The sequence below is a fragment of the Mesoplodon densirostris genome, chromosome 11 (assembly GCF_025265405.1).
Source record: "Mesoplodon densirostris isolate mMesDen1 chromosome 11, mMesDen1 primary haplotype, whole genome shotgun sequence".
Lineage (NCBI taxonomy): Eukaryota > Metazoa > Chordata > Mammalia > Artiodactyla > Ziphiidae > Mesoplodon > Mesoplodon densirostris.
In genome coordinates, this window is record NC_082671.1 from 17,147,322 (window position 1) to 17,219,410 (window position 72,089).

The 72,089-nt window shown below is 37.3% G+C and overlaps 1 protein-coding gene across 2 annotated transcripts; it reads left to right on the forward strand.

Annotated features, from left to right (window-relative positions):
• The first annotated feature begins 367 nt into the window (after positions 1-367).
• AEBP2 (AE binding protein 2) lies at positions 368-56,407 on the forward strand. Of its 2 annotated transcripts, XM_060113545.1 has the most exons (9): positions 369-1,202; positions 20,326-20,533; positions 26,034-26,141; positions 41,695-41,881; positions 43,377-43,501; positions 48,543-48,610; positions 50,693-50,806; positions 53,138-53,164; positions 53,729-56,407. In XM_060113545.1, exons 1-9 carry the CDS (start codon positions 535-537, stop codon positions 53,772-53,774), a joined length of 1,551 nt encoding a protein of 516 aa, XP_059969528.1. In that variant the 5' UTR covers positions 369-534; the 3' UTR covers positions 53,775-56,407. The 2 variants fall into 2 exon arrangements, with proteins under 2 accessions (XP_059969529.1, XP_059969528.1); XM_060113546.1 differs by lacking the exons at positions 53,138-53,164; positions 53,729-56,407 and adding an exon at positions 51,304-51,369 and having other exon boundaries at positions 368-1,202.
• The last annotated feature ends 15,682 nt before the right edge of the window (positions 56,408-72,089 follow it).

A 72,089-nucleotide genomic window follows, 5' to 3' on the forward strand; every position in this document is an offset into this window, starting at 1 on the left:
TCAGAAGCGCAGGGACTTGTTCGATTCTTGGCTCAGCGCCTGTGCGAGGTACTTTGGGGACGCTCCCCAAACACCCCCCGGAATGAATGACTTTATCTTGAGACCTCGGAGGGCTGTTAGAATCGCCGGCTAGCGCTCAGGTTTTCGTTCCGCGTGTCCCGCCCGCAGCGCGAGCAGGGAAGGCGTGGGAAGGCCCCGCGGAAACTCTGAGTCCTCGGCGGGTCGGGGCGGAGGCCAGGCGGGGACCAGCGGGGGCGCGGAATCCGCGGCCGGTGGGGGGAGGCGCCACCGCGTGCCGCCGCGCAGGCGCGCAGCTGTCTCCGCGTGAGTGCGCGCAGTCGCGCGCCTGTCCCCGCGCGGGCTCCGTAGCGCGTGTGCAGGCTGACGCAGCTCGCGGGCCCTCCTCCTGCTCTGCAGCGGCGTCGGAGGAGTTTTGGGCGTTCGGGAGGGGGCACGGGAGCGAGAGTCCAGAGAGGGAGGCGGCGGCGGCGGCGGGGAGGAGGAGGAGGAGGAGGAGGAGGAGCAGGCGCCGCCATGGCCGCCGCTATCACCGACATGGCCGACCTGGAGGAGCTCTCCCGCCTGAGCCCTCTGCCCCCCGGCAGCCCCGGCCCGGCGGCGCGGGGTCGGGCTGAGCCGCCAGAGGAGGAGGAGGAGGAAGAGGAGGAGGAAGAAGAGGCGGAGGCCGAGGCGGTGGCGGCGCTGCTGCTGAACGGCGGCGGCGGCGGTGGGGGCGGTGGAGGCGGCGGCGGAGTGGGGGGCGGCGAGGCGGAGACGATGTCGGAGCCGAGCCCCGAGAGCGCCAGCCAGGCCGGGGAGGATGAGGACGAGGAGGAGGACGAGGAGGAGGAGGACGAGAGCAGCAGCAGCGGCGGGGGCGAGGAGGAGAGCAGCGCCGAGAGCCTGGTGGGCAGCAGCGGCGGGAGCAGCAGCGACGAGACGCGCTCGCTGAGCCCCGGTGCCGCCAGCAGCAGCAGCGGGGATGGGGACGGCAAGGAGGGCCTGGAGGAGCCCAAGGGACCGCGGGGCAGCCAGGGCGGCGGCGGGGGCGGCAGCAGCAGCAGCAGCGTCGTTTCCAGCGGCGGCGATGAGGGCTACGGGACCGGGGGAGGCGGAAGCAGCGCGACCTCCGCGGGCCGGCGAGGCAGCTTGGAGATGTCGTCGGATGGGGAACCCCTGAGCCGCATGGACTCCGAGGACAGGTCAGTGCACTGAAGCGTTTCCCCTTCCCTTCCTCCTCTTGCGCTCCTAGGCCACTCCGAGGGGCCCGAGGGGACTTTTTGCTGAGATCCCCCTGCTCCCCGAATCCTCGGCCCCTCCCCCCGGCTCTCAACTAGGAAACCTCTGCCGGCCGCCGCGCCCCTCTCGCTGCGGATAGCGGCTTCCAACTCTCAAACCCTTTTTCCCCCAACTCTCCTTTCCCCGCCCTCTTTCCCCTCGGCTCTGCACTCCGTACGGACCGAAGGACGGCTCCAACTCGGAAACAATCCCCAAAGTAGGCCCAGATCCTGTGGCGGAGCCGAAGAGGGCCTTGATGTACGCACCTCGGTACACAAGGTTAGCTTCATCCAGCCGTGTTCGCGAATACTTGTCAGAACCGTAATTGACAAGTGTTTTCCAACATGGCTGGTCTCGCCTGGATGTAACAGAACTTCCTTGTTCAGGGAGGAGACCCCCAACCATCACTTTCCTTTACTTAGGAAAGTGAAGACTATTCTTTTATATTTAATCAGCGCTTCCAGAATTCCTCATGTGTGGTCATTAACGTGGTCTCCAAAGTGATTTTAGTAACTATTTCGTTGGTGATCAAATTGGGGAGAAAGTTTTAAAAACGTATAAATCGTAGTGTAAAAGAATAATGAATTGGTGTCCTTTAAAATAACTTTGCGGAATCGAAGAGAGTTGGAATTGTAACAAAATGCAGTCTTAAGGTACAGCATGTTAGTATGCGTTTTAAAATCTTTATACAGTAATGCTTCAACGTGAGAGTCATGATTTTAGATGATAATATTTAAAGTCATGTTTTGGCGAGATCTCTGAAGGGATTAGTAGCATTTTTCTAAAGCTTCTTAGAAAGAATGTGGAGACTGACAAAAATGCGCTTCATTTTTTCGGGACATTAAGAAGTTCATTGTTATGGTATGTTTCAGTTGTTACTATCATTACTTTTGATCTCTGGAAAACTTCGTATTTTAACTAATTGGTCTTTAATGTACTTTTTTAAACAGAGAGAAGCATGTCATGCATATTATAATGCATCTAAAGTATATTAGTTATTTTGACCATCTGCTAATGTTTTGATGAGCAGTAGAATTTTTAACAATCTTTATTGACTTGGATTTAAAAGTTAAAGTATTCTAAAGTTCTAGGAATTCTATTGTTAACATAAAAATGAACACAGTGGCTTATATTTAGTGTTATAAGGAATTCACAGTTCTAAATATTTTGAAAATATAGCATCAAATTCTGTTTGACATTTACTCTAATGTCTAGTTAAGGAAACATCTTGAGTGGGGTAAAGTAGAGAGTGCAAACCTTGGAAAAATTGTCCTGAACTATACAGGCATGGCAGGAATGAGAATGTCTTAAAGAAAATTAAAAATTGATGTGAACTGCACAATGAAGCGTGTGCCATTTATCATTTTACTGTATACTCCTTCTTTGGTACCAGTAGATATTTGAAAGTTGACATTAATTTATACAGTCAGCATCTACCACAGTTGTTCCATGTACCTAGTATACACATACACCCATAAAACACACTTGCCTAGCACTGCACGATTTAAATGCCTTAATCATTTCATTTCCACAACTCTGGCACAAGGTAGGTATTATTTTGACTTCCATTTAACAGATGAAGAAGCAAGTTGAGTGTCTTACTCAAAACAGTAAGTATAGAATGGAAGTGGTGGAGCTGGATCTGAACAAAGGTTCTCTGCTATTTCCACTTCACAAGAGTTAGAATAATTCACTTTAAATAGCCACAAGCAGGATGTGCCAGGTATTTGTTTTTTTTTTTTTTTTTTTTTAGTTAATATCTGTTTACTAGTCCTTTTAGGAGATAGTAATTGGCCAAGCAGTATTTCAGGAAGTGGAGTTTTGACTTCATTTTTATTAGATATTCACTTGAATATGTAATTTTTACATCATATTTCAGAGTAAGGAGTAAGATATTGGTGCCAAATAAGGTTAAAACCTGATAACCAAATGTACTTGCTTTTCTTGATGCTTAAACATTAGAGACTACAAAACACTGTAATCATTTTACCATTACAGGGTAATAAATTTATCATTTGTATGAAAAAACCTTATGTGACTAGTGAAACTGGTTGTGGTCTTGATAATCTTAATTTTGAAACTCCCCCTTTTTTGCCTTTGAGTTTTTTTTTTAAGAGTTATTTTAAATTTGCAGAGGATTCATAATTCTTATAAACTGTCCTGCAGATTACATCAATTTACGGATTTTATAGATTGATTTCACGGTCAGAAGTCTTTATATTTGTAACTGATGGGAGGATATCGTGGTTTTAAAGTGCTTTTTAGAAACATGAGGCATCCTATTGCACGGATTTTAGTATCATTAGAATTTACTCTTTCTGTTAGAATGCCAATTGAGTTTTTCTTTCACTTTGAAATTAGTTTATACTTTCGAGTTTATTTAACATACTTTATAAGTTGTTGAAATTATCTTAAATATTTTTAACTGTAAGTGCTCCATTTTAAGAAAGAACTAACTTTAAAGATTTGGATATTAAAGCTTGTGATCCAAGGAGTCAGTCCACGAAACGTATTTGAAGTGTTGTGAAAGTGATTAATTTATAAAATGATTAAATCACACTTGGTACCAAAAACATTGTTTTTCCCAGGAGAAAGTTATTCAGAACCAGCCTAAGTGTATTGGTGTGTTTATTGTGGTAAAGTTAGAAAACCTTAAAGTTAATATGTAGTTTACTTTTAGTTTGGTTATAAAGATAATGGGATTTTCTTTGAGGGGAATATTTAGCTGCGTGAGGCCACTAAAAACTAGCTTTTATTTTATTCTACTTTGAATCTAAGCTTAAGTACCTTTTAAAAAGTTACCACCTTTTAAGTTAATTTCAGAGGCTAAGTTGACTTTTAAATAGAATTTTAGAATGCCTCTGAAATATTTTTAGTGTAGAAATTAGTTCTACCTGTTGAATCAGATTATATATGAAAATACTCTTCAGTTGCTTATCTGTATAAGCGAATTGATAACAACAGCCTCTGTTTTGTGGTTATTTGTCTCTATTACGGTTCCCCCCTCCCATCTAGAATATAACATACGACTTATTTTGAAAAAGCCACCTTTATCAGACTTTCTGGATAAATCCAGGTGTCAGGTGAAGAGTGCATGCATAAGGTTGGGGTGATAGGGAAGGGCATTTAGTATGAAACTTAATGATCAGCAAAGACTACAGGCCCTTACTGTTTTGTGGATTAAAATTTGGATTACCAACCTAATGGGTTGCAAACTTTGAGGTATAATTAAGATTGTTTTGACACTGGGAAAACAGGGTTATGTTGCGCACTTTCCCAGTGATATGATTAGGAAAATCTTTTTTCTAGTATGGAGGCTAAACTTTTAAATCAGATTAATATTAGAAGGCTGCATGTTGAGGTTATCATCAAGACCTATTAAGGCTCTGTATGGTTGAGGCAATAAAATACTTTTATAAGAGGTAAGATTTTGCTCATACTTCATGATGGAACTGCTTTTCACCATTCACTTTTCAACTCTGAAGCAGCTGTTCATAGTCTCTCCAGAATCCCTGTTTTAATCTACCTTTTAATTTTGACTAAATTTAGGGAAGAGCTTCTAACAGGTCTCAGTTGTCATTGATTACGGATTGTAATTCTCAGTTAAGGAAGATATGGCTCTGTGCTAAAAAGTGAACGACCATAAAACTACAGCTTTCAGGATTGAACTTATATGGAGAGATTCTAAGGGGCCATTTTACTTTTAAGAAACGTTGAGACTATTGCATTGGGTCAGTTAGGAAATCTTGTGTGCAAGCTCGTTTGTTACCAAGCATAGGTATTTACTGTGTCCAGGAAGGACTCTACTGGATATTGTGGGATACAAGCATAGGTATTTACTGTGTGCAGGAAGGACTCTACTGGATATTGTGGGATACAGGAAGACAAAATGCTTCCCAGTTCATCCATCTTGCATATGGCTCTGAAACTTTTAATTCCAGAGTGTGGTTTTGCCATAATTCCTAGCACAAAACTTTATTGACTCTAAACAAAGTTAGAGATGTCACACCTTGCCTGTTGTATTAGCTATTTATTGCTGTGTAACAGATACCCCCCAAATTTAGCAACTTAAAACAAACATTTGGTATCACATGTGGTTTCTGAAAGTCAAGAATGGAGAGGCTTAGCTCGGTGGTTCTGGCTGAGTCTGCTGTTGCAGCGAAAGTGTTGGCCAGCACTGCAGTCATCTGAAGGCTAGACTGGGGCTGGAAATCGGCTCACTTAATGTAGCTTTTTGGCAGGAGGCCTCAGTTACTCACCAGGTCAGTATCTCCATGAGGCTGTTTTTGTGCTCTTAGGACATAGCAAATAGTTTCCCCCGGAGCAAGTCATCTGAGAGAAAGAGAGCCAAGGGTTTTATGACCTAAATATACCTGCTCACATATTCTTCATATATCTTCACTTAGCAGGTACATTTTTCCTATTTTTCTTTTTATTCATACTGTGATACATAATAATTGCTTCAGATTTTTGTTGACTGAGACAACCTTTCAAAACCCATCAAAGGGCTTCCCTGGTGGCTCAGTGGTTGAGAATCCGCCTGCCGATGCAGGGGACACGGGTTCGTGCCCCGGTCTGGGAAGATCCCACATGCCGCAGAGCGGCTAGGCCCGTGAGCCGTGGCCGCTGAGCCTGTGCGTCCGGAGCCTGTGCTCCGCAACGGGAGAGGCCACAACAGTGAGAGGCCCGCGTACCGCAAAAAAAAAAACAAACCCATCAAAATGCCACAACAAATTCTTTCCTGGTCTTACTAAACTTGATTTTAATTTTTTTCTTTTTAATTACTGTGTTTGTATTTCTTCTTTATTTTTTCATCTCAATTTCTGGCTTTGTTATGTAGGGATGTAGAATATTGCAGTATAAAGAGCCTGTAATCAAAGAGTCAAAGGACACAATTCAGATTTTAGCATTGCTACTTATATTAGATTTTAAGTAATATCTTTGACCCTTAGTTCCTCAACTGCAAGACGACAGGGTTAGGTTTAACCATGAAGGTGTTCTAAGGTCCATGTGAACTTCTGTTAAGGAGCCCTATGGACCGTTTGGAAGAATCCATGTTGTTCAAAGCACTTGAATGCTTGCTTCATCCTTTTTGTTGTAGCATGGTAGTTTTGAGAGCAGGGACAGTTTAGCTCATTTAGATCTTTGTAGTATATAGCACAGTACCTGCATATGGTGAGTACTCTATTAGAATTAAATTGAAATACCTACAGTAGAATTTGTATAAAGAAGACTGTAAAGTGAGGGCCAGGAATTGGTGCCTTTGGCTGGATCATTGTATTTAGTATAGTGAGTTTAAGGCCAGCTTTTCTCTGGGGGTGTACTCTAGTAAGGCCTTTGGGGTCGTATGCAAAATTTTATGTGGGCGTTTCTCTGAGAAGATGTCAGCAGTTTTTCTCAGAGTCTTAAAAGGGTTTGGTCTAAGTTAAGAACTACCAATTTAGAGGCGATCCAGAGGTGCATAATAAATACTTTTTAAATGATCGGACAACTTTGAAATTGTAAATTTCTGTAAAAAGCTTATTTTAAAAGAAGTATAAGGATGGAAAATCTGAAGTGGATAGTCACCTGAGGGTTCTTTTTTTTAAAACCATTGTTTAGAAGCATTTATTGTAGAAAAATGCCCAACATTTTATCAAAGGTACATGGAAAATTTGAAGTTAAGGAGAGAAGTATAGGGAGAGAAGTTGTTAACAGTACAAGGTGAGTCAGAATGTTTGGATTTGAATTGTGGCTCTCACTGAAGCTGGGTGACCATGGGACAGTCATTTAAGTTATTTAATGTCTTTCTACTACTTCAGGTTTCTTACCTGCAGAAGGGGGACAGTAATAGTTCCTATCCTATAAGATAGCTATGGGGATTACACGTACAGTATTTGGCATACAATTTACTAAGCATGTATTATGTGATAGGTATTTATTCTACAGATGTACATAGAACCCCCATTATGTGCCAGGTACTTTTTTAGGTGTTGGGTACACAGCAGTGACTAAAACAAAGCACCTGACCTCACGGGTGGGGGAGACAGACTGTGCACAAGAGCTGATAATAGTAAAGCTAGCATTGGTCTTTGGTTGAAGCAGTTTAAGATCTGAAATGCCAAAAGTACTCTACCAGCTGTTAAATGTGTGGCAAGTATCTGTAAATGAGTGCTGCAGAAACTTGCAAAAGGATACGCTATACCAAAATATTTCATTACAAAATCTACATTTTAATCCTTTTCTTTAATATATATGGTTGACCTAAAAGGCCTCTTAATACCTTTTATTTTTAATAGTTTTTAATATGTAAGTAATGCTGCTGATCTATTACTAAAAGGTTTTGGGATATGTTTTCAAGTAATGGAAATGGATCTGCAGTTATCTAACCGCATATTGAGTTCATTTTTATGACTGGTAGTATACATTTGTGAAAGTAACAGTGATATTGACCTTAGAACTAAATGGACAATTTGGGGCATGGATAGGAGATCAGGTAGATGTTTAGATGTTTAAAAAATCATTTTTGGTCTTCCCTGGTTGCGCATTGGTTAAGAATCCGCCTGCCAATGCAGGGGACACGGGTTCGATTCCTGGTCTGGGAAGATCCCACATGCCGCGGGGCAGCTAAGCCCGTGCGCCACAACTACTGAGCCTGCGCTCTAGAGCCTGCGAGCCACAACTACTGAGCCTGCGTGCCACAGCCTTGAATCCCGCGCGCCTAGAGCCCACGCTCCACGACAAGAGAGGCCACCGTGATGAAAAGCTCGCACACCGCAACGAAGAGTAGCCCCTGCTCGCCACAACTAGAGAAAACCCGTGCGCAGCACTGAAGACCCAATGCAGCCAAAAATAAATAAATTTATTTTTTTTTAAAGTCATTTTTGAGCATTTACTGATGGTTAGCATTTAACCCTGTTTAGTGATAAGAAAAATGTGCATCCCCAGATAGTTTTTAAAGAGAAGACTAAAAAGATGATTCCATTGTTTTCTAGTTTTCCTGTAAATTGTTTGTGACACAGTACGTTAAAATTAAAACTGTGGAGTGTTATAGTCGATGACTAAAGATTTGATGGGAGAGGGACTGGATTTTAGGGTTAGTTGAGTGATGAAAAGAAATTTCCAGGAAGCCTAAATGAAACATAGGAAGGAAAGAGCCTAGCATATTCAGAAAACTTTCTGCCTAGATTAGAGGATCCACATTGGAACTGGGAAATAAGAATTAATGACTAAAGTGTGACCTTCCATGCCAACACAACTGTGCCCATCTTTCTCTCTAAGCTTGTGAATTAGATTCTTTGCCTCTCCCCAACTTCTGTCTTTGTAACTCCTAGTCATGATCAGGTCTTTCCTTGAACATTTTCTCAGGCAAACTATCCCTGATTCTTTGTTGGACACGTTGCTAGCCCTTCAAGTTCTGCATTGCCTTTATCACAGTTTGAGTAATTATTTACTGTTCATCTCTCTTCCTAGAATATGAGCTCCTTGAGAATAGGAACTACGTCTGTTTTGAACATTGCACTATCTGCAGTACCTGGCACAGTGCTTGACTCATTTTAGTTACTTTAAAATATATTTTGAATGAATGATGAAACTTGTGTTACCGGAAAGTTAATCACACGTGGCAAACGTAGAGAAGGAAAGCTTGGGAGCTGGGAGACCGTTTAGGAGGTGGTAGGAGTAGTACAGGTGCGAAATAGAGACTCGAGCTGGGGTAGGAGTTGGGGAAGAAGTCATGCTTGAGAAACTGAATTAAAGGAAAGAACAGCTAATTTCCTGAGTGATCAATAAGAGAAATAGTGTTACTACTTCTGAGTAAAAAGTTTTTTTCTTGAAGATTTAACTGGAACAATACTTTACCATATTTTTCTAGACACATCTGTCACTAAAAGAGCTAAAGGAACATTGGGTAGTGAAAAGGTGTGAACCTCTAAGTCAGAAAGACTTGGCGTTATAATTTAACTTATCAGTTGTTTCCTTACCTTTAAAATAGAAGTATCTGTCTGTCTGTCTATTTATGGCTGCATTGGGTCTTTGTTGCTGCACGGGGGCTTTCTTGAATTGCGTTGAGCGGGGGCTGCTCTTTGTTGCGACGTGCAGGTTTCTCATTGTGGTGGTTTCTCTTGTGGAGCACGGGCTCTAGGCGCACGGGCTTCAATAGTTGTGGCACGTGGGCTCTAGAGCGCAGGCTCAGTAGTTGTGGCACACAGGCTTAGTTGCTCCATGGCATGTGGGATCTTCCTGGACCAGGACTCGAACCATTGTCCCCTGCATTGGCAGGCAGATTCTTACCCACTGTGCCACCAGGGAAGCCCTAGAAGAAGTATCTTAGTGTTATGGTTAAATGAGACGGAATATGTAATGGGCCTAGGGCTGTAATTAATTCAGTGTCATTTATTTTCCCCTTTCTCATGTGTAAAATGTGGAAAGAATACTTTATTGAGAATAATCAGTATTGTAGTACTGGCATTACTAGAGACTGCCTGCAGGATATTTGGCAAATCGTTTCATTTCTCTGAACTGTAGATTGACTCTTTTTCTTGAAAGTGAAGGTTTTGGACTAAACAGTATAAAGAAATTTGGAGCTCAGATGTCATAAATCTGGTGTAGATTTGGCAAGTGCTCTAATGGGAGTCAGAAGATAAATATATGTATCATATTGTGAATCACATTCTTTTCCGTTAGTCAGCTTCTGTTTTTGTAACTCCTAGTCACGATCAGGTCTTACCTTGAACATTTTCTCAGGCAGACTGTCCCCAATTCTTTGTTAGGCTCATTGCCTCACTCAGGTTCTGCATTGGCCCTATCACAATTTGCGTAAGTGTTTACTGTTCATCTCTCTTGCTGGAATGTATGCTCCCTGAGAATAGAAACCTGTTCTGTATATATGCTGTGTGTGTGTGTGTGTGTATGTGTGTGTGTTTCCTATCCTTTAGACAAACCAAGAATATTGCAGGTGTGTCTTCGTTCCATCCAGGATCTCAAAGATACTTTAGGTTCTTCTGAGTTCAAAAATCACCATAATTCTAATTCATATTTATGGCGTTGCATTGAAATATCCATTTGTGTTTGTGTTTGTCTTCTCCAGGCTTTAACATTTTTAAGATTAAACTCAGGTCCTATTTATCTTTATACTTCCAGCACTTACCTGCAGTGCATTCACCTGTTACACTCCGTATATTCAGGAACTCTGTAATTGGTTGAATTCAGCTGAATGTGGATGTACCTGATACCTATTTCTTCTGGATATACCTGATACCTATTTCTTCTTTCTCACTGTTATTAGTGTGGCTGCATGAAACAAGGAGTTGAACCATTCTATGCCTTATTTCTTCCCCCAGTTCTTTTAAGCAGCGTATGTGAAAGCAGTATTCGAAAAAAGTTGTGATTATTTGAATACTTTAATAAAAGCAGGATTCCCCAACTTATATTTTGTTTCTCAAGAAAAAAATATATTTACACACTGTTTTAGAAGAAACCCCACTATTGATTGTCTAGTTTGCTTAAGAATCTGAGACTTGAGCTTATTGAAAGGATTGGGTGAAGTTCATCCACAGAACCAGCGAGGCGAGGAAGCACGCACAGACTATCTCGTCTACAGTCACGCAGCTCCTGGAGAATGTTGGCAGTCCTGGCTCTAGACGTGGTCTTAGCTACTATACTTACACTGCCTATAGGACTGTTGTAACAGCCTTGACCAGGGAAGTTTAATGAAAATATCAGTAGTCTACATTAGCGGCTGTTTTACTTTTCATCCTGTCTCTTTAGCAAAGAATAACTTACACGTGCTTGAGTTCATTGACATTTCTGGGCTTTATTCTCATTTGTAATTATATAGTTAGACTTTGTAACCTGGATTCCTCTTAAGACTATGAAATACAGAAGTTAATTTTTTAAAGTATTATAGTTATTCAGTCTTTAGGGGAATAGAGAGAGTCTTTATTGACATTTTATTTCTTTAATTTTAACACTTTTCAAAGCCCTTGACTTGTTTTCTGGTTTTCATTTATATTTTGAGTTTCTAGAAAGATAAAGTGTTATCAATTAGAGAAAACACAGATTTCAGAAGGGTATTAGTATTTCTTAGTAAATACACTTACTAGTTCATTTCTAAACTATAAAATTTTTGTCTTTACAAAATTATGAATATATAAATACTTGTTAAAGTACTGAGGATGGGATTAATGAGCAATAGCCTTTCTAGTGATTTACATTCCTGTTGGCAGTCATTTGAACATGTCTTCTGAGGTGTTGAACTCTACTGTAGTTACTCTTGTTAGATATGGGTACACTGAAATGATCTGATAAAATCATTTTTATGATTTAACACTAACTTAAAAAAACACGAAATGAATATGTGATTGCTTCTGTATAAAATATGGGTATTTTTCATAGCAGGTTTTTTAATATACCATCGTTGTGTATAGACATTTTTCTGGAAACCTTTTTAAGACGGTAAAAGATGACTCCTTATAGTGTAGTTTTATTGAAGTAGAATGTTTCTAGTATTACAATCATTTTGAAGATAATTGCTTGCTGATCTCTTAAGCTGGATGAAAAATGTGGGTGGAGTAATCTTAAAGGGCATAGACTAGAGATGAGAAACAAATTGAAAATGATGTGCGCAGTGCATGGTGGTGATAGAAGAATGCAACGTACTTGTTTTCCATGAACTGTATTTCATCATTGTTGCATAAAGTCCCTTTTGGCCAATTTGGTGAATACTGCTGGGTCTTGGGGAAAAATCTTTTGTCTTTATTCAGAGAAGTAATTGTAGGGATAGAGAGTAGTCTTTTTCTTGATTAGAAAAATCCATTTAGCTTTTTAAATTACAGTGATAATAGCTTATAATTACAGTAACAATAGTAATAATAATATCTTGGTGTTGGCTAATGATTTTTAGTGGCCTCCAATTAATTTTAATGATTATCTCAGTGTGACAAAGCCATATATTTTACTTGCCTTAAAAAAGCCTACTTAAATTTGTCACTGAAAACTATGAGCATTTACTGTGTGCAAGGCACTAGCTAGGTTTAGGAGTTTACTCTGAGTAAGAGGTTTATAGGTGACTCATAGTACAGATCAACCAGATCATAAAGAAGCAGAATTGCTTCCACCTTAGGTGGGTAGGAAAGACCTTAGGGAAGTTTGACCTGAGCGTATATATAGCACATACAATAAACTCGGCACTTATCTTTCCTTTTTCTCCCCTAATTGTTTCTGAGTTTAAAGCTCTGAAAGCCTATAGCACCACAGCAGTTTGAAAGACCAAACCAGGCAGCCTTACAGAAATCGGATGTGGTCTAAATTCCTTAATCCCAGTTAAGACCAATCTCATAACTTACTTTTTGTTTTTGATAAATAAAAACGAAAGTGTCCCCTCGTTGTTCCTGGAGTATTTTGGAGTTGGATTTTACGCTGACATTGTTTGGCTCATAATCTGGTTCAGTAGCCTAAGTTCTAAATTTGGAACAAGTTCTACCTGAGAATAGTGTTGCTTTGTATGACTGACCTTGAATTAATTTTTTTCATGGAGCTAATTGACTTGTAGAAATCAAACTTAATAGTTTATCTTGTAAAACCATGTGACTCATCTGTTGTTCAAATGAGTCAAATTACATGTAATGCTAAATATCTTTTGTGTGTGTGTGTGTGTGTGTGTGCTGTAGATGTACAAAAGCAAGGAACAGCTTCTTGTGTGTGCACACCAGATGAAACTGTCACGTTATCTTGGTATGTAATATAGGCGGCATTTCAGTATTTCTTAAATCAGTAATTTACTCATTTTTCTTTTGTATAAATGTGGCAAATAGATTGTTTGGCATTAATGTTTTGTACTTGTGTGACGGGGCAAGTCACATAATTTTTGTGTTTTTGTCCCTTTTATCTGCTCAGTCTCTTTTATCCGTAAGATGAGGCTACTAATACTTGAGTATTAGTAAATAATGAGTAATTACTTCATTTGGTTGCTGTAAGCGTTACATGAGTTAATTCACATCAGGCATTGTTCCGGTTACTATGACTGCATGGCAATCAACTCCCAACATTTAGTAGTTTAAAACATTATTTTGCTTACAAATCTACAGTCCGAGCAGGGCTTGGCAGCTTGGAGCAGTATAAAGTCTGGGGACTGCAGTCACCAGGAAGCTCGCTTGCTCACGAAGCTGTCACGTGTGTGGTGCCTGGGCTGAGAAGACTCAAACAGCTGGGAGCTAGAACAGCTGGGGCTCCTGGCATCTCTCTCTAGTTCTGTGTACTTTCTTCACAGGATCTTTTTAGCATAGTGGCTTCAGGGGAGCCAGATTTCTTTATAGGGTGAGTAAGTAGTTCAGGGCTCCCAAGCTGTGTGTCCCAAGAGAGCCAGGTCGAGCTGTATTGCCTTTGATGACCCAGCTGTGGAAGTTCTGGCAGTGTCACTTCTGCAAGAGTTTTAGGACTGCTCACATTCAAGGGGAGGTAGTATAGATCCCTCACTTCTTGATGCCAAGCTGTAAGACGAGGATGTGGGAAGGTGTGTGTATGGGGGTGGCTGTCTTTGGAAAATACAGTCTGACACAAGCGCAAAGAACAATGCAGGGCATATAGCAAACAGTACTGGTTAGCTGTTGTGATAAAGAATGGGAAGTCAGATTTAAAAACAGCACCTTACTTTTGTGATACAAATTTTGATATCGTAAGTTACATAATCCCTTTTTTCCTTAGGATAAAGTCATAAGATGTAACAGGCAGGCAGTTCATAGTTTTCTTGAAGTATCTTTTTCTTTTAACGGGTTCAGTTTTAGCTTTTAATTCCTTTGTCAATGCCTAGAATAAGGAGCAGGTCACAAAATCATGGTCTCTTCCAACAAAAGGAGCCGAGGCCTGGCATGGATAATTGAAGTAGAGAGTTCACTCAAAGTTGTATCATATCAGGCATACAATTTCAGATTTCTCAAAAATATAGGATTGTCACTGGTTGACCAGCAACTGGCACAATTTGACATCAATAAGGGCTTAACATCTCCTCCACAAAGTGCCTTAGTCTGCCTATGATAGAATATGGTCTTTGTGTTTTTTTTTTTTTTTTTTTTTTTTTTTGAGGTACGCGGGCCTCTCACTGTTGTGGCCTCTCCCATTGCAGAGCACAGGCTCCGGATGTGCAGGCTCAGCAGCCATGGCTCACGGGCCCAGCCGCTCCGCGGCATGTGGGATCCCCCCAGACCGGGGCACGAACCTGTGTCCCCTGCATCGGCAGGCAGACTCTTAACCACTGCGCCACCAGGGAAGCCCTGGTCTTTGTTTTAATTAATTGAATTAATTAGATTCAGTTTTTTGAATTAAAAAATATAGGATTGTCTTACATGTTTTGTACTGTTCTGGATTTTAATAATTTTGATTACAGGTATGGGAGAGACACAGAGTAATCTTTGTAGTATTGAGTGGCAATTTTATTATAGATGAAAGGAACATCACCTTTTAACCAAATAATAGCTTACTTTGTTATATGATTAGATAAGGAATCCCCTGTGTGTGGTTATGTTTACCTACAATTTGGTAAGTACTTTGAAAACTATATAGTATTCTTATTTCTATCCAAAGTTTATTACCGTTACAAAATTAAGCTAAGTTGGGCTTCCCTGGTGGCTCAGTGGTTGAGAGTCCACCTGCCGATGCAGGGGACACGGGTTCGTGCCCCGGTCTGGGGGGATCCCACGTGCCGCGGAGCGGCTGGGCCTGTGAGCCGTGGCCGCTGGGCCTGCGCGTCCGGAGCCTGTGCTCCGCAACGGGAGAGGCCACAGCAGTGAGAGGCCCGCGTACCGCAAAAAAAAAAAAAAAAAAAAGAAAGTTACTGAAGGGCTTTCCTGGTGGCGCAGTGGATAAGAATCTGCCTGCCACTGCACGGGACACAGGTTCAAGCCCTGGTCCGGGAAGATCCCACATGCCGTGGAGCAACTAAGCCCGTGCGCCACAACTACTGAGCCTGTGCTCTAGAGCCCGTGCGCCACAACTGCTGAAACCCGCACGCCTAGAACCCGTGCTCCACAACAAGAGAAGCCACCGCAAGGAGAAGCCTGTGCACTGCAATGAAGAGCAGCCCCCGCTCACTGCAACTAGAGAAAGCCCACGCGCAGCAACAAAGGCCCAATGCAGCCAAAAATAAATAAAGTAATAAATTTATTTAGAAAAAAAAGTTACTGAAGAAACCATAAAGCTTGTTTATGGACATTACATTTATCACTGTTACAGGATCAAAATTCAAAACTGAGAACATTAAAAACATTTATTTAATCTAAAAATAAACCAATTATATGTAACAGGAAGTTTTTTTTTCTTTTCTTTTCTTTTTTGGCTGCATTGTGTCTTTGTTGCGTGCTCACTTTCTAGTTGTGGCGAGCGGGGACTACTCTTCGTTGTGATGCGCGGGCTTTAGTAGTTATGGTGTGTGGGCTCAACAGTTGGGGCTTGCGAGCTTTAGAACTCAGGCTCAGTAGTTTTGGAGCATGGGCTTAGTTGCTCCATGGCATGTGGGATCTTCCAGGACTAGGGATCGAACCCATGTCCCCTGCATTGGCAGGCGGATTCTTAACCACTGTGCCACCAGGGAAGTCCCAGGAAGTTTTTTTAAATGCAAAATAACTTTCAGTTAAGAAAAATAGAAGAGTGACATTGTTTTATATTTAATGTTTGGCTGAACAACTAGTTTCTCATATCTGCTTCTGCATTCAGCCTGGTGCAATGAATTGATTTGGTTGAGCCATATGAAGAAAATTTGGGCTCATGCAGATATTTAGTTGGAAAAGGAAGGAGTATTTTATGTTTTTTTTGTTTGTTTTGTTTTTGGTTTTGTTTTCGTTTTTTTTGTGGTACGTGGGCCTCTCCCGTTGCGGAGCACAGGCTCTGGACGCGCAGGCTCAGCGGCCATGGCTCACGGGCCTAGCCGCTCTGCGGCATGTGGGATCTTCCCAGACTGGGGCACGAACGCGTGTCCCCTGCATCGGCAGGCGGACTCTCAACCACTGCGCCACCAGGGAAGCCCAGGAAGGAGTATTTTAATATACTTTTTAATATAATTGTGTGGCTGTTTGATAATATACCAAAACTTGACAAGTGATAGTTTTTTTTTTTTTTTTTTTTTTTTGCTACGCGGGCCTCTCACTGTTGTGGCCTCTCCCGTTGCGGAGCACAGGCTCCGGACGCGCAGGCTCAGCAGCCATGGCTCACGGGCCCAGCCGCTCTGCGGCATGTGGGATCTTCCCGGACCGGGGCACGAACCCGTGTCCCCTGCATCGGCAGGCGGACTCTCAACCACTGCGCCACCGGGGAAGCCCGACAAGTGATAGTTTTTTTAAGATCATTTGCAGTGTGGAATCTGAAGCCATGTCAGCGAACTTTTCTTACTGTTACATCAAGACCATGGTCTCTTCCTTCTCTCTCGTAACATAGCATCCGTGTTTTGCTTCCTCTGCTCCTGTGTCTTGTCATTTAGCAAGCTGATCTTGTCAGTGTTGATAGCCCTATTGACAGTGGTCACGTCCACCAAACGTATGTTTTGCTTGGAAGTAATTTGAGTTATCAGAGAGAGGCTATTCTTGTATGTATGCGTGAACTGGCCCTTGAATTCTCAAGGGAAACCGTTTTCATAAAATCCATGTCGTTAGTTACTCTAGACGTTAGAGTCTGGTCTGCCAGATAGTTTCTTAACAAGGCCCATGGAAAAGAGGAAAAAGGGAATGTTGTTAATGTTAAAAATGTCTTACATCCTTCCTTAAATATTGCGTAGGAATCTCTTAACAATGTGTGTGTGTTGTTTTTTTTTTTAAACTTACAGATTTTCTGTCATCGTGTGTGTGTTTGTGTATGTGTACGCGCACATACGTGGTTGCTTTAGCTTACTATTCTACAATATGAGACAATTCTTTAGATAGTCCGGTCAGTTTCAGTTGGGTAATAATAATGAAAGAGATCTTTTAGAGTCTTGCTACTTAAAATGTTGTAGCAGCATCATCAACAAGTAGGCTCTTGCTAAAAATACAGTATGTCAAGTCTTACCCCAAAAGCACCGGATCAGAATCTGCAATTAATAAGATCACAGATGTTCATATACATATTAATTTGAACAGCACTGCTTTAAATTATTGAAACTATCTGAATAGAGTGAGTGCTTTTTATGGCTTATGTTTTCTTAAAAATACCAGGCCGCTTTTGTTCACATTTGACAGAATCAGTAAGTTCATTGGGAAGGAGAACTAACTGATTGAATGATCTTAATATATGCTTGAACCTAGACCCAAGGTCAGGTGGAATGTCACCTTTTAGTTCTGAGCATCTTGTTATCCTACTATTATAGGAAAAAGGACTTCCTATGAAATCTCTATCTATCTCAGGGTCCTGTCAAAATCAGAAATTGCTTGTAACTCGTCTCCTGTGCTCTCCTGCATCAGGACTGTTGCCTTTATCAGTCTTAAGACTGGAGAGAACCACTGATTCCGGCATGGATCTGGGGCTGAAAGGTAGCCTGGTGGTTTAGGATTAGACACTTTCTAGAAGTTGGAGGAGTCAAGAAGGGATCATGAGGCAGGACTCCAGTTTGCCCTGCTGGGCTCTGGGAGGCTCTCTGGGGATGCTGCCCAATTGTGGACTGTCTCTTGAGTCTTCCAGGGTAGGGGTACCTGCCCTTTACCTCCTCTGCCATTGCATTTGCAGCTTGTTGCCAATGGTAGACAAAGTTCATGTCCTCTAACACCTGCATTATGTTCTCCTTTTATGAGGATCCATATCCACATGAAGTACTGTTTTTCAAGTGAATAATACTGCACGTAGAGAATATTGCACTTAAAATTGTTAATATTTTGTTTGCCTTTGGGGTTAATCAGTATGGTTTACGAAAGTATGAACTTTACAGTTAAAATGTTTTAGAATATATGAAGCAAGTGATAAGGAAAATAGGTAACCATTTGGCAGATAAGGGCCTCATGAGACTTGAAATTTCTAGTGCTGAAGTAAAAACTTGTATTTCAGTATATACCGTACTTACAGTTTATTCCTGCAGAAACAAACAGTATATAAGTAGATTTTCAGATATTCAAGAATTGATTCACATTGGAGAGTTTTCTTGAGATTACAGAGTTTTAGAATGAAGTTTTAAAGTTGCAATTTAGAATCTATGTATTGACTGGTAGATAGTTAGCCAGATGGACTTAAATACGTGAATATCCTTCAAAGGGAAATCTGAGACATTTTTCACATCTGAAGCATCCTACAAAAACATTTTCGTTATCTTTGTAAAATGGGTGCATTTGATGTTAGACACAAGTCATTATTAAGCTTATTTTAAAAGTTCAGTTTAATTCTTGGGTGTGAACAAATAAGGTTGTAGTGGTTACAGGTGAATGTTCTTATTTTTAGAAGGCATGTGCTGAAATAATTGTGGTTGAAGTATTATGTTTGCAACCTGCAGATGATTGAGAAAAACAAATTATAGCAATATAGCAAACAGGGCAGGGACTTCCCTGGTGGTCCATTGGTTAACACTCTGCACTTCCAATGCAGGGGGTGAGGGTTCGATCCCTGGTTGGGGAGCTAAGATCCCGCATGCCACGCAGCATGGCCAAAAAACCCCCAAAAAACGGAAAAACAAAAAATAGGACAAAGTGTTAATTGTTGAGTTCAGATTTAATTATTTTTATTAAGATATAGTTGATGGTACAATATTATATACATTTTCAGGTGTACAGCGTAGTGATTGACAACTTTTAAAGGTTATATTCCATTTACTAGTTATTATAAAATATTGGCAGTATTCCCTGTGTTGTACAGTATATCCTTGTTTATCCTAGCTTATTTCTGTTATATATAGTAGTTGGCACCTCTTAAACCCCTGCCCTTGTCTTTGCTCCTCTCCACTTCCTGCCTCCCTACTGGTAACCAGTAGCTTGTTGTCTCTATCTAAGTTCAGGTTTAGATATATTTTTCTGTGTTTTTGAAATTTTCTATAATAAAAGCTTGGGAGTAGGGAAGTATACCCCTTAAAAGTTAATATCAATTTTATAATTTATTGGTACTTAAATTACAAGCAGTTATATAGCTTTTAATGGATTTAGTCTGAAGCATTCTTACTGTTGGTCCTTCTGTGATTGATGCCATGTCCATGTAATTTCTCTATGGAGAAGATACTGAAAAAAGAGAAATTAGAAAGTGAATTGCTTTTAAGATGAAGGCAAAGTGTATTACATTTTATTATGATGTGAAATTTTGAACATTCAAAATTACTCAATTACTTTTATTTATTACTTTTATTACTAATATAATAATTTTTTAGTAAATAAAAGAATTACTAACATGTAATACTTTGTTTAGTAAATTAAAAGTTAAAGGGATTGATTGGCATTTTCAGTCTTTTTGGTGCGTAGGAGTTAAAAAAAAAAAATGAGGGCCAGGAAAGTACTTCTTATTTAGACTTTGGTAAAATCAGAGAAACTTTTATTGCACTCAGATTTCTCTCTTCTGCCTATTATTAAGAAGGGAAAATACAGCAAAATTTCCCAACTTCTTTGAGATGGAAAGAGGTAGGATGTGATAGCAGTTGTATTCTCAGATTAGTGAATAGAAGAAAAGATTTCAGATCAACAAGTGATTTGCAAAACTGTAAAGATGATCTTTTGATTCTGAATTATTTGCAGTTGGAATCTATACTTTATTAACTTTATCATGCCTCTTAGAACTGTGGAAGGGATGAAATGTGATGAGCTCTGTGTGTGTGGTTTGGTTTGGTTTATTTTCTGTAGGGTATGGTGTTGGGGGCTTCATGTCTGCCAAAAGTTGCTCAAATTACCCCGTATCTGGTTTTGAGGAACTAGCTTTTCTTGCCTTGATTTGCACTTTATTGCAAGTAATATTTATTTGAAATTTAGTTTCAGAGAATAATTATTTGAAACTAAATAATTTTAAAGCAGTGTTGTTTTCTAATGGAAAATATGGTTAGTATGCTTTATGGGGCAGAATGTCAAGTGGTAATCTTAATTATTTATAAGATCATATTCATGTTAGTGAATTTCTAGGAATAACACAGCCTTTTTTCTTCTTTTGTAGCATAAGCAGTACTATAATGGATGTAGACAGCACAATTTCCAGTGGGCGTTCAACTCCAGCAATGATGAATGGACAAGGAAGCACTACTTCTTCAAGCAAAAATATTGCCTATAATTGTTGTTGGGACCAGTGCCAGGCTTCCTTCAACTCTAGTCCAGATCTGGCAGATCACATCCGTTCCATACATGTAGATGGTCAGCGAGGAGGGGTTGGTTTTGTCATTTCTTTTTTTCACTCCCTGTTTTCATTAGTTTTATTAATTTATAATTGCTAGTTAGGCTTTTTTTTTTTTCAAAGTAATTTGGGATTGCTTTTACACACGGTTTATTTTTTTCAAATGTTTTTTTCCCCCTTTTATTTACTTCCCACATATTTGATGGAATCAAATTAAATAGAACATATTATGTGTTGGATTTTAATTTGCTCTTAGGTATATTACTTTGAAGAAATTAGACTTTCTGCAATACAGTGGGAGTATTGTAAATGAATACTCTGTATTTCAAGCTTCTGTTGTTTTGAGTTGAGGAGGTTTAGGAATTGGCACTGTTTGGGACTTCTGTTGTTAGAGTGGTCTTAAGTTATCCCTGATGCTGAAATTAACTAGAGAAACTATTGGTACCAGGATTAGTATAAACAGTCCTGTTAAATGACAGTCTGTACTCATTATTTGTAATAATTGATCATCTTTCCCAGGTCTTGTCAGAGCTGGCTTAGTATTGACCTGTATTCTTTCAGGAATCCATTTAGTTGTGTCAGTTCATATACTTTTTATTGAGTAGTAAATAAAGAGCTAAAGCAAATTAGGTGAGTCACAGTGTAATGGACCAAAATATTTATAAAATTGATAATATTATAATTTTTTTTAAACTTTATCTAGGTTTATGTCTTGAATAGTTAACCATACTTAGTATGTTTTCCAGAAATTAATGTCACATTGTAAGTACAGATAATTTATTAGGCCACACATTGCCTGTCAGTGTGCCATCACTTTTGAGATATACTGATACTAAAATGGTTAAAATCTTCTTGGTTTAAGTAAGTGGGTAACTGTTCCCACGGTGGTATTGATATTTAGATTGTATTACTAATCTTTTTTTTTTTTAAACACGCAACCGTAACAGGCACTCCTCACGTTTTTACCAATGGTGTTGCATTTGAAATTTCTTTTAAGAGATATTTGCTGTTATCACAATATGTTATAATGTTTCAGCAATCTTTTAGTTACTTGATAAGTAAACATTTGTCATATTATTAGATTTAACGTATACGGGGTCTGGGTAGACACCAAAGCGTGTATTAATGAACTGTGCCCATCATATGGTATTTTCACTGCCTAACCCACCCAGCTCAGTGGTTAAGCTCCGTTGGTAACAGTCTTTATTTCCCCCATATATATATAAGAGCAGATATATATATATATATATATCTCAGATTTTTAGTGAAACTATCTTAACTAAGTTGGTTTCTTGGTTATTACAGAGTTGCCTTTTGTGAGCCACTGCTTCTTGTCACTTGGTATATATCACTAAGGTTGTCTTCTGAACCATGGAATGATGCTTTTTAGGCACTTGACTTAGCAACTGCATATAGGATCCCAAGCTATGTAGGCGATCTCTTAGGAGGTATAGGATAATTTCACATTTCTAAGTCTTGATCCTACAAGTTGAGTTGGCACACAGCCTTTAGGAGAATGTTTTCTGCCTTTTACAGATTTGAAGAAAAAATGGAGTTAACAGTCTGAATGTATCATGTAATCCCTGCACCTGCACGTGTCTTACTGATATTACAGAGCTAGGCATGAAGTTGTGGTATCTCTACAGTAACTGTAAACTTGCTGAAATGGAAACCCCCTCCCCCATGTCATTTCTTGAATGCTTATTCATAAAATTACTTTATTACAAATAATAAGATTTTCTGGCTAATTTTAAGAGTAATGCTATTTTGACTTCAGAAAGATCTCCTGATCTTTGAAGGACACTAGTTGCTAAACTACAGCGTAAAGGATCAGCTAAATGAAGAAAATAGTTTCCATTTATTTCTACATATCAGTCTTTGATATCTAGACTTAAGCTTTCAGAATGAAAGTGTGAATGAGAATTTGAAAACTTGATACTGCTAGATAAGACAGGAAATCTTGATCTAGTTTGTGCTTTAAAATAGAATAGTTGTGTCTACGGCCGGCCGTACCACCCTGAACGCGCCCGATCTCATCTACAATAGAGTAGTTGTTGGTTGGAACATTTTTTTTTAAAACGACCTCTTGGAAGGGAAATTAAAAAGAAATCATTTCAATTGTTTTTAAGTGTACAGTTCAGTGGCATTAAGTACATCACATTGTTATGCAGTCATCACTACTGTCATTCTCTGGAACTTTTTCATTATCCCAAACTGAAATCTGTACCTGTTAGACAATAACTCCCTAATCCTCTCTTCCGCTAACCCCTGGTAACCACTATTCTACTTTCTGTCTCTATAAAATTGACTATTCTAAATACCTCATGTATAGTGGAAAACAGCTGATTTTGATGACATTTTAAAAGAATTTTTATTTCTCTTCTTTCTACTCCACAAGTGTTAAACTGTCATAATGGAACAGAAACAAATGAGGAAATTATTGGTAATTCTGCAGGATTTTATGTTTCTAATTACTGAAAGATGACAATTTTTCTGGAGCAGTAAGTTAGTAAGATCTAAATACTATATTAATTCCTGTTCTTTTTCTCATCCCACTCTAATCTTCGCCCTGGGAAAAACAAAACTGTCATATAACAGCTTAGAAACTTCTTTACCTTCCTATAAGCTGTTTATGTTGCCATGTCATGTGGACTTTATATTTGAAGGATGAAATCAGGTGGAGTTTAGGTTTTCCTGACCCTTTCAAAGTGGGTGGATACTTAATTCTACATTAAAAGTTAAACTTACCATTTAAACATCTTTTATGAATATTCCTTTTTAAAAAAGAATCATGAGAGTACTTTCTTGTATTTAAAAAATAAAAACAGGGACTTCCCTGGTGGCGCAGTGGTTAAGAATCTGGCTGCCAGTGCAGGGGACACGGGCTTGAGCTCCGGTCTGGGAAGATCCCACATGCCAGGGAGCAACTAAGCCTGTGTGCCACAACTACTGAGCCCATGTGCCTAGAGCCCGTGCTCTGCAACAAGAGAAGCCACAGCAATGAGAAGCCTGCGCACCGCAACGAAGAGTAGCCCCTGCTCACCGCAATTAGAGAAAGCCTGCACGCAGCAACGAAGACCCAACGCAGCCAAACATAAATAAATAAATTTATATTTTAAAAAAAAGCAAGAAAAATTTAACCTTTTTTGTTAAGTAAAATAGAATTGTGTTCTTCGGCTCATATTTCCGTGCATGACTAGATTTCAGAAACGAGGCTGAGCTGTTTTACTAATCAAATTTCAAACCCCTGTGTCCTCTTAATATACACGTAAGTCTTGGTAGGCAGGGAACTTAATCTTGTAGGATTTCAGTGGTTCCGCAAGATCCATTAGTGTTCTGTTTTTTTCTGTCTTAACTATTTCTTACTTTAAAAACAGTTGCCAGAAAGAAATCTGTTTATGTTTCTTGTTGCAGGGGTGCTTTTACGTGTGTCATTTTATTAAGTTTACTTTTGTATATGTTCTTTGGTGTGTTTGAGGGAAGAGGGCCAGAGGGAGATTTTGAGGAGGGACGATAATAGGATATTATTATTCAAAGACTCGAATGAATTACCTCTATGTTATTTAAAGTGATACTTTTAGACTCATGGTTAAATCCGAATGCTGCTAGGAAGTGGAATCAATCTTAGGAGGTTACTTTGTGTTTTGATTGCCAATCTGGTATCTCCTGAACACAACATGAAGTTGGTCATGTCTTTTGCAAGAAATGAGAAATATTTTATTCTTGTATTTGGACAGTGTATTGAATATTTTGTCCTCTGTTTATTAAATACCTTTTAACAGAGGAAATTGAAAATGTTAGCACATTTAATGTGGCTAAAAATTATAGGATACAAAATTATAGCCTTCATTTTAGACAGATCTTGAAAGAGCAGACTGATTTGAGACAAAATAAATATAAAAGACATTTGCTTCTCTTTTACATGTTCACATTTTGTGAAAAACTGAGCTAGTTTTTTCCTAAGAGCTTAAAGGAACCGTGAGATCATCCATTCAACCCCTTCCTGACTTTAGATTGTGTCTCTCTTATTTAATATAAAATCTTTTTGTATCATTTTACTGCAGAAGGAATCTAATTAGTAAAAGTAGGCTTTTTTTCACTCCCTTTGAGCATGTACATTATACTGCTTACTGGCTCTGTATTTGAGTATATTTGACTGATTTTACTTTACTAATAGTAATGGAATTTTCCTTATGCATGCTTATTAGACTTTTACAGTTTGCACTGTATTATTTTGCAGTGGGTTTTACAATTTACCTAAAGAAATTTTTGTCTACATTCATTTAAAAAGTAGCTTTTAATTCTGGTAACTTTAGGAATCATTTTATAAACATGTATTAGGGTCAGGAATTTTAAGTACCAAGGAGGAAATGTTATAACTTATAATATCTGCTTAACTAAAAGAAACCAGCAAATCTGTTGTAGAATCAAGATGTGCGATAACATTCTTAAAGCATATCAAACAGCAGTAGCAGTGTTGCTTGTTGTAAAATGATTTTGAGTAAAAATTGATCTCAGTTACTTTAGAATGTTTTTCTAGACTTCTAAAAAATTTTATTTTACACTTACTGTTTAATGATTGTTTCCTCAGTCCTGTGTGTATCTTTGTTCTGTTCTATATGCAGTACATTATAATCTTCAGAGTGTGGCTGTATTTATAATTGTTCTAACCTTAGAAAAGAACAGAGCCTATATATGGTTTTTTGAAGGTAGCGGTTACAGTAGATTCATACTTCTTTTACTGATGATGGGGAGCAGTTTTCAGTGTTCAGTTTGATAAAAATAGAATTGGTCAAAAAGTTAATACCTCAATGGTAGGAAAAAGATTATGTTGTTAGTTGTTAACCCAGTCATACTCAGTTGCCTGAACCCAAGAATGTGGATCTATTATGATGATAGAAGTATCTCATGACATTACTTTTGCAACTGTATTAATTTTAACATTCTGTATTAGATTTTGCTTTATAAGCAAGATAATTGGAAATCATTTATAATAAGTAGAACAATATAAACATAAGTAGTGTTAGTATACATTTGAGAATAGGAAATCAAGAGCAGAAAGATTGTAACTGGATAATTTGCTTACTCATTCTTTGAATCAGTGTCCACCAATTGACCGTTTTGATTTATTTTCATTGGTTCTTTATACCTTAATATATTTCTGATATTTACAGTTAACACATGCTTGTTCCCTCATGCAGTAAATATAAAAAATGTAAATAATGGTCCATGGTTCTAGTTCCTAGGACTATATTGTTAATATTTTGTATATTTCCTTCTGAATGGCACTTTGGGATTGGTGTATCAGTTCCTTATTGAGGGAATGGACAGCAGCCTTAATGGGGAAGGGTTAAAACTATGCCTCTCATTCTGGAAGGTCAGAAAGTTTATCTACAGTAAGCATTTTGATTGCCTTGTACAACAAATGTCTCTTTGTCAATTGAAGACTTCCAACATGTTTATTTGAATTTACAAGGAATAAAAGTCCTTGTTGAAATAAGTGATGAAAACAATTATGGCTCTTCTTTTAACAGGTATTTGTTTGCTTATGGAAAGGTTGTAAAGTATATAACACTCCGTCAACCAGTCAGAGTTGGTTACAGAGGCATATGCTGACACACAGTGGAGACAAACCTTTTAAGGTAAGTAAGTGTATGTGAGTTTTTTCTTCACTTCAAGTTAACGTGTTTTTTAATGGGCATACTTTTGCCCTTCTAAAAGTTTTTTTAAAGAACCATTTGTTTTAACATTCCCATAGATGCATGGAATTTATAAAATAGATGAAGGTAAAGATAATTTAATCCAGTTTTTAAAATTTGAAGACCAGAAAAAAGTCACTGTGAAGGTAGGGTCTTGAAAACAGCTAGTGTGCAGATCCGTGACTTGAATGTATGTCTTTAAAATTGCTTGGTTGTGGTTAATACCTTGTGCTCTAATTATATTTTCTCACTGTCATAGGTTTCAACCTTTTTATTAGCAAACAGTACTGATTATTATATGAAAAAATAAATTTGTAGAACATTAAGGGATTTTATTCCTTTCACTCAGTTTTGAGGTCATGCTACTGAACTCAGTTGTAAATTACCCTGTCAAATAGATGTATTTGGGGAAATCTGTACAAAGAGCAATTTTCTGTAAAAACCATTTTTCCTTTCCTCATTAAAAGTTAAAATATTTTGGTTTGTAACTATGGAAAGCATATACCATAGAGATTAAAAGTTTGTATTTAAAGAAGTTTCATAAGTTAACACAGTATCTGCTGGTATATAAATACTGTGCCAGAAACTTCCCTTGGGTTTCGTTAGAGAAAGAGATAATTCTTGTAGAGTTGTTGTTTTTAAAAATTACTGAATTTTTTTGGAAAATACAATCATTAACAATTTAAAAAAATTATAAAGAAAAAATTTATATTGAGAAATCTTGCTCCCTTTCTTGTTCCTTATTTTCGCTCCCCCAAATACATTGTTCTTAGTTAGTAGTGAATTCTTTATGAAACTACAAGCAGATACATATATGTAGGATTATTCTCCTTCCTTTTACACAAAATCTAATAAACTATATACTGTCTGTATCTTATTTTTTATAAGCTTTTTATTTTAGAGCAGTTTTAGATTTACAGAAATATTACAAAGACTGCAGAGTTACTGTATGTCCTATACCAAGTTTCCCCTGTTACTAACATTTTTATTGTATGTATGTGTACCTTGCTTTTGTAACATACCTTCTAGTAGAGATCTTTTCATATCTGTTCATAGAGAATATTCTCTTTTTTTAACAGTTTCATAGTATTCCATTGTGTGGCTGTAGCAGTTTATTTAACCAAACTTGTATGGATACTTGGGTTGTTTTTAGTCTTTTCCTGTTGCAAATAGTACTGCAATGATAAATCTTTGAACATATGTCATTTTATACATGTGTAATTTATAGGAGAAATTCCCAAAATGATGTGAGTGGTTGGATCAAAGGCTATATAAGCATTGGTAATTTTGATAAATATTGCCAAACTGCCCTCTCTAGGGGTTGTGCCCTCATCAGCAATGTTAGAGTGTCTGCCTTCTTCACAGCTTTGCTAAGAGGATGTTGTCAAACTTTTGTGTTTTTGCCCATCTAATAGATGAGAAATTGCATCCTGATGTAGTTTTTTATTTTTATTTTTTGGCTGCACCTCATAGCTTGCGGGATCTTAGTTCTCTGATCAGGGATCAAAACCCAGGCCCATGCAGTGGAAGTGCCAGGTCCTAACCCCTGGACCGTTAGGGATTCGCTCCCCTGATGTAGTTTTGCTTTTCCTTTATTATTGATGAAGTAGGGCGTCTTTTCATACGCTTAACCATTTGGATTGCTTTTTTTTTGTTCTTTTTAGAATAGTCTCATTGAGCTTTCTGTTGGCATGTGGGTCCTATGATGTTAGCCCCCTAGTCTTCCCTTATAGTCATACTGCAGATCCTGGCCCTGAAGTATGTGACCTGGGACAGTTTTTTGAACTTGCCATCTAACATGTAACTGGTAATAATAGTTACCTCATAGAGTTGTACAGTATATAGCTAGTACATGTAAGAGATTATTGTTGCTAAAGTAAAAGAATCATTTCCTTTCTCATTGTATTTCCATATATTTTTCTTTAAGGCAGCAATTCTGTTGCTGGTCGATTATGATGTTCAGGTTAATTTCACAGCCTGTACAAATGGATTCCGCCCCCCCCCCCCCAGATCTCTTTTTAGAAACTAGAGAAGATTCCCATTGGAGAGGGGGAAAGAAAATGTCTTTAAAAGACAGAAGTTAAGGAGTGTGATTTAGTGAGGCATTGTTCTGTAAGTCATAGGAATCATTTGAATCAAAAAAACATTTTTTGATGTCTGCAGTACATGGCAATGTGCTAGGCATTTGGGAAGCAAGGTGAGGAGGAAAGGCAGGCCTCTGCCTTTCAGGGAGCTCACATCTTTAGGTTTATACATATGTACGTAGATTTAAGTAGTGAAATGTCCCTATAGGTCACTATAGTGACCTTCAAAAGGTTCTCTGGAAACATGAATTAGTGATGAATGGGGCTGGAAAACAGTAGTAGAAGGTGAGTGGGAGTTGGCTATAGAGAGGAGGTGATGTGATGATGCTTGAGGCAAGTCCCTTTGAAAAAAATTTTTTTAGTTGTAACATGATATAATGTACAATAAAGTATGTAAAGTACACTTAAGTGTTCAGCACTTTAAAGGTTTGTTTCGTATGTTTGTACGCACCTGTGTAACTACCATTCTGCTGAAGAATATTTTCAGTAAAACCAAGTTGCTTGATGTCCCTTCCCAGTCTGTCCCCCTCCCTCCCCTCCTCCTTCCCCCAGGCCATGTTACGATTTCTATCATATTGGCTTAGCTGTATGAACTTTTGTGTTTGGCTTTTTTTCACTCAACAAAATAGCAGTGAGATTTGTCCTTGTTGTAGGTATCAGTCATTAAAAAAACAACAACTGCTGTGTAGCATTCCAGTGTCCAATAAACCATACTTTATCCATTCTTCTGCTCATGGGTTTCTAGTCTTTGGCTGTTATTAATCAAGCTGTCCTAAACACACTCTTCTACATGTCTTCTGATGGCACACATGCACTCATTTCATTTCTCTTCATTGTATAGTTAGGAGCGGAATTACTGAGTCATAGAATATGGCATATTTAGCTTTAGCAACTACAAACTCTTTTTCAGATTGGTCATATCACTTTAAATTACCACCAGCAGTGAATGAGAGTTTTAGTTGCTCTGTATCTTGGTATTTGCCATCTTGTTAATTTTAGCCATTCTGGTGTCTGTGTAGGGTTATCCCATTGTGGCTTTAATTTTTATTTCCCTGGTGAGTAACGATATGTTGCACACATTTTCATGGGCTTTTGGCTATTTGAATTTCCTTTTTTGGGTGAAATGCCTATTTAAGCCCTTTTCTATTTTATTGAATGATTTGTCTTTTATTATTATATAAAATTTTGTATATATTTTGGATACAGGTCCTTTGTCAGATATGTATATTGTAAATGCCTTCTTCCAGTCCGTCTTTGGTTATCCTTTTCACCTTTCCTAATGAGATCTTTTTTTTTTTTTTTTTGCGGTATGCGGGCCTCTCACTGTTGTGGCCTCTCCCGTTGCGGAGCACAGGCTCCGGATGCGCAGGCCCAGCGGCCATGGCTCACGGGCCCAGCCGCTCCGCGGCATATGGGATCCTCCCAGACCGGGGCACGAACCCGTATCCCCTGCATCGGCAGGCGGACTCTTAACCACTGCGCCACCAGGGAGGCCCCCTAATGAGATCTTTTGAAGAACAGTTTTTAATTTTAATGAAATCTAATTTATCAATTTTATGGTTAGTGCTTCTTGTATTCTATTTAGAAAATCTTTGCTAACCCTCAGTATATGAAGATGAGGAGGATCTTAACAGAGCTAAGAGTTTTGTCTCATGGTAATAGGGAGATCATTTCAGAATGTGTGTGTGTGTGTAAAATAATTTACATATCATAAAACTTACCAAGTGTATAATTAAGTAGTTTTTAGTGTATTCACAGGTTTGTGCAGCTATCACCACTAATTACAGAAATATGTACTTTTGAAAGAAAGAAAAGGAAGCATAAAAGAATGAGTGGACTATTTAGGGAATAACATGTATTTTCATGTATTTAGTGATACTTTGTGGTGGCAACTTGAAAATAGGTAAAAAAAATTTCTGACTAGTGAGCTTGGACTCTCTAGAATTTAAGTATAAAAGTAATTGGTTGCAAAATGTTTTCTTTGCATTACTGTTCTTATCTCTTATTACCTATTAGTCTGGAATCCGATTATTATAAGGAGTTTGCATTGTATTTTTTGTCTTTTATTTTTACCATAGGCTTCAAGCACTTGCCAGAGAGTTCAGTTGTGTTCATATCTTAAACAGCATCAGTGTGGCTGCTTTGTGGTTGGATGGTTTGTGTGTGGGATAATTGATAGAATCATCTTGATGAGAAATTTTTTAAAATGCGCACTGTCTTTACTGAAAACATTTAAAGTTGTTAATTATTTAGAATGAAGCCTGAATAAATAAAAGGGCTGGAGGATAGGGAAAGGAAGGGCTAGTGTAGTGCCTAGTGTTGCCTGGCTACGACAGACCTTGGGAGTTCACAGCCAGCAAAGCTTTTCCTTAGTTCCTGGTAGACTCGCTCTTCTTCCTCCAGTCTGTCACATGGAAATAAGTGTGTTATGAAGGTTATGCTTGCTTCATATTAAAACATTTGACATTGAAAAGCTTAAATAAGAAGATAGTGGAACTATAATCTAACTATCTATTATATTTGACTTCTTAACATATATGTACAAAGTAAAGAAATAAATGGGATCATTTTGCACCTACATGTATTGTACCTTTTTTTTTTTTTGGGGGCGGGGGGCCATGTTGCTTGACTTGCTGTATCTTAGTTTCTGGACCAGGAATTCCCTAGCCTACCTTTTTAGTTTTGTATTGGACATCATTTCATGTCAATAAATTAACTTTTTAGTGGTTGTGTGATCTTTCTATGTAATAGTTTACCATATTTTATTTAATCATTCCTTGATGGATTTTGTTGGTCCAATTTTCCACAATATAATCAGTTAACACATTTTTATAAACTACTTATGTGAGCTAATATAAATTCCTAGAAGCTATTTTGCTCAGTCAAAGGGTATATGTCTAGGCTTGCTTTTGAAAGGTATTATTCCCCCTACAGAAAAACATACCAATTTGTATTCTAACCAGTAGTGTATAATATAATGCCTGTTTCTCAGCAACCTTGAGTCTTGTTGTTCTATTTTATCTTTACCAATCTGCCGGTATATGGTAACACATTTCTACTTATATACAGTGTAGACACATACAGTGTAAATACAGTATAAATACTTTTCTATATATTCACATAATTTTTCCCCTGTATTAATTATTTTGTATTTTTAGAATGGAAATCCTTTTTGAGCTCATTATTCTTTTTTATAAAGTAGGAAAAAATTTCCCTCCTGTGACAGGAATTAAATATTTCCCCCATTTTGACCTTTTTCTTGACTTTTTATGGTCCTTTTTCTAAAACACAGATTTTTTGAGCTTTTTTTTTTTTTTTTGCGGTACGCGGGCCTCTCACTGTTGTGGCCTCTCCCGTTGCGGAGCACAGGCTCCGGACGCACAGGCTCAGCAGCCATGGCTCACGGGCCCAGCCGCTCCGTGGCATATGGGATCTTCCCGGGGGCACGAACCCGTGTCCCCTGCATCGGCAGGTGGACTCTCAACAACTGTGCCACCAGGGAACCCCTAAACTTTTAATTTTGAAAAATTTCAACTTGCAGAAAAGATACAAGGACTCCCATATATTTCTCACACATGTATGTGTAAAGAACTCCTGTATACCCTTTAGCCAAATTCACCAGTTAACATTTTGCCACATTTGCTTTCTCTGTATCTTTCCATCCATCATCAGTACATCATCCATTTCTCCATCTGTCTCCCTCCCCCCGTCTCTCTCTCTTCTTTCCTCCCTTTTTTCCTACATGCACACATATGCACACACACTATTTTGGGGGAACCATTTAAGAGGAGCCGTATCCCTAGATACTTCAGTGTGTATTATTTCCTAAGATCAAGGACATTCATTTACATAATCTTAGTACAGTTACCAAGTTCCAGAAATTTAACATTGATGCCATCAGTTACTCAGATTTCACTAATTGTCCCAATAATGTCCTTCATAGCCCTTTTTCTCCCCCCTTGGTTTAGAATCCAATTGAGAATCATGCATTACATTTAGTTTTCATGACTCCTTGAAACTTACAGTTTCCTCAGCCTGTCTTTATCTTTTATAGTGCTAATATTTTTGAAAAGTATAAACATTTTATTTTGTAGTATGTTCCACTTGGGGGTTGTTTGATGTGATCAGATTCAGTTTATGCATTTTTGGTGAAAATAGAATAAAATTGTCACTGTATCACTTCAGGGGACACTTGATGAGAGTTTGTTCCATCATGGATGAAATTACCTAGCATCACTTGGTTAAGGTGGAATTTGCCAGGTTCTCTACCGTAAACTTATTATTTGTCCCTTTACAATTAATGATTAATTTTTGCAGAGATACTTTGAACTATATGAATATATTGTTCCCCATTAAAACTAGTTTTAGTATCCATTAATGTTTCTTGCCTGAATCATTTTTTACTATGAGGGTTACAAAATGAGTTTTTTTCTCTCTTCCCATCTAAGTTTATAAGTTGATATTCTTCTTTCAGCGCTTTCTGCTCTTTATTCTATCAGTCAATCATCTATCTACAGAATGGCTCATGTATTATGTTATTCTTTTTTTAAAAATAAATTTATTAAATTTTTGGCTGCGTTGGGTCTTTGTTGCTGCACGCGGGTTTTCTCTAGTTGCAGCGAGCAGGGGCTACTCGTCGTTGCAGTGCGCAGGCTTCTCATTGTGGTGGCTTCTCTAGTTGCAGAGCATGGGCTCTAGGCACACGGACTTCAGTAGTTGTGGCACGAGGGCTCAGTAGTTGTGGCTTGCAGGCTCTAGAGCGCAAGCTTACTAGTTGTGGCGCACGGGCTTAGTTGCTCCGCGGCATGTGGGATCTTCCCGGACCAGGGCTCAAACATGTGTCCCCTGCACTGGCAGGCGGATTCTTAACCACTGCGCTACCAGGGAAGCCCTGTGTTATTCTTTGGCTTATAATACGTGACTATCATTTTGATGCTCATCTAATACAGATTTTTATATATCAATTTTTGCTTATGTGGCTTCTGGAGCAACTGTCTAAAGATTCAGATGGTAAAAGTCCATTGGAGTGTTGGTAATGGCAAAGGCTAGAAACTGGAAGTCTGTAAGACCTAATTGAGTTGACGTGGGAAATAAATGAAAGTCATGGATGTGTCATTTAGGTTTAAGTTACATTTGATGTTTCCTAAACTTGTTTGTTTTGTGCTTGAGAAGAAGTTAATGTCATATGAAAATAATTGATCTTGTCAGCTCGTTATGAAATTTTAGTTTTGTAAAATCAAACATACTCCTAAAATGTAAATATAGTTTTTTCTTTTAATAATGTTTATCCTTTATAATTAAAGTGCAAAGATTATTCCTAGATAAGCACCTTCCGCCCCAGCTTCTCCGCATATTCACTTTGTCTTGTGTATATACCCTTGCTTTGTATGTGCATTCAGAGTTTGCGTGAGGGGGAGTTGCTGCTGCCATTTTGTTAAATGTAGTGAAACCTGTTATTATTAAAGGTTTGGAAAACATTACATGTGTTTATAGGACTAGGATTTTGTAATTCTTTCAACTATTCTCTGGTCTTTTTTTTTATGTGATTTTGATTCTTCTTAGTCATTTGGTATTAAGCTTTATCATGGCTAATTGGCTTCAACTCACCATGCTCAGAAATATTTTACTTAACTGAAGAAAATAAACATTAGTCATACACAGCATGTTTGGTGATTGTTCTGATTTCCTTTTTTGCCAGTGTGCCAGTGGCTTGTCTGGACAAATTTGTGTAGTATGTTAGAAATTACATAGTTGTACTTTTCAGATAGGCTCCATAGTTTTTTTTTTCTTCATACATGATTCTCCCCTACTCTAGTATTTCTGTTTACTTTGAACACAGTACTTGCAGTCACTTAGTTGTCATGGGTTAATGAATTTATTGCAAGTTTTCCTCAGCAACTAGTCTCCAGCAGCTCAACATGATTGGCTTCGTTCATAATAGTGACACATCTGAATGACTTCTTACTGTGATAGAGTATTGCTTGAAAAACTCAGATTTTCTTTCAGGCCTTATACATGAAATAGACAATCTTTTTAGGTGTTTTGGAATCAAGAACCTAGCCTAACTTGTCGATGAAGAAGAAAGAAATTTTATCAAACCAGACTTAAACTATTATATCTTTATTACTGTGGGTGGCTTGCAGTTGTGCACACAGGCAAGTTCTGGTCATTTTTACAGGACATAGTGATGCTAATAATACATCATTCACTGCGATGGGTGATGCAATAATTTCCTTCTTCAGTTCCTTTGTAACCTGTTTTATAATGTTAGTCGATACTGATAATTTAAAAAATCTTGGGGCTTCCCTGGTGGCGCAGTGGTTGAGAGTCCGCCTGCCGATGCAGGGGACATGGGTTCGTGCCCCGGTCCGGGAAGATCCCACATGCTGCAGAGCCTGTGCGTCCGGAGCCTGTGCTCCGCAACGGGAGAGGTCACAACAGTGAGAGGCCCGCGTACCGCAAAAAAAAAAAAATATATCTTTTGCTTTTTCCCCCCAGTTTTGTTGAGGTATAATTGACAAATAAAATTGTAAGATACTTAAAGTGTACATCGTGATGATTTGATATGCATTAGTCAATTGTGAAAGTATTCCCTCCATCTAGTTAATTAATACATCCATCACCTCAGATATATGTATAAAATACATTTTAAAATTATATATATATTTATTATGTATATTTTTAAATTATATATATGTATATATATATATTTTTGGTGAGAATCTTCTGCTTTTCAACAGACATTCTCTGTAATAACACAAAGCTTTAAGCACCCTGTTCTAGCTTTAATTCTCCTTTACCTTTTTGTATGTCTCTGTGTGTCTGTGTATTTGAAGCTCTCACATTCCCTAGCCTTGGCAGACAGTTTTTAGGAGGCTCCCACTGACCAAAGATGGTACAGTTTGAGTAAAATAAGGAAAATAGCTGCAGTGAACATGATGATACTGAAAAACAAAAGGTGATTCCTCTTCCCTCCAGAAATGAAAAACCCATTGGTCACTGTTGAGAATGGTAGGGATCTCATTCTTTGGAAATCTGGTAAGAATCAAGAGGTAGTTCTTTTTTTACTATACGAGCTGTGCCACTCAGTATGCAGATTCTGGTGCCTGAGTTGCACCCATGACCAATTAAATTAGAATCTCTGGGATGTGCTGCCAGTCATTGCTATATTTAAAGAAATCTTTCTGGTGATTTGGATGTGTACCCAGGCTTAAGAACTTCTGTTTACAAGATATTTCTCTTATGGGGGGGGGACCTGTAAGAGAAATACCGCTTATTATAACACTAGGTGAACTTTGTTAGTTATAAAAGCTGATAACTAAGCAATATTTCTGTGGTAAGTGAGGTTACCAATTCAGTGCTCGTTGAAAGGAGGAAAAAAGGCACAGGGGCAGAAAGATGTATGCTGTGTTTACTATGTGCATGTTGCATATGGGATCTTGTTTCTACTCTTTCTTCTCTGGGCCTCCTCTCTTTTTTTTTTTTTTTTTTTTTTTTGGCGGTACGTGGGCCTCTCACTGTTGTGGCCTCTCCCGTTGCGGAGCACAGGCTCCGGACGCGCAGGCTCAGCGGCCATGGCTCACGGGCCCAGCCGCTCCGTGGCATGTGGGATCTTCCCAGACCGGGGCACGAACCCGTGTCCCCTGCACCGGCAGGCGGACTCTCAACCACTGCGCCACCAGGGAAGCCCTTCTCTGGGCCTCCTTGATGTCACACTCGCCTGTTGTTCCTCCCCACCCAAACTCAGTGGCTGCTTCTTCCCAGTCTGCTTTGCTGACCTCTGTTCTGCCTGACTTCTAAATGTTGGAGAGTGCTGTCAAAAATTCTCACCCTAGGGGTTCTTATTTTATCTAGTTCTTTGGTTTTAAATACTTTGTATACTCTGATTACTCCCAGATTACCTCTAGCCCTGACTTCCCCTCTTGGATTCCAGAATAGAACATTCAGCTTGGATGTCTAATAGGGCATTTTGAACTTAACATGTACAAAATCTTGGTTTTCCATTTCAAACGTGGTTCTATTTTAGACTCCGTAAATAGTAAGATCTTCCATCCAGTTACCCTGACTTTAAGAGCCCTGAAATATTTTTGATTCTTCTCTTAACTTTTCCTGTACCACCCCCCCCCATGCATTAGCAAATCCTATCGATTTGCTTGCCTCTCAGTGTATTTTGAATATTATTACTACTTCTCACTCTATTATTCCCAGTTCTTCTAAGGTTCACTTAGTTATTACTATTTGAAATCCTTGATAACTCCTCTCTAAATTAAAATCTATTTCTTAGCATGATGTGTAATATCATATCTCATATTTACCTGCTTCTCTACTCTCATTCATTCCCTTACTTTACCTTCATAGGAAATTGTGTTCCAGCCATACTGTATTACTTGTAGATCTCAAATGGGTCACATTTTGCCCTCATTGTGGTTTTGTATAGGCTGTGCTTTCTACCTGAGAATCTTAAAAGCTTTTTGTTTTGGAAAGATTTTAGAGTTACAGAAAGGTTGCAAAGATGGTACAGAGGGTACCCATGTACCTTCACCCAGTTTTTTCCCCCGATCTTATCATCTCACATTCTGTGGTACATTTTTCAAAACTCAGAAACCAATGTTTCTACCTGGAATTTTTGTTTTCCTTTAGATTACCTGCTAATAAATACTACCATATCTTCTGTGAAACTGGTGTTTTCTGCTCTATGTTTCAGTCACCCCTTGTAGATTTTCATGCTACTTAACAGGAATATGAGTATGAATAAGACAGTCTTTGTACTAGCAAAGACAGTCTTAGTGTTGCTTCATTCGAACAAATCTGTTTGAAAAAACTGTCATTCCACGTTTCAAATTTTATAACAGCTACTTGCCCACAAGAGTAGCTGACATATTGAATGTTTCAGTGGATTTGGGAGCCAGAACATTTAAAACACTCAATGTCCAACAACCAGTTTTTTCCCTGATTGTTGAAACAGGCTTTTTTTTTTTTTTTTTTAATCAGAGCACCATGTATGGTAACTTGAGTTCAGTAGTCATTGTTGTATGTGTGGGTGAAACATTGAATCTTTGAACAGTAAAATCAGTCAGCACCATGAAATGCTTGTGTTAAGAGGAGTGAAGGCACTAAGGTACTACGACCGTTTGAGGCAGCAGACTTGTCTCTCACCTTGTTCTGTGGGATAAACACTAAATGAGTGGAATACTGATTAGAGGATGCTTAAAGTTACTTTCTCTATCAGGGTAAAAGAATTTGTATTTTAGTGAAAGGTGTGTGATTCTGTTGTATTTCTTTTCATTAAAAGTACTCTTTTTCTCTCATTCTGAATTCTCATTGTACTTTCTATATTTTCTTTTTTAGATTTGTTTCTGATTCTTGACTGATGAATAATCAAAATCAAAGATAAAACAATTTTCTATTAGAATTCTCATTATTGATTTTATGTCCTGAGCATTGAATCATTGCTGTTTAAAATAAACTTGCAATATTTACTCTCTCACTTCTAGATACTACCAGGGCTTATTCTTTGCAGTTTTGAAGGAACCCAGGACAAAATGAATCTGTTAGCCTATTTGGGCCCTTGTAATTAAGGATAATCCTGGATGGATTCATATCACAAAATCCCTTTCAATTTAAACCTGAGGACTTGGATCTGAACTGTTATTATCATTGCTGCTTTAAATGTAGTTACGTAGCAAGCAGTTCTAAAATTTGAAATGTGGAGTTTCTCAACAAATTTTTTTGAATAACCAGTACTAAACTGGGAATCCAAGGGCAAAGACTGTTTTATTTATATTGTATTCCTTGAAGTATCTGACACATGGGACACAAATTATGCTTATTTAAAGTATGTTTTTATTTATTTAAAAAAAATTATTTATTTTATTTATTTATTTTTGGCTGCGTTGGGTCTTCGTTGCTGCACGTGGGCTTTCTCTAGTTGCGGTGAGCGGGGGCTACTCTTCGTTGCGGTGTACGGGCTTCTCATTGCGGTGGCTTCTCTTGTTGCAGAGCATGGGCTCTAGGCGCACGGGTTTCAGTAGTTGTGGCTTGTGGGCTGTAGAGCGCAGGCTCAGTAGCCGTGGCTCGCAGGCTCTAGAGCGCAGGCTAAGTAGTTGTGGTGCACGGGCTTAGCTGCTCTGCAGCATGTGGGATCTTCCCGGACCAGGGCTCGAACCTGTGTCCCCCGCGTTGGCAGGCAGATTCTTAACCACTGCGCCACCAGGGAAGCCCTAAAGTATGTTTTTAGGTTAGGTGTTAGGAAATACAGGGATGACATCTAAAATTGAAAAGAAAAATAAGTACTGCATGGCTTAGTCTATGGCAGTACTGTAGAATAGAAATATGTGTGACCCAAACGTGTTGTTTAAAATTTTCCAGTGCTGTGTTAAAAATAATTGAAACAAGTGAAAATAATTTAAGTAATATCTTTGACTTAACCGATTATATCATTTCAGCACCTTATCAATATACAGTATAATTAATAAGATGTTCTGTTTTTTGGTACTAAATCTTCCAAATTTGGTGTGTATTTTATACTTACAACATTTTTTAATTTGGACTAGCCACAATTTAAGTGCTCAGTAGCTGTATGTGTCTAATGGCTAAAATGTATTAGACAGTGCAAAACTAACCCATTAGGGCAATTCTACTTCAGCACTCTTAATTCAGGTGCTAAACAATTCATCTTTACTTATTTTATTTTTTTAACCATTTAAAAAAAATCGAAGTGTTGTTAATTTACAGTGTTGTATTAGCTACAAGTGTACAGCAGAGTGATTCAGTTATACATACATATATATAAAATGTATATATATTCTTTTTCAGATTATTTTCCATTATAGGTTATTACAAGATATTAAATATAGTTCCCTTGCTACACAGTAGGCTTTGTTGTTTATCTGTTTTATACATAGTAGTGTGTATATGTTAATCCCAAACTCTTAACACCCCCCCCCCCCATCTTCATCTGTATTTAGATTTCATAAAATTTGCAGTTGGAGAAGTAGATTCACACACTCAAGTTTTCCAAACATATTTAAAAGTTTTTCAGTAGTTAAACTGAATATCAGACTTTTAAATTAAAAATTAACAGTTATTAAGGAAATACAAATAAAAACCACAATGAGATAACACTTCATACTCACTAGGATGGTTTTAATAAAATAAATGGAAAATAACAAGTCTGGGCAAGGATGTGGAGCTATCCTTGTATAACCTTGTATTTGTTTATACATTGTGAATACACTGAATACCACTGAATTGTATACTTTAAAATGGTATGTTTTGTGAAATTCACCTCAAAAAAATTAATAAAATTAAATAAAAGTAAAAGTTCAGTTTCTTATAGTAGCCTTATTTAAAATGTTAGGTAGCAGCATCTGGCTAGTGCCTTCTGTAGTAGACTGTGGTGTTCTATGGCAATGTGGTAATCTACAGAAGACAAACTTTAAAAACCATTATTCTTTTCTGGTACTCAAAATACGTGTAGTAAGTTTTTAAATTCTAAGAATTCAGCATCCGTTAGATGCTAAACTTCTCATGGTCAGAATCTGTAGCTGAATATTCTTGATGTAGGCTATCTGAGGATCAGACTATTGATAGGATTGTAAGAATTAAATGAATTGGTAAGCACTGAATATGGCTAATTGCTTCTTTTCAGGGTTCCCATAACACTCTGTTCTTTACCCCTGACTATAGTCCTTTGAAGTTGTTGCTTTGTATATATGTCTTGCTGATCACATGTAAGCACTTTCAGGGCAAGAACTGTATCTTAATCATCCTTAAACTTCTGTCATCTTACATAGTACTGAATATGGAATAGATGAGTATTTGAACTAAAATCTTGAGTCATTCCTCTGCCTCTTAACCTTTTGTTAGCAATGCTGAGTACAGTTAGAGCCCATAACATGTCTCTTGTATATTGAAATAAATAGAATAATTATTAATGGCACTGTATAAGGATTTTGCTGTGAAATATCTTAGCATTGATTTTTATCAGAATCTGTAAGCCACTATATTTAGAAATACCTGTGATTTGCAAGATGCTTCTGGTAATATATGTATATTCATAAAAGTATGTTCCTGCCTTCAAAATGCATGGAAAAGATGAGTTGGGATAAATTATCTAATTACGCTCTGAAAGTGTGAGGGTGTCCTCAGAAGAGGATGAGCTCCCTTTCACGTGGGCAGATTGAGAGAGATTTTGTGAATAAAGTTATAATCTCTACTAAGAGAGGGTTGTAATGTGTTTTTAGAAGTTTAAAATGGTAGAGGTACCTAGATTGAAAGAAAGAGCCTGGAAGCAAGTGGATTTTTTGCGGTATTATCTAGAAAAATGTAATTGAGTTGAACCACCTGGGAATAATGTGATGGATACATTTAGAAGCATACGTGGCAAATTTGCGTACTTGGAGTTTTGTTGTCAAGTCAGAAACTAAGCAACTTTAATAAATTACTAATAGAAGACCACCAGCAATTCAGCTGTGGATTTTGCTATTTGGGGATCGTTTTGGAAAATATTTGTTTTAATTAGTAACATTCATTTGTTAGAAGACCTGCAAATACTATTTTCTAAGATCTAACTAGAAATCACACACTTGTACTGTAGCTAATTTGAGCATTGTAATTTTAGTGATATCCAAACATTCTGCATTCATTGTTGGAATAGCAGATCTGCCAGGTGACTTGGGTAGTTAAGTTGACCTCTTGTTTTCTCAATCTTGCAAGTACAGAAGGCTGAGGAGGCAGTATTTAATGGAACTTATAGAGGGTTGCATAAGACCAACTCTGAGCATACAAGTTGTCTTCTGTGAGCGACTAGATGCAGTAGTTTAAAAGTCAGTATTATTGTATTTCTTTCTTGTCTGTTACAACAGTGTAGAGCAGTTGGGAGCCTGATGAAGGTTTTGAAGTAGCATATATCTTTTTTTTTTTTTTTCTTGTGGCTCTGCGGCTTGCGGGATCTCAGTTCCCTGACCAGGGATTGAACTCGGGTCACGACAGTGAAAGCCCGGAATCATAACCACTAGGCCACTGGGGAACTCCCTGAAGTAGCATATATCTTAAAATAAAAATAACTTTGAAAATCCAGGAATCCCAGTAATTGTTCGATTGTCTTATTCTTTGATGTGAAAACAACTTACTGCTCCTCTTAGAAAAGTGATTAAACTCCAGATTTTTCTGGGAAGAAGATTCCACTATTTTTGTCTTGCACATGGTGGGAAGAGCAGTGAACTAAGGAGTCATGAAATTTTCCAGGCTCTGTCGCTGCTTAATCTGTATTATTTTGTGCAGCCTGTATCCTTTCCGGAATTAGTTCTGTAGTGTTACTGATTTACTTCTGAAAATATGAAATATTCACTCGTTCATATTTTGCTTGTATCCTATACAGCATCCCTGACATTTTTTTAATTTTTATTTAGTGTGTTGTTGGTGGCTGCAATGCCAGCTTTGCTTCTCAGGGAGGGCTAGCTCGCCATGTACCCACGCACTTCAGTCAGCAGAACTCCTCAAAAGTTTCTAGCCAGCCAAAGGCCAAAGAAGAATCTCCTTCTAAAGCTGGAATGAACAAAAGGAGGAAATTAAAGAACAAAAGACGACGCTCATTACGTAAGTGTTTCCCTGAAAATCAGTGTGTATTAGATGGTTTGGTTTTTGTCTTGGGCTTTCATGCAAATTCAGTTTTTACCATTCTTCAACTCTGCTTATCTATTTTTGTTAACAGTAATGAACAGATAGGATCTTGGTCTTTCACTGTGAGAATTCAGTGATGTATGTTTTACCTCTAGTAGCTAAGGGAATGTAAGTATATGTGGCCTTAGAATACAAGCTCTGTAATTAGATTTTTTTTTTTTTTTTTTTTTTGTGGTACGCGGGCCTCTCACTGCTGTGGCCTCTCCCGTTGCGGAGCACAGGCTCCGGACGCGCAGGCTCAGCAGCCATGGCTCACGGGCCCAGCAGCTCCGCGGCATGTGGGGTCTTCCTGGACCGGGGCACGAACCCGTGTCCCCTGCATCGGCAGGCGGACTCTCAACCACTGCGCCACCAGGGAGGCCCTGTAATTAGATTTTGAGGGCTACTTTGATTCTCTTCTAAATTAAGACCAATTATGACAGTGTTGGTATTTCTAACAATATTTTAGAAAACTTGGGCTTCCCAATAATGGTATAAGCGTATTAATCTAAACGTTATGACTGAAGGCATTTTTCATATACATTTATTTTACTTATTCATAATCTATAGCTGTTATATTTCCATTTCTCAAATAAGGAAACAGTCTAAGGTAGATCAAGCAGTTTGTGCAAAGTCACATTGCTAATAACTGGTGGCATTGAGAGTTAGAAAGAATTTTGGTGGACTCATTGGCATTAAAAATGTATTTATGGGACTTCCTTGGCGGTCCAGTGGTTAAGACTGTGCTTCCACTGTAGGGGGCACAGGTTCACTCCCTGGTTGGGGTACTAAGATCCCACATGCCAGGCAGCAGGGCCAAAAAATTAAAAACAAAAACAAAAACAAAAAACCCCAGTATTTATAATTTTCTTAGATTATTGTTAGAAGAGTTATTCTTAATCAAGAAAATGCTTGTCAAAAATTCCAAAATAATAAGACCACTGTGTCAAATCTGGAAACATTTTTAATTACATATTAATGTAAAATGTTCATGAAATGTATTTCATATGTTTGGCTGAGGTGAATGAGATCTGTGTGTAGTGCACAGATGGAGACATTTATCAGATTGTTGAAAATGTAGGGCTGGTGCTCAGGAGAGATGCTGGAGTAAAATATAAAATTATATGAAAAAGATAGTAGCTGAAACATGCAATCGTGAGGTCGGAGGCTAGAACCTCACACACCAAGGGGCAGAATTAACCCACACTTACTCATTGGTTGGAGTTCTGCTTTTGTACATCCTTACCTTGTTAGCTAGGTTCTGTGTTTTGAAAGCAAAGAAAATCTTGCATTTAAACACTAGATAGATACTTATTCGTTGTTTCAGTCTTTTTTATTATATATTTTTGTGGAAAATGGACTACTGATATGGCTGCTTGGAGACTGTTATATTTTTCTAAATATTCTTTACCTCTTTTATATTGACTTTTAGCACGACCACATGATTTCTTCGATGCACAAACACTGGATGCGATAAGACATCGAGCCATATGCTTTAACCTCTCAGCTCATATAGAAAGTTTAGGGAAGGGACACAGTGTTGTTTTTCATAGTACTGTAAGTATTTGATTTTTTTTTCAAATATTTCCCACAATTTGACATTTTAATGATTATGTTGAATTTTTTAGCCTTTAATTTGAACTATTTAAGAATATTGGGGTGGCATTTGGGCTACTAGGCATTTGAAGATCAGTCTCTGACCTTAAGTAAACTAGGTGTCTTTTCTGACCTCTGGTTTCCTTGCAGGTAAAGTTAGAGCATTAGACTTCTTTTAACTCACATCCCTATGTGGTGCATGCTCCTCCATCACCCATCAAATGCACATCTAAAGTTTGTGTTAAAGCCTTCCATCAAATGAAAGGTTCATGAAGGAGGGAATTTTAATCTGTTTTGTTCTATGAATATATTCCGAGTGTCTAGAATTGTGCCTGGCACATAGTAGGAACTCAGTATGTTTGTTGAATAACTATGTTGTTCTACTTGGAAAAAGAAAAGTATTGACTTTGAAAAGGCAATAATGAATTTATTTTTGGTTAACTAGGAGTTAATAGAGAGCTCTTCTTTCTTCTCATGCCCCCTGCCATTTTTAATATCCAGTCATCTTTATATTGCTATAGTTTGGTGTAGGTCTGTTAGTAGAAATAAACTTTAGACCAGACTTTTGGTGGTTTGAATCCCCGGAAAGAGAGATGATTTAATTTTGCCTGTTGAAATAGAAAATATACTAAATTTAGGTTTTATTTTTATATTCTAATCAAAATACATGAGAATTTAAATATAAAAGATCAGTATTGATATCTCTACTGGTTTGAATCTCTTATTCTTCCCATCTCCTCTAACAATGAGGTTTTCTTATATTTTCATTTTTTCTTTTATGTATACTTCCAATTCAAAATGCCCAATTTTGATTTTGATTCCCAAAATTAAAGGCAAGAAGGTAGAGGATTAGACACAAAGGAAAGGGAATCTTTTCTGAGATTGGAGCACATAATGGTGTGAGTTTGGGTTTAAGGAAAGTTGTACCATACTTACGCTCTTTTAAAGAATGTTGTAAACATAGTTATCTAAATAAGAATGAAGACAAAGTAAAAATGTCTGTGCTGGGAATTTTGTTGGGATTCAGCAAGATCAGGAGCTTGTTCAACAGTGATGGTTAGGATTTGATAACATACGTTTATGATTTGGTAGGTCTATAATTGTTCTTTTTCTTTTAAGTTGAAATCTAACATTTATTATCCAAGTTTACATTTATGTATTGTTAATAGGAGATAGAAAATATTAATCATTTTATAAGTTGAAATAAGTGGAGGATTGACTGTAATCATAAAATATTTCATGATTTGATAAAATAGACTTTTAATTATCTTACTGAATAAAAGCATGTCAGATAAAAAAATAAGTTAATTTTTTTATCCATGAAGTTTTTTTAATTGAAGTATAGTTGATTTACAATATTGTGTTAGTTTCATGTGTACAGCAAAGTGATTCAGCCGTATATATATACATATATACACACACGTATATTTTTTCAGATTATATTCCATTATAGGATATGACAAGATATTGAATATAATTCCCTGTGCTATACAGTAAATCCTAGTTTCTTATCTGTTTTACATATAGTATTTTGTGTCTGTTAATCCCATACCTCTAATTTGTTCCCCCTTCCCTCCCTCTCCCCTTTGATAACCATAAGTTTGATTTCTATTATTATTGTTCTTTTTTAGTCAGTAAGATGTGTTCACCAAATGCAGAGTTGGCATTAGGGATAATTTGTTCATTTACTTAAATATTGAGCACCTACATGTGCCAGGTACTAATGATACAGCAGTGAACAAAACAGGCTAAAACAAAACAAGAAACCGTGCCTACACTGTAGTGGAAGAGACATGATACACAGGATAAATTAGTAAAATAAAAAACTTAAAAGGAAGTGAGGGTATGAGCCATTCAGTTATTAGGGGGTTGAGCATCATAGCCAGAGGGAAAATCAAGCATAAGATCCTCAAGTGGGGACATGCCAGTATGTCTGAAAAGCCGTGAGGAGGCCAGTGTGGCTGGAGGAAACAAGTAAGGCAGAGAAAGTAGGAGCAGTTGGAGAGGCAATGGGGAGAGTGTTGTTGGACTGAGACATTGGCTTTTGTTCTACGTGTATTGGGAAGCCATTGGAGGAGTCTGAGTAGCCATGCTCTGTTGTGATTTCTTTTAAATAAAATTTTTATTGAGATATAATAAATACAGACTCACCCATTTAAAGTATACAAGGGAATTCCCTGGCGGTCCAGTGGCTCTCACTGCCGGGCCTGGGTTCTGTCCCTGGTCAGGGAACTAAGATCCCGCAAGCCACGCAGCACAGCCAAAAAAATACATATGCAATTCTGTGAGTTTTGACGGTTGTACTTACCTATGAAACCACCACACCACCACAGTTGAGCTGTAGAACAGTCCTGTCACGCAGAACATTCCTGGTGTAGCTTTGTAGTTCATCTCGGCCTCTGCCCCCTGCTTTAAGAGAACTCGCTGATCTCTTTGCTCTCATGCAGGTTTTAATGTGCTCACTCTGGTTTCTGTATTGAGAACAGATTGTAGGTCAGGGTTGGGGAGAGAATGGATCAGTCTTTTCAGTATCTCAGGTGAGAAAAGACCAGAATGCTTGAAGTGGAGATACTAAGAAGGGTTAGATTCTGGATATCTTTTGAAAGTGGTATTGATAAGAATTATGGATGGATCAGATGTCAGGTATGATAACGAGTGGAAAGGATGACTCCAGTGTTTTTGGCCTGGGCAAGTAGCCAAAAGGATGGAGTTGCCACATAATAGAGGCTGTGAGGTGAGCAGATTCAGGGAGAGGGGAGTATCAAGAGCCATAATTTCAGCACATTCTATAGAACATCTAGTGCTTCTGTCATGTAGGCAGAAGGATATGAGTTTGAGCTTAGAGGAAAGGTGTGGCTACAGATAAGAATAGAACTTTCGGGGCTTCCCTGGTGGCGCAGTGGTTGAGAGTCCGCCTGCCGATGCAGGGGACACGGGTTCGTGCCCCGGTCCGGGAAGATCCCGCATGCCATGGAGTGGCTGGGCCAGTGAGCCGTGGCCGCTGAGCTTGCGCATCCGGAGCCTGTGCTCCGCGGCGGGAGAGGCCACAACAGTGGGAGGCCCGCATAACGCAAAAAAAAAAAAAAAAAAAAAAAAGAATAGACCTTTCTAGTGTATTAGTGTTATTTAAAGGTATCAGACTGGATAAGATCACCTAGGAAGTATTAAATAGAAAAGAGAAGAAATCAAAGGACTGAGGTTTGGGGCCTATCAACGTTTAGTGATTTAAAGGGCAATAAATCTGATGAAATAATGGTCTAGTAATGAACAAGTATCTCTACATGTTAGAGAATAGAGGTGTTGATGATAAATAAGGTTGTGTTTTAAAAAATGAAGCATCAACTTCATGCTTTCATTAGAGCAGCTCTTTGGATGAAATCCTTAGGCTCACCATGGGAGGAGTAAAGATGATCAAAAAAATGAAGGAACTAGAAATGTGATATTAGGAGTCTGGAAGAAAACTTAAAATTTACTCAGTGAAAATAGTCTGAAGATGAAAATAAATTTGCGAGCTGTAGAAAACATCTGAGAGGATTTAAGAACATGATTGATTACCTATGTTTATCATAAATTTTAAAAACCAGGAATAAGAGTGATTCACACCCCCAAGCGACATTGGGGTGGCAGAGGTACCTTGACTGAGGAAAAGTCACAAAGGTGTAGTATAATCTGAAGAATGCTTTCTCCTGGGGGAAGTGGAAGGAAGAAACATCCCTAATGGGAAAAGGTCTTCCTTGGAGCTAGGTGAGGAAGTTCTCTAAGGTTCCATGAGTATGACTGGAAAGGTTGGTGGAGGCAGTTTGTGTTAAACAGTAGTCAGATGTTCAGTGCTAACTGCAAAGGTAAGTTTCCTAGTTACCAAATTAACTTTTATAGGAAATAACCATATTTATAGGGAAAAGATTTGCATAAAAATATTTATGTGAGGTACTACGCCATGCAGTTTGCCTAATTTGTCTTCTTTAACTGAAACATTTTCTTTTGAGCCGTCTCCAGAAGAGGTCAGCAGAATCCTGGTTACCAGTCAGTTGGCTTGCTGTACTTGGTTGCGTTGCATTATTTTTATATCTTACTTCTTTGTAGAGATACTTTGTTTTAGCATCTGCAGATCTGTCTTTGAGCTTTTTAATTGATTCCATTACCGAGTCTAGAATTAGGGTACTTAACTATAGGTTTTTAAATAATGGGGCCAGAAACTGTGTTATATTTGTATGAAGTGCTGTTTTTACTTCTAATATGTTTTGAGAATGACACATAACATTACTTTGTGAGGCTGTTTGGAACTTAAACTTGGCAAAAATATTGAGATTTAGATTATTAAAACACTAAAGAGCTAATTTGGTTAATATGGCAGTTCTAAGAGTTAATAAAATACCATTTTGATCGATTTTTAAAAATCGTTACCTTAGTTTTCTGAATCTGGTAATGAGTGACAAGCATATTGTTTTTACTACATTTATATAGGTCTTTATGTTCTGGTTGACCCACACTTTAACTTAGGTAGATTCCTAACTGAACTGAACACTGATTGGTTAATGTTTCATTTAAAATAATAGAAATCAACCAACAAACAGAAAACTCCCAAGCAAACAACAAATACCTTAATCCTAAAAAGGAGACCTCTCCCTTTCTAGCATTATTTTTTCTTTACTGTTCATTTGTTCTTTAAAAGTATTTCAGCCAATATGGATTCTTGGTTGGCAGTCTGGCTCAGCTAAAGACTTTGTAGAGAGCAAAATAAATATCATTTTCAAAGATAATATGGTTTTAGTATTTGGCTGTACAAAGCTACTTCAGTTCCTTTTTTTTTTTTTTCTTTTGTGAAAATATATGATCAAAGGTGGGAAATTTCTACAAACCGGGGCAGAACAAGATGTTGTGGTGGTAATATCTGGTCCAGGACATGAAAACTTAAGTTCTTGATTAGGACCAAAAGCGTTTTTTAAACTATTAAAATGATCTTTTATAAATAGTTTTATGATTTCTTTTATATCGTTACTAGGTAATAGCTAAGAGAAAAGAGGATTCTGGAAAGATAAAACTTTTGCTTCATTGGATGCCTGAAGACATGTAAGTATTTGGAATACTATATATATAACTAATAAACTGATCAGTCTTATTTTTATTAAAATCTTATACTCAAAAATTACTTAAGCTATTGGGTTCAAAGTAAAAGACTTATAGAAATGAAACCACAAAACATTTTCAGGTTGTCAGCCTTAAAAAGATAATCTGTAAAAGCTCTTAAGATTACCTGGCTCAAGGTATAAGCTTTAAAACTAGCTTTTAAAATTGTTTTTAATGGAAGCTGTTAAAGCAATTTTTAATCATTTTTAGGATGTGATTATTTTTAGAATTTTTAATGACCCTCAAGTAGGATAGGGTGCAAGCAACCTTAGTTGTGCCTTTGTTTGAATCATTTATTTAAAAAATTTCTAAACATTTTCCAGCACACAATTAATGATAGTTTATAGAAAAAAACAGTTGGGCAGTTTTCCAGGAGCGTTAAATTTTTCTTTTGAGTTTTAGTACCCTTTTATTAGAGCAGTTCTGGTCCAAATGCTCCCTAATTTCATGCTCAATTTTCCTTTTATTCTCAAAAATAATTTTTTTTGTTGTTGCAAAAGGTAATGAAGATGTATCATAGAAATCTTATCAGCATCAAGAATAGAATAAGTTCAAATGAATGGAATCTCATTAAAAATTAATAATATGTGGTTAACACTTGTTATTAAATATTTTTCTGTAATATTGTTTCCCAAACTCCAGTCTAAAGAGATGTTAATGAATCTGATGTGAATTAAGAGCTTTAAAAATAGATTTGGAAGATTACAATGCATGTTAGCATATTGAAGTAAAGAAATCTCTTTAGCTTTTTAAAAATCCTGTGATTGTCAAACTTCTATTAGTGTAGAACATATTTCCCACTTCCTTTTACCCCCGTCCCTTCCAGGTTTTAGGGAAATGCTACTCTAAAATATTTTGAAATAGAGCATAAAATTTATTTAATGAACTCCTTTTTACTGAACATTAAAGTTACCCATTTTTCTCTACTGTTAAAAAAAGAGACAATTAAAATGTCTTTATTTACAAAGTATGCAAAATGTTATGGGTTTTGATAGGCATCACCTTCCTGAAAGTTTGTACCAATTTCTGATCTCATCTACTGCATTAGAGAGCTTATTTCCCTGGCTTATTATCAACACTGACTATTGGCATTCTTACATTTTTCATTTCTTCGATTATGAGCAAGATAATTTAAAAACTGTATCTTTGGTGAATTAATGGTTTGTGACCTTTGTCTCCCTTGTTCCTTTTTACCTAATGAGTGTTCACTTGTTTCATATTGACTTGTAAGAGCCCTTTTTATATTAAGTTTATAAACAGTTCCTTTAAAAAATATCATATTCAAATATCTGTATTTTTAGTATTTTGGAAATCGATCAATCCAAATATCAAAATCATTTTATTTGAATTTTTCTATAAGATTAAATTTTTTTTAATTCAGGATTTTGGTTGTATGTGCCTTTTTTTTAAAGTGGAAATTAATCTGGTGGGGTTTTTATTTCTTATTTTTTCAGAAAGAAACTAAGTGTCAGATTTTCATCAAGTTAAGCTCAGATATAGTTCCACTTAGCAAACTAAAAGACAGTGTGTTCTAATACTTGTTTCTAAGTTTGATGTGGCTTTGCCATCAAAAATTCATAATTCAGGGCTTCCCTGGTGGCGCAGTGGTTGAGGGTCCGTCTGCCGATGCAGGGGACACGGGTTTGGGCCTGGGTTCGGGCCCCGGTCCGGGAAGATCCCACATGCTGCAGAGCAGCTGGGCCCCTGAGCCATGGCCGCTGAGCCTGCGCATCCGGAGTCTGTGCTCCGCAACGGGAGAGGCCACAACAGTGAGAGGCCCGTGTACCGCAAAAAAAAAAAAAAAAAAAATTCATAATTCATTTCCAGTTTTATGCCTAAAATTTCACCTTGCCATTTTTTAGCTGGGACTCTACATCCCACTACTTAGATCACGGAGTTTCCTTGGCATCTGAGAAGCTCGTTAACCTAGATGCCCCAGTCAGACTAGCAGAAAAAGCTAGGTAATGTGAAGGGTAAATTTAAAATTAATGTTACTTTATATATGACTTGTTTTTTAATTCATAGTCTGCCTGACGTGTGGGTGAATGAAAGTGAACGACATCAGTTAAAAACTAAAGTAGTTCATTTATCAAAGCTACCCAAAGATACTGCCTTGCTTTTGGACCCAAACATATACAGGTAATTTAATTCTTGCTTTGATGTTTTATTTTTTTGAATTGTAATCTTAAATCTCCTTAAATTTTGGATATAAAGTTAGGACTTAATTTTTAAGTACTGAATTTCAGTATCAAGCATATCTTGCTTTCTGGAGTTTCATATATGGAAATTACATCACAATGATTTATAAATTGTAGACTAGAAGGGTAATATTTTGGTAAAGTTTATATGCCAGGTTAATTCCAGATTTACCTTAAGTAGCTTAAATTGTGATATACATAGTATTTTGAAACTAAGTTCCTTTTGTTTAAGTAGGTAATTCTTTTTTATAATATCACACGTGTTGACCTGGGAATATATCGCATGTGCCCTAAATACCATTAATGGTTGAAGTTCTTAAACTTATACTCTCGCCAAACTTTTCAAAAGAGCATTTTAAATATTGCTGTGTTTTTCTTTAAGAGGTAGCTCGGAGTGTTCACGTTTCTAACAATTTTCTGATCTGACCTTTGTTTTAGTGTGCTGTGCATATGAAGGTATAGGGGGGGAAGGAGAAGAGACCAACATTTCTGGCTATGTGCTGAGTCACTGTGCTAGGTGCTTTACATATACTTCATCCTCACAGCAGTCCTGTGAAGTAGGTGTTCCTATGTCTGTTTTACAGATTGGAAATCTGAGGCAAGAGGTTAAATAGCTTAAATCTGAGGCAAGAGGTTACACAACTAGGATGTGACTGAACTCCATACTGCCTCTATCCACATGACATATACTAGGGTGATTAAAAAAGTGGTGAAAATGTTTAAAAGGCACTCTTAATGAGTGAACTTTATATATTTTAAAAAGGAATTCTAGTTTAGTATAACAATAGGTTGGGTAAGAGTAAGATGACATAATAATTGATAATCCCAAATGTGAATTTTAGCTATTGTAAAGGTACTATGTCTTATGCCAAATTTTGAAACAATTAAATACTTTGAAGGTTTTGTTCATTCCATGACTCAACTTTTTGGAATGTGAAGCATCTTCTGAGAATGAAATTCTCACATAATGGGCCTTGCCATGTGTGGAAACATTGAGACTCTTCCAAACTTTTAAAGCATCTTTTGGTGAAGGTCCTAAATGTAATGAAAACTTGTTTTTTGTGGGTTGAGCTAGGTTAGCAAGAAATTAACTAGCAGAGAGAATAGTGAAATGACCTTAAAGGAAAAGATTGAGGGACATTCACTACCAAAAATATGAGAGAGTTATGATTTACCTTTCTCTTTATAAAGAAAAATAATTGAATATTCTTTATTTATTGGCACCTAATTTAGGGTTTATTTCTGCTTATTCTTTGAAGGAAGTGATTAAAATTTGCATTCTAAAAGAGTGGTATTTGGGGAGAGCCAAGACTGGTAGTAAACATGCCTTAAGCAGTGAGTTGACAAAGGGGCATGAATCTTAATTATAAGATTGAGACTAACTTCTGTGTTTCTGCCCTGCATTCTACTTCCCACTCTCAAAGGGTCTTCCTTTTTCACAGAATCAGCTTATTTTTGCTGTTCTTATGCTATATAGGAAAGAATTAAGATATTTTGGTGAAAGTGACAAATAAATACCATTCAAGCTCAGAACTGATGTCCAGAAGTACATAGGACTTGCATCACCTGTTTTCAGGGTATAATTCTGCAATTATTACTGATTACTGGAGTAATGAAGATTTCTTAAGATACATTTGGTGCTTCTGTGGTGTTAATTTTCTTTAGCTGTAAACCACCGTCCACCCCATCTTAATATTTAATCTTGGGTCTAAACTTTCATGCTTCTACTCTTCTGGAAATTAGAATCAAGTCTACTCTAAAGTGGTGCAGAGTCCTAGAACCCACTACATTTGCCGTGGTGTAACATCTTAGCAATGCCTGGATTTTGACTGGGGAAACTTGTGAAATTAAGAGGGGAAAAAGCAATTATTCTAATTTGTTTCAGGAGAAATAACTTGCAGCTTATGCACATCTCAAAATGAAAGCATGACAAACCTTCCAAAAGTATATTAACTTCAAAATGAGAGTAAAAAAGGACATATTTATTTGAGGTTTAAACATTAGTTTTAAAGTATGGTTAAAATGTATGTGTTAAACATGAGATTCTTTTTTAGAAACACATTATCAGGCTACAGAAAAAGGATTTCTTAACAAGCTATATATATTATGTAACTAAATTTATATCCATCATGTGAATGCTTTGGAAGTAAATTTTCCTGGTGATCAGTGATCATCACATTGCCTATTTCTTATACATATTTGTATTTTTGAAGCACTTAATGTGTTTTTCATTCAATTGAATAAAAGAATACTCCTTTTTCTCTTTTTCTAGAACAATGCCGCAGAAGAGGTTGAAGAGGTAAAAAATAAATAAATACATAAAAAGCAAACAAGCGGGGACACCTGCAGTCTTAGTCACTGACAATGGGTTTAGTAAAAGTTGCACATTAGAGTCAACCCCCTTCCTTTTTTTCCTTAAATCCAGTATTTAGAATAATATTTATGCTTAGTGTAAACATTCTGTGAATGAAGTAGGCTCTTCTGTGGAATATATTAATATATTACTGTATATCCACATTTTCATGGAATGGTACTGTGGGAGACTGAGCAAACACTCTTCTGGCAACTTGGTAGAACAGCTTCTTAAAGGCTTTGCATGCTTGCTGCTTTAAGCTGCCTTTTTTTTTTTTTTTTTTTTTTTTAAACCCTTTAGTGATTACAGTAGTTTATATTGAAAAGAAAACCAATTACAACATGTGCCCTTAAAAATACCAAAAGCACTGTAAGGATATTTGTCTTGACAGTGTCTATTGATTTGAAGTCATATAAGGAAATATTTAGACAATGAAAATTATCAAAAGATAATTTACCTTTCAATTATGATAAATAGATGTGATTGGTTGCCATTTGTGTTCTTTTGCAGAACTCTGATAAGAAAAGTGTTCAATTTGTATTTAAGCAAACAGTGAACGACATTTGCAATCAACTAAAAATTCGTCTATCGAATTAGGGCTGAAAATTTCTGTTAAAGAGTGTTGCAGTATGTCTGGTGGCTCCCCTTTCAGGACTAGGGTTTTCTCATGGAGTACAGTATGTTAATATTTACCTATATAACTAATCTGTTAACGGTTTTTGAAAAACCTTTATTTCAAATTATTTGAATAATCCTCATATTTTCATTTTAACCTATATAAGCCTCTAATTTTTTTTTTCTGAGGAAAGCATTTGATTTATGAGTTGTTTTTTCTTAACATAAGAAAAATTGTATTTTTGTTTAAAGTATCTTCAAACTGAATCCTTTATGCACCAAAGTTGGTTTTGAAAAGGAAAATAAAATCACTTTCTTGCTTGGTAAGCAAGAAGCCATATGGATTTTTTTTTAACTTACAGAAATGGAAATATGTGTAACTTGTTAGTATTGTATCAAACAAATGTTGCATAGAGATAATAGAACGTTGCTTGTAAATAATTCAGCAGATTTGTAATATATTTTTATATTATGAAACGTACTGTAGATGTTTTTCTAGAGGCATGAAAAGTTAAATGTATATATTATGGGTAGAGATAATATTGAAGGATATTGTAATTCACTAGTGCTGCCAGAGGAATTGTTAATAAAGCACCTTCTTTAACAATAAATGTCTTTTGCAGACTTAAGGGACTATGTACTACTGTTAATATCTGTAAGAACAAAACACATTGAACATCCTTCCAGAAAGTCTTTGAGGGAGGACCTATACCCATAATAGAATTATGGCACTCATTTCTGACAGTGACCGTGAAATCAATTATTTCCTTACTGTTGGAAGGACATATTGTAAAGTATGTGGTTATATGCAGTCAAACTGCAGAAAATACTCCTGATTAAGGAGTTTTCACTTTACTACAGTGATATAAAAACCAGCAGTTTTTACACTAAAATTTTTTAAAGAAAGAATAGACAAAAATATAGAATTAATAAGCCTTTTGGTTCCAAAATGGGAAAGGTTCCATGATACATAAATCATTTCTCATTTACTTTAAAAAATTTTAAAAAAATAATAAAAATTATGGGAGACTTTATTCATTAACAATGGGGTAAAGAGCTATATACGTGAAGTGAGTCATATAAAATTAAATGAAGTGCAAATAAAAGCACTGCTTCTATAAGACATTCTGGAATGGTTGTTTAATAAGGGTATTATTCATATGACTTGTAGCAAATGTGATTTTATTTTTAAAAAGAAGAAAAGCAGTGTGTTTTCTTACTATTTTTTTGTTTTCTTCTGCTTAAGCACTTCATCAGTTGCTTTATTCTGTATCTACGAAGTAATCTGCAATCTCCTTTGTTCTTTTTAAATTTTGATTTGTTATAAAATTGCCAAATAGAAGTGTTTCAGATATATAGTTTGTACCTGTATTTTTATTTTATTGCCTCATGTTCTTGTAAGTCATTCTTAATTGACCGATGATTGTAGACCTTGCCTGAGTATTTTTTCTAATAAAACAAAGCAAATCACATTTAGTTTCAAAATTGTAACAATTCAATTAAATTTTAAAGCATCTAAAATATACATTTATTTTCTTCAGGGGCACAGCGAATAGATTCGTTTTCCCATTGTATAGAAATACTAAGATGTCAAAACCAAATTTCATGGTTATTGATTAGCCTCTGAGTACTCAGTCACTCAAGATACTCTGCTGCTTATCTGACTTTGTTCTGATACTATTTACACACCAAAAAGAATATTGAATTAAAATGAAATAGTTTTATAACTTGTATGTATACATATATACACACATGCAATTATGATTGGGAAACAAGTGTGGAAATTTTTATTTTATAGTGTTCATTTAGTGATAGATATCCATCTATATTATTCTTCCTACCACTGTGGCCCCCCCCGTCCCCCAATATATGACGTATTTGTAATATGGCACCTGAAATAATTAATCTCTTATTCAAAATCCATTGTCTTTTCAGCAGCAGGCAAAACTGCAGCTTTACTTGTGACTGCTTTCTCCCTGTTGTGGCAGAGCTGAGTAGTGACACTTTATTGCCTGCAAACTTAAAATCCTTAGTCTCACCTTTTAAGGAAAAATTTGCCAATCCCTGGTTATAGTTGATAAGTTGTTTTGAAAAATAAAGCTGTACCGCACAACTTATATTTTAATATGATAGTATTATCTTGGTAATAAGCACATTAAATTTCAGTGAGCTGTTTAATGTACATCAGAGTAAATATAGCCATATTAGGTACATGCAACAAATGATGCGTTTTTTTTTTTTAACTTTTACATTGGAGTTCTTAATAGTTACTAACATTTCGCCGTTTGTATTTTGTTTTACTAAATAGGACTAAATGAGATTTTGTAAATCAGATCATGTTTAAATCATACGGCACATCTGCTCTATCTGAAAGAATCTTGGAAGTGGAAAATACTGTAAAATTTAAAGTTGTTTATTTTTCTAATAAACTTACTTTTTCATATATAAATCTTCCCTAAAGTGGACACACATTACCTCTGAATTTCAGATGAAAGGAAATTAAGATGGACAGTAATTGACTCGCAGTGTGTATTTTAAGATTTGTTTTATTCTCATTTGAAAGCATTGATAATCACATCAGTAAACCTTTGTGAAACTTTTTTCCCTTTCACACCTTAATAAAGTGTTTTAAATATGCAAATACTCTTAAAAGGATAGAATTTGCCACAGTTATTTAAGACCTCTTTTATTGTTTGCTGTTTAAATTCTTTTTTTTATACTGTATGGTTAATAAAAGTGTTAGCTATTTGAATAAAATATAAAAATGGGAAAATATGGTTTAAGTCTTTAAAATAGTTGATCCGGGAGGGCTTTTTATATGGTTACAACTATTTTTTTCTTTTTAAGTCTTTAATACCTCTGCATAAGTTCTCTAAAAGACAAAGAGAAATTCTTAGTTTAGGTAGATTCTCAATTTGAAAAACTGATATCTGTATATAACAAGGCCTAGGGTTGCAGACCTACAAGGAGATGCTTATATATATAGTCTTTATTAAAAAGGGAGTTGAATCATATATGTCATTTGAATGTCTTGGGGGTTTTGGGTTTTTTTTTTGAGAGAAGTGGCACTTTTTTGGGTTTCAATGAAAAATATTTTTCTATTCTAAAAATGTATAAAGTATTTCTTAAAAGGTAAGATTTTTAAAGAAAATGTCTTACATATTTTTCTTTTTTAATTATTAAAGAATCTGACCTAGTGGAGAATGTTTTGCAATTCCAGCACTATAGCTTTAATATAAATAAGGTTTGAGGATTTTTTTTAAGGGTTAGAGTCTTTTGTCATTTCTAATGGTATGAGCTTCAGTAGCCTTAAGAATGTGACAAATGATGTATTATTTTAAATTAAAAAATTTGAAAAAATGTTTACATAGTCCAGTTCATTCTCTGAATCAGATTTGCCTGGTATATAACACATGGTTCTATTACTCTGAAAATTAAAAAGGACTTTTAACCAATTAGAGCAGGAATTGCAACCCATATATTTTTCTAGGTCAGTAATCTTTCTACTATACCAAACAGCTTTTCACAGCGTGAGAGAGGAAATAAATGTGCGTTGTGATACCACTACAAATTTGTTTTCAGTGTTTCTGCCATAGCTAGTCCCTAGCATGATGCATGGTACAAAATTAGTCTCTGAAATATTTGTTGAATGAATACTGTAGGTGAATACTTGCTAAAGAAAGGTATTTTGGAGAGTACTGGTTGAAGCAATCTGGCTTAAACCACACTCTGTGATAATATTTAACTTTATATATGAACCTATAAAGGGAACTATATTTCAGTTTGTCTAAACATTCTCAATGGAAAGAATTATTGATGTTATATTTTTACATACTCAGTTGTAAGTATTTTTAGTTTGTTTAATTTTGTTAAAAATGTCCTCAATCATGTTTCTGTAGAGGCCCCTCCCTTCTTAACTGAAGTATAGTTGATTTACAATGTTGTGTTAGTTTCTGGTATACAGCAAAGTGATTCATACACACACACACACACACACACACACATATTTGTAGAGCCCATTTTTAAAATAATTAAGACCTCAGTTATATTTATGATGTGAATAACATGTTTTGAAGTAATAACACTATTTTAAAGGAGTTACCCAGTATTTGATTACTTTATCTTATTGTTTTCATCTCACAGCATTGTCACCCAAAGGACCTTTTCCCCTCTTCAGTATTTATAAGATTCTGCTAACGGAAAAGTTAAATTTTATAAATCTTACAAATTTATTATGAAATTGCCAAGGATTTATATGTTCCTGTTAAAACCATTTCAGAAATTCGTTTATATTTGGATGACTAATAAGTCTCATATAAGATTATTACATGTTTGAGGGATTTTTTTCCTTTTAGAAAAGTAAAGTGAGCATTGTGAGCATTTACTCTTGATAGCTGGACCCAGTTCAAGTAGTTTAGCGTAAACATCATTGAGCGCTGCATAAGAGTAGGTCAGAAGATTCCCAGCTTATGTCTTCTTTTTTAAAACTTGAGGTAACGTTGGTTTATAACATATGTTGACTTCTGTATACACTGCAGTGTTCTCACCATCAAAAGTTTAGTTTCCATCTGTCCATCACCATACCAGTTGACTCTCTCTGCCCATTTTATTCTCCCACACACTCCCCCTTCCCTTCTGGTAACCACTGCTGTCTCTGTATCTGTGTGTTTGTTTTCGTTTGGTTTTCTTCATTTATTTTTATATTCCACATATGAGTGAAATCATACAGTATTTGTTTTTCTCCATCTGACTTATCTTCACATAATACCCTTAAGTTCCTTACAGATTGTTGCAAATGGCAAGATTTCATCTTTTTTTTTTAATGACTGAGAAGTATTCCATTTCGTGTGTGTGTGTGTATGTGTGCATATATATACACACATGCACACCCCCCCACATCTTCTTTATCCATTCATCTGTCAGTGGGCACTTAGGTTGGTTCCACGTCTAGGATATTGTAAATGATGCTGCTATGAATATAGGGGTGCATATGATTTTCTGAATGAGTGTTTGCATATTCTTTGGATAAATACCCACAAGTGGAATAGCTGGATTATATGGTAATTTTATTTTTTAATTTTTTGAGGAATCTGCTTACTGTTTTCCATAGTGGCTGCACCATTTTGCATTCCCACCAACAGTGTCCAAGGGTTCCCTTTTCTCCATATGCTCTCCAACACTTGTTATTTCTTGTCTTTCTGATAACAGCCATTCTAACCAGAGTGATGGGGTACCTCATTGTGGTTTTGATTTGCCTTTCCTTAATAATTAATGATGCTGAGCATCTTTTCATGTACCTTCTGGCATCTGTATGTATTTTTAGGAAAATGTATATTCAACTGTTCTGCCCGTTTTAAAATCATGTTTGATTTTTGTTGAGTTGTGTGAGTTCCTTATATGTTTTGGATATTAATCTCTTATTGGATATATGATTTGCAAATTTTTTTCTCCTATTGGTTGTCTTTTCATTTTGTTAATGGTTTCCTTTGCTGTGCAGAAGCCCTTTACTTTGATGTAGTCCCATTTGTTTATTTTTGCTTTTGTTCCCTTGCCTAAGGAGCCAGGTCCAAAAAAAAATATTGCTAAGACCTTCGTCAAAGAGTGTACTGTCTGTTTTCTTATATGTGTTTTTTGTGTTTTTTTTGTTTTTTTTGTGGTACGCGGGCCTCTCACTGTTGTGGCCTCTCCCGTTGCAGAGCACAGGCTCCGGACTCGCAGGCTCAGCGGCCATGGCTCATGGGCCCAGCCGCTCCACGGCATGTGGGATCTTCCCGAACCGGGGCACGAACCCGTGTCCCCTGCATTGGCAGGTGGACTCTCAACCACTGCGCCACCAGGGAAGCCCTCTCTGTGTTTTTTATGGTTTCAGGTCTTATATTTAAGTCCAATTCATTTTGTGTATGGTGTAAGATAGTGGTCTAGTTTCATTCTTTTGTATGTGGCTGTCCAGTTTTCCCAGCACCATTTATTGAAGAGACTATATCATTTCTCTGTTGAATGTACTTTGCTCCTTTTTTATACATTAATTGTTCATGTACGTGTGGATTTACTTCTGGGCTCTGAATTCTGTTTCATTGGTCTGTGTGTCTGTTTTTCTGTCAATACCATGTTCTTTTGATTACCATAGCTTTGCAGTATAACTTGAAATCAGGGAGTGTGATACCTCCAGCTTCTGATTGTATTTTATTTCAGGGTTGCTTTGGTTTTTTGTGGTTTTGTGGTTTTGTATAAGCTTCAGGAGTTTTTGTTTCATTTCTGTGAAAACTTATGATTTTGATAGGGATTGTGTTGAATCTGTAGGTTGCTTTAGGTAATGTGGACATTTTATCAATGTTAATTCCAGTTCATGAGCACAGAATGTCTTTCCATTTCTTTGTGTGTTCTTCAGTTTTATTCAACAATGTCTTAAGAGTTTTCAGTACCCAGATCTTACACCTCCTTGGTTCAATACATTCCTAGGTATTTTATTCTTTTTGTTGTAATTGTAAATGGCATTGTTTTCTTAATTTCTCTGCTAGTTTGTTGTTAGCATATGGAAGTACAACAGTTTTTTGTATATTTTGCATGCTGCAACTTTATTAAAAAAATTTTTTTTTATATTTATTTTTGGTTGCGCTGGGTCTTTGTTGCTGCACGTGGACTTTCTATAGTTGTGGTGAGCGGGGGCTACTCTTCGTTGTGGGTTGTGGGCTTCTCATTGTGGTGGCTTCTCTTGTTGCGGAGCATGGGCTCCAGGTGTGCATGCTCAGTAGTGGCGCACAGGCCTAGTTGCTCCGTGGCATGTGGGATCTTCCTGGACCAGGGCTTGACCATGTCCCCTGCACTGGCAGGCAGATTCCCAACCACTGGTACCCCAGGGAAGTCCCTGTATTTATTATTATTATTATTATTATTATTATTATTTATTATTTTTAACAGTTTTTTGGTGGGGTCTTTAGAGTTTTCTATGTATACATCATGTCATCTACAAAGTGGCAGTTTTACTTCTTCCTTTCCAATTTGGATGCCTTTTTTTTCTTTTTCTTCCCTAGTCACTCTAGCTAGGACTTCCAGTGCTATGTTGAGTAAGAGTGGCTAGAGTAAGCATCCTTGTCTTGTTCCTGATCTTAGAGGGATGGCTTTCAGTGTTGCACTGTTGAGTATAATGTTAGTCATGGGTTTGTCATAAATGGCCCTTGTTATGATGAGGTATGTTCCTGCTATACCCATTTTATTGAAAGTTTTTATTATACATCAGTATTGAATCTTGTCAAATATCAATATTTTTCTACATCTATTGAGATGATCATAGGATTTTAATCTTTCATTTGGTTGCGGTGATGTATCATACTGATTTGCAGATGTGGAACCATCCTGCATCCCTGGAATAAATCCTACTTGATCATGGTGTTTGATCATTTTAATTATTGTTGTATTTGGTTTGCTAATATTTGTTGAGTACTTTTGCATCTATGTTCATCAGGACATTGCCTATAATTTTCTTTTTTTGTATTGTCCTTGTGTTGGCTTTGTAAAATGAGTTTAGAAGCATTCCCTCCTCTTCAGTTCTTTGGAAGAGTTTGAGAAGGAAAGGTATTAGCTGTTCTTTGAATGTTCGGTAGAATTCACCTGTGAAGCCATCTGGTCCTAGACTTTTGTTTTTTGGGAGGTATTTGATTACTATTTCAATCTCTCTCGTAGTGATTGGCCTATTCAGGTTTTCTATTTATTCATGATTCAGTCTTAGAAGGTTATATGATTCTAAATATTTATGTATTTCTTCTAGACTGCCCAATTTGTTGGCATATAATTTTCGTAGTATTATAATCTGTTGTATTTCTGTGGTATCCATTGTAATTTCTCCTTTTTGTTTTGGATTTTATTTATCAGAGACTTCTTAGCCAATATACCTAAAGGTTTGTCAATTTTGTTTCTTTCAAAAAAAAAAGCTCTTAGTTTTATTGATACTTCCTATTTTTTAGTCTCTTTCATTTATTTCTGCTCTAATCTTTATTATGTCCTTCCTTCTGCTGACTTTGCTCTTTTTCTAGTTTCTTTAGGTGTAAGGTTTGAATATTTATTTGAGATTTTTCTTGTTTCTTGAGGTAGGCCTGTGTTGCTGTGAACTTCTCTCTTAATACTACTTTTGCTGCATCCCATAGATTTGGTATGTTGTATTTGCATTTTCATTCATCTTCAGGTATAAAAAGATTTATTTGTTGACCCAATAATTGTTCAGTAGCATGTTGTCAAGTCTCCACATATTTGTGAATTTTCCAGCTTTTTTCTTGTTTTTCATTTCTAGTTTCATACCATTGTGGTTGGAAAAGATGCTTGATCTGAGTTGAGTTTTATTTAAGTTATTGAGACTTGTTTTGTGTTCCAAAATTTGGTCTATGCTTGAGAATGTTCCGCATGCTCTTGAGAAGAATGTGTATCCTGCTGCATTTGGATGGAGAGTTCTTTATCTATTAAGTCCATCTGATGTAATGTTTTAGTTAAGGCTGCTGTTCCGTTGTTGACATTGTGTCTGGATGATCTGTCCATTGGTGTAAGTGGGGTGTTAAAGTCCCTTACTATTATTGAGTTGCTGTCAATTTCTCCCTTTAGGTATGTTAATAATTGCCTTATGTATTTTGGTGCTCCTATGTTATGTGCATATATATTATTAACTTTTATACCTTCTTGATGAACTTTCCCCTTTATCATTATAGAGTGTCCGTTTTTGTCTCTCATTACCTTTTTCTATTTTGGCATGAAGTCTATTTTGTCTGATATGAGTATGGCTACACCTACTTTTCTTTTGTCTGCTGTTTGCTTGGAGTGTCATTTTTCATTCTTTCACTTTGAGCCTGTGTTTGTCTTTAGAGCTTAGTCTCCTGGAGGCAACATATAGTTGGGTCTTGTTTTTCTAATCTGTCCAACCACCCTATGTCTTTTTTTGTTTTTTGTTTGGCCCAGCCATGTAGCTTGTGGGATCTTAGTTCCCCAACCAGGGATTGAACCTGGGCCATGGCAGTGAAAGTGCCGAGTTCTAACCACTGGACTGCCAGGGAATTCCCACACCCTGTGTCTTTTTGATTGATGAATTCAATCCATTTATATTTAGGGTGATAGTTGATAAATATCAGTGATAGTTGATAAAATACAGTTGCTCTGTATCTCCATTGTTTCTTTTATTTTGTGTCTATTTCTGTCTGCCATTTTAGTTTGGTGGTTTTCTATGATGTTTTTCTTAGTTTCCTCTTTTGTTATTTTTCGTGTCTCTGATCTAGAATTATATTGTATGGTTACCATGAGGTTTGTATAAATTTCTCATAAAGTGGTTCTTTTCCTGCTGATAGCCTCTTCATTTGCCTATATGACTTCTGTCCTTTTCCTCTTCAGCAGTGTTTTTGTGGTCCCAAATTATCCCTTTTTATGTTGTAAGTTGGTTACCAAATTGAAGTCGCTTTAGTTATTTTTACTGCTATTTCCCCTTTAACCTTTATGTTGTAATTAAGTGTTTTAACAACCTATTCTAATACAGAGTTACAGTTTTCTGATTCTGTCTATCACCTTACTTAAAAGTTTTGTGTACTTTTGCCTTTTCATTTCACAAGGAAATTGTCCTTTCACCATTTCTGGTAAGGCAGGCCTAGTTGTCATGAACTCCCTCAGCTTTTGTTTGTCTGGAAAAGCCTTTATTTCTCCTTCGTATCTAAGGATAACTTTGCTGGGTAGGGTATTCTTGGCTCACAGTTTTTATCTTTCAATATTTTGAGTATGTCACTCCGCTCACTCTTGTCCTGTAGTGTTTCTACTGAGAAATCTGCTGGTAGTCTAATGGGGGTTCCTTTGTAGGTTGCTCTTTTTCTCCCTTGGCTGTCTTTAAAATTCTTCCTCTGCCACTGACTTTTGACAGTTTAATATGATGTATCTGAGAGAAGGTCTTTTTGTATTGAGGTAATTAGGTGTTCTCTTAGCTTCATGGACTTATACATGCAGTTCATACACCAGGTTTGGGAAGTTCTCAGCTATTATTTCTTTAAATAAACTCTCTTTTCCCTTCTCCCTCTCTTCTGGGATACCCATTATTCTTATGTTGCTCTTCCTAGTAGAGCCTGATAGTTCTTGTAGAATTTCTTCTTTTTTTAGATCATATTCTTTCCTTTTCTACCTGTGTCATTTCTAGATTTCTGTCTTTAAGCTCACTTGAAGAGATTTCTCTCTTCCATACCACCTGCTTTATTTCCAGAGCTTTCTACAGTTCCAGAAGTTTCTTTTTTTTACAGTTTCAATTTGTTTGATAAAGTATTCTTTCTGTTCATTAGTTTTATTCCTGAGCTCTTTGAAATGCCTTTCCGAATTTTCTTGTAACTCATTGTGTTTCTTCACGACAGCCAGTCTGAATTCTCTGTCAGTTAGATTGCAATATTCTGTGATTTTAAGTTTGGTATTTGGAGAATTGTCATTTTCTTCTTGTGATACCATGTTACCATGGTGTTTCATGGTGCTTGATGAATTTTTCCTCTGCTGGTGCATTTGAAGTAGTGAATACTTTTCTTTAGGTAAAGCTTTTTTTACTTGATTCTAACAATTCAACAGGTTAGTAGTTAGAGGCCTTTTCTTTTGTCTTCCAATAGGTGGTGCTGTAGCACAAGTTTTTGGTTTCTCTTACCTGAAGTGCCTCTGGTTCTGTTTGAGAATCAACGCTCTCCACCCTCCACTGCCTCTGCTGGGGGTGTCACCTGGTGCCCTTCTTGGGGCCGCTTCTGCCTCTGAGTCACTGGTGCCTTGCTGCTGCCGCTGCCACTACTGTTGCTGGTGTTGCTCCCTGAGGCACTGGGAGGGCAGGCACCTCTGACACGCCCAGGATGGCCTGGCTCGTGGGCTGTGCCACCACAGGGGGAGGTGGGGGAAAGCCAGGATCCTGGGTGCCTCTGCTTCATCTGGGGTTATTGGGTGACACTGCTATGGGCGATGGTGGGGTAGGGGGCAGACTCACGGGTGCCTCTGTAGCCGGAGGTTTGGGGTCGCAGGCCCCTGTGCCACTGCTTCCAGTTTCACCCTGACCGCAGGCACTGCTGTAGTTAGGATGCTGGAGTCCCGTGCACTGCCTCCCCTACTGCTACTTGTGTTCTCCTGGGCTCAGCTGCTGCAGCCAGGGGTGCTAAAATCATAGGCACCTCCTCTGGGGGTTGTAGTCCACTCACCTTTAGATGTACAGGTGTATGGAATTCTCTGGTGTTCTGGTTTAATGCGCAGAGGAACCTCTGTTATGGATGTTTCACTGGACGTAGATTGAAAGGGAGTGTCTCATGCCGCCATGATGTTGACGTCACTCCCAGCTTATGTCTTCTTTTTTTTTTTTTTTTTTTTTTTTTCTTTTTGCGGTATGTGGGCCTCTCACTGCTGTGGCCTCTCCCGTTGCGGAGCACAGGCTCCGGATGCGCAGGCCCAGCGGCCATGGCTCACGGGCCCAGCCGCTCCGCGGCATATGGGATCCTCCCAGACCGGGGCACGAACCCGCATCCCCTGCATCGGCAGGCGGACTCTCAACCACTGCGCCACCAGGGAGGCCCTGTCTTCTTGAATTTCATAAATTAAGAGGGCTTAATTGGTTATCTTTGTGTATTTTTAGTACTGGTATAATACCTTTAAAAGATTGCAGTGAGTGTCATAAACGTCATTCTTTGTAGAAGTTGAGGGCTTATTTAAGTTTCGTTGTATTTCTTCCTTTTCTCTATATGTTCTCCCCTAAATCACCCAAAATATCGAATTTCCTTTTTAAATGTAACTCGGAACTGTCAGCAGTTCATTCAAAATTTATCTTAAACATCAATAGTATTTTAAAAATACTTAGTTTCTTTGTTATTAAAATTAAGAAATGATGGAATTCCCTGGTGGTCCAGTGGTTAGGACTTGGCGCTTTCACTGCTGTGGCCCAGGTTCAGTCCCTGGTTGGGGAATGAAGATCCTGCAAGTCACACGGTGCAGCCAAAAAAAAAAAAAAAAAAAAAAAAGATTAACAATACAGAAAATAGGGATAATAGGGTTACTTTCAACTGACCATACTTTCCTAGTCTCCAGATTAATATTTTGTTGAATTCTTACAAAATGTTTATTTTGTGCTATTTAAATTGCTATTATATGCCCAGTTCTCCTGTTTGGCTTTTACTCAAGACATTCATATAGCTATTTCTTATTCTTTTTTATGGCCAGGGGTGATGTACTGTAAATCGTTTAACCATCCCTGCTTGTTGACACTGAGATTGTTTACAGGTTTTGTGTCATGTAATTAATAGAGTAGCATCCTTGAAAATATACTTGTAGAGAGATTTCTATACTGCAGTTTTCTGTGAGGGACTGCTAGCTGACTTAAAGAGTTTGTGAGTTGTGTCTATTACAAGTTTTGTTATTGCCAAAATATTTTCCTAAAAACGTGGTGCCAACATAAACTCCCACTGACTGGTTGTGAATGCTCTTTTCCCTGTACTGCACCAATACTTAAATACTATCAATCTTTAAAATTTTAGTCAATCTAAAGTGGAAAAGTGGGTTAAGAGTATGAATTGCCTGGATTTAATTCTCAGTTCAGCTGAAAATTGACTTGGTGGTTTTGGGGAAGTTAAACTCTGTACCTGCTTTTTCATTTATAAAATGGCATGCTATTATCACTTTCCTGATAGGATTTGTTGTGAGGTGAAAATGAGATGACGTGTAGTCGTTGTTTTGCATGTGTGTGGTTTGAAGAGTGCAGTCTTCCCCCCACCCCCTGCCTCTTCCTGGCTTGCGGGATCTTAGTTCCCTGACTAGGGATCGAACCCGGGACCATGGCAGTGAAGGCACCGAGTCCTAACCACTGGGCCACCAGGAAAGTCCTTGAAGAGTACAGTCTTAATCTTTCTGTCTTCTTATGACCCCTTCAGACCCACTGTGGATGTGGTCTTTTCTTGTCATTGGAAGAAATCTCATGCAGGTTCCGTTCGTTTTTCTGATTATGCTTGGGTAATAAAAAGCTCCCCAATCTCATGTAGTCATAAAAATAATCTCATTTTAACATCTTACTAATTTCGTTAAGTATTTATCTCTTAATCAATTTTAATTGTACTATTAGATGAATTTTGACAGATGCTCATAACCATGAAATCGCCAACACAATCAAGATACAGAACACTCCCACCACCTCCCATAAGTTTCCTCCTGCGGGGTTGCAGTTCATCCTTTCCTCCAGCCCCAGACACTGGCAACCGCTGTTCTGTATTCTCTCTTAATGTATTGATAGATTGGTTTGCATCTTCTAAGATTTTATATAAATGGAATCATACATACATGTACTCCTTTGTGTCTCATTTCTTTCAGAATAATGATTTTGAAATGGATCAATATATACTGTAAATAGTTACATTTTCTGCTTCTATAGTGATATTAAACTTGCTTTTCTGTAATTTTTGTCTGTATTCTAAGTAGGCATTGGGAACACTAAAAATTATATAAATTCTTCTGACTTCAGTTATTATTAAAGATTTACTAAATAATATAATAGACTTCTGGCTCTGGGATATGATTGGGCAGCATTAAAGACATTATTTAAGGCAGTTTTTTTTTAAACAAACTGTTTAATCATAATTTATATCTGTTTTTAAGGTGGTTGTGTGGTTTAAGATGGAAGTTTTTAGGTATTTATACTGGAGATGTGAGAACAACTATTTCTAGCAAAGAAATATAGCTGTCATACTTAGAATGTCATGAAGTTAGCTGTTAGCCTACAACATTAATAAAATAGTAATAGAAAGCAAAACCTCAAGAGCATCTGCAAAGTGCAAGGCACTGCAAACATTCTTGGTCTCATGGAACTGAAAAGGGTGTGGATGGGAGATGAAAGGCAATCTGCAAATGAATAAAATATACAGTGGGTTGTGTGGTGTAAATGCTGTGAAGAAAAACAAAATGAGGATGGGGAGAGAATCTGTGATGCAGTGTAAGTAGGGTAGTTGGTAAGGCGACCCTTGAGCAGAGCCCTGAAGGAGCTGAGTGAGTCATGCAGGTATCTATGTGAGCGAAGAGCGTTTCTGGCAGAGAACAGCAAGTATAAAAAGCCTGGAGGCAAGAGCAGTTCTTCAAATAGTTTATCAGGCTCTTAACATTATCCCAGCATGACCCCAGGTATTGGTGATGCTGCATTGAACAGAACATTACAAGAATAATTCCAGCTTCTTGGAGCCGACGTTTTATCAAGCTTGGTGTGTTGTTGGGCGGGCGTTGATGCAAAAGGACTTTGAGGTGGCGGGAAGGTCCGAGGACTCTTTGAAGAAGTGACTGTAAAGAGCAAGGGCAGAGGCAGGAACCAGAACGGATGGTGGTGAAAAAGCTGGAATTTGGGTGTTCACTTGCAGGTAGATTTGGATGGGGTACGAGAGTCAAGAATGACTTCAGCTTTTGGGGTGTGAACGAGCGGACTGGAGCTGCCATCCTGATAGTGATGGGAAAGACTGCGGTGTGGAGAAGGTTTGGGGAGGGGTGAGTTAAGCTTCGAGTGGTTTATGTTTGGGCTGCTTATTAGACATCCATGCAGGGGTGTCATGAGTCAGAAAGGAATATATAGTGGAAATGAATTAAAGTTGAAGACCGTGAATGCAATTTACATACTTTGAAATCTAGGCTAAGTTAAATATTTATAAAGATGAGTTTATCATTTCACCTCCAGTGAAGAGTTCATAGACTTCCTTTGGAGTCTGGGCTTGAGCAAAAGCAGGACGCTGGGCCATTTTTGAACAAGCTAAGCAGCAGGAATTCAAGCAAAGACCTAGAAGAAACAGTTTTTGATTGGTTTATCAACGGCCAAGTGGTGGTAAAGAATGGTCAGTGGTTTTAGAGTTGCTTGTGAAAAAAAAAAAAAGTTAGGAACAGAAAGACAACTGCTTATCCCTTATATCCTGTATACCAAATACTGGTTTAAGTGAATCATCTTAAATCCTTTCTACAATAAAGTGGGATAAGAGGGCATTAACATTATCACTTGGAATAATAGGAATAGTGAACATTTCTCAGACAACAAGGGCCGGACTCTGTTCTGAGTGTCTTAGGCATACTAATTCATTTAATCATCAAGATATCTCTGTGAAGCTGGGATCATTCCATTTTATGGTGGAGAAAACAGGTGCAGAGATTAAGTGATGGTTAAGTGATGTTTCCAAGATCACACGGTAAGTATTTGGGAAATCTCTTGGAGAATTTGTGAGTAATATCCCGGAGGAAGTGACTTTCAACTTGACATAGAAGGACATGGTGAAATTTGCCAGAGGAAATAGCATGTGCAAACAAGACAGAAAATTTACTACAACTGTGAAAATGGTCAGTGCCCAGCACGTATTTAGTACTTTGAATAAAAATGAATCAGGTGTTCTGTTCATACTTTCCAGACTTGGGAGGAGGAAGGTTCTAGTGCGTTAACATAATTTCTGTGCAGTGTGAAGGGCCACGTTGGAGGTTTGCCTGGACGATCGTGGCAGCGCCGAGAGCATCTGGCCAGCCTGGAGCACTGGGGCAGGTTCCCTCGGAAGAGAACTCAGAGTTACCTTTTAAAGATTACCTGGGACTCAGTGCTGGAGAATGGAGGACAGGATGGAGTAGTTTAGGACAGCGGGCGCTCCGTGTGCCGGATGCTGGAACGGCCTGTGTGAGGCGATGCTGGAGGTCTGGAGTGGTGGAGGTGACCCTGCAGAGGTAAGGAGGGACCTCTGTTGACGGCCTTATTTCCATGCATCACAGTTTGGGTTTCATGTGGGAGATTCATGGGAAACTAAGGTTTCACGAAGGGAATGAATGGTCAGATTTGTTTTGGCCACTGTGCCCAGTAGTACATGAGAACCTGGGCCTGGTAGAGGGGTGATGGGGAGACTACTCAAAGTCTATTCTGCCTCGCTCTCCAGAAAGGGGAGAATAAGAAAATCATAATTTTCAAAAGTGTGTAAGTTTTACTGAAAAGTAGGTCCCCAAGAATTGAAAATAATAGAATTCGTTACTGGGGAAATTAATATATTTTCTTTTCTTACAGTTCTTAATCAAATATATTATCTATTAAATTCAGACTTGCTTCGGTGAAGTTGAGGGCTAGACTAAGTGACGTTTTTAGCTCTGTGTTGTGTGTTGCTCTAATTGTACCATCATGTTTTCTTTTAAAGTGGGGTGTGAAGTACAGATTTTATCTTTGTGAGAGGTAAAACATCAAAAGTATCCTTAAAGCACTTAAAGACGGTCTTGCCTTTATGGTGTATCATTCAAACTGGCAGACAAGTCCTGCCTAGATGTATTTCCAAATAGGGGAAAACATAGGCTCATTAACATGGGACTGAGCCGAGAATTATTTGTTTTTTGCTTCTAGCATTTTGATTTAGTTTGTGACATTGTGCACTTAGCAACATAGGGAATATTCCCTGAAATAGAGAATGATATTTAGTACAGAGAGATTTGTTGATGTTTGTAGTTTATAAGGAAATTTGAACATGGGGCAGGTATTCAAAACAGATTCGGTAAACATCAAATAATTGAAACTTAATCCTTGCCAGGAAAAAAAAAAAAAAGCAAGTACAGAAAGGAATCATAGTGACCCGTAAATATGTGTGTGATAAGCATTTCCTGTGGTTGGGAACATGGACCAGCGGGTCTGCCTTGGATGCAGTATTATGAAGATTGGCAGTTGAGGTACTTCTAGAAGATACTTCTGAGGATCGTTTCATCCATTCCTTGGAGAAAATATAAAACTGTTGGTTTGGTCTCTACCTTTTTATTTCTCTTCTTGTTTCAAAAGGTTTCATGCTATTATGAAGTATGAAGCAAGATAATATTTTAAAAAACTAATAAATTTAATACATAGGAAAAATTTCAATGTAAAGTACAGCTGGGATGATGTCCGTGAAATGCATGCTCTGAAATTTTATGCATTTGCTAGAGATTGATCATCAACTTGCTACCTCTAAGCTTATTGTGAAGCTAAGGTAAAGAGAAGTTGCCAGGTTCACACTGTTTACAACTCAGTCATTAAGCCCTTAGAATTAGTGGAACCGAGGGCTAGGTAAATTTGCATATCCTTCACGTTTGATCCTTACACTTAACATATGAAATGTGGGTTTCATTATTTTTGTTTTACAGATGAGTTACTCAGGCAACTTACCCAAGACTATACAGTCAGCAAGTTGCCGAGCCGGGAGTTTGAACCACTTTTGCCTGATTCTATACCTAGAGGTCTTACACGATGCCTTTTGGATAAGTGGTTTATTATTTGAATGTATTTTGCAAACCTGTGTTAAAAGCATAAGCATCTCTGAAAGAAAGCATCTTAGTTACTGTCGAGGAATCTTAACCAAGTCTTGCTCATCTTTCTCCTTGTCTCCTTCCAAGCGATTTTCACTTATGAATGCAACTCTGCCTAAGGATTGAAATTGCTTTTAATTTATGACAAACAGCAAGGTAAGTGTTGTACAGAACCATTGGAAGTATTTTATCTTCATTTATTCCTTCCTTAATGCTCTTTATTTTTTCAGAATTGAGTTTCTGACATATATCATTTCCTTCTCTCTGAAGAACTCTTAATACTTTTTGCAAGGCAGGTCTACTGGCAAGAAATTCCCCCAATTTCTGTTTGTCTGAGAAAGTATTTCTCCTTCACTTTTGAAGGATAATTTCACATGATACAGAATTCTTGGTTGCTGGGTTTTTTGCTCTCAACACTTTTTTTTTAGTTAATGTTTTTATTGGAGTATAGTTGATTTACAATGTTGTGCTAGTTTCTGCTGTACAGCAAAGGGAATCAGCTATACATATACATATATGCACTCTCTTCTAGACTTCATTCTCATATAGGTCATTACGGAGCACCGAATAGAGTTCCCTGTGCTCTACAGTAGGTTCTTATTAGTTATCTTTTAAATACAGCAGTTTGTATATGTCAATCCCAATCTCCCAGTTTATCCTCCCACCCGCCCTTACCCTCTTGGTAACCATAATTTTGTTTTCTACATCTGTGACTCGATTTCTGTTTGGTAAATAGGTTCATTTGTACTATTTTTTTTTTTTAGATTCTGCATATAAGCAATATCATATGATATTTGTCTTTCTCTGACTTACTTCACTCAGTATGACAATCTCTTAAGTCCATCCAAGTTGCTGCAGATGGCATTATTTTGTTCTCTTTTACGGCTAAGTAGTATTCTTTTTATATATGTACCACATCTTCTTTATCCATTCCTCCATTGATGGACACTTAGGTTGCTTCCATGTCCTGGCTGTTGTAAAT

Coding starts and splice junctions, on each gene's coding strand:
- AEBP2 (XM_060113545.1), top strand. CDS start 535: ATGGCCGCCGCTATCACCGACATGGCCGACCTGGAGGAGCTCTCCCGC. Junction 48,611..50,692: donor CATTGGATGCCTGAAGACAT/GTAAGTATTTGG, acceptor TTTAATTCATAG/TCTGCCTGACGTGTGGGTGA. Junction 53,165..53,728: donor CCGCAGAAGAGGTTGAAGAG/GTAAAAAATAAA, acceptor GTTCTTTTGCAG/AACTCTGATAAGAAAAGTGT.